The 64656-nt window shown below is 36.0% G+C and overlaps 2 protein-coding genes across 9 annotated transcripts; one reads left to right on the top strand and one right to left on the bottom strand.

The window, feature by feature from the left end:
• Nucleotides 1–18928: 18928 nt before the first annotated feature.
• Nucleotides 18929–53444, bottom strand: Beta-spec (beta Spectrin). Of its 8 annotated transcripts, none has more exons than XM_064067101.1 (13): nt 53294–53444; nt 34495–34653; nt 30094–34229; nt 29072–29471; nt 28022–28981; nt 27069–27468; nt 26804–27020; nt 25577–25754; nt 20695–20802; nt 20447–20581; nt 19743–20013; nt 19505–19687; nt 18929–19449 (listed from the first exon to the last, which is right to left on the bottom strand). In XM_064067101.1, exons 2-13 carry the CDS (start codon nt 34622–34624, stop codon nt 19446–19448), a joined length of 7122 nt encoding a protein of 2373 aa, XP_063923171.1. In that variant the 5' UTR covers nt 34625–34653; nt 53294–53444; the 3' UTR covers nt 18929–19445. The 8 variants fall into 8 exon arrangements, with proteins under 8 accessions (XP_063923171.1, XP_063923172.1, XP_063923176.1 ...); XM_064067102.1 differs by lacking the exon at nt 53294–53444 and adding an exon at nt 38726–39026; XM_064067106.1 differs by lacking the exons at nt 20447–20581; nt 20695–20802 and adding an exon at nt 25426–25473.
• A 3651-nt stretch (nt 53445–57095) lies between these two features.
• Nucleotides 57096–59292, top strand: LOC135137518 (transmembrane protein 184C). The gene is made up of 8 exons (XM_064067203.1): nt 57096–57435; nt 57545–57581; nt 57633–57835; nt 57894–57968; nt 58021–58227; nt 58282–58381; nt 58441–58612; nt 58663–59292. Exons 1-8 carry the CDS (start codon nt 57173–57175, stop codon nt 58881–58883), a joined length of 1278 nt encoding a protein of 425 aa, XP_063923273.1. The 5' UTR covers nt 57096–57172; the 3' UTR covers nt 58884–59292.
• The last annotated feature ends 5364 nt before the right edge of the window (nt 59293–64656 follow it).

Below are 64656 nucleotides of genomic sequence, written 5' to 3'. Positions count from 1 at the left end.
CCCCGCGGACAAGCTCCCGCGTGTTTGTGCCGTGCTTGGAGACCCGTAAGGTGGGATGAAGGAATCCTGGAGGTTGAGCCCCCCTTGGTGCAGTGTGTCACCAAGGCTGGGCAACACGCCTCTTTGGCCTGGATTTCCACCAAAACGGGAGGTCGAGACTAACCCATCTCAGATCAATTGGCTGTGTCGTCGGGTCAGACCGCCGACAGGGTGAGTCCTTGGGGGAAGTGTAGTCTGAGCACGAGTAGCCTCACTAGTTGAGGCTGCGTACTGCAGGATGAGCTTCCCTGGGGGCTATATCCTTCTGCTAGCCCTGACGTCGAAGTTCGACGTCCCCTTGTTGGACTCCGTGGTGGGTGGGGACGCAGGAGGACGAAATCAAAATCCAGATTATGGAAATCGACAATAAAAAAACCACTGAGGAAGTGCCTTCGGGTGCACCTCAAACAGAAAACCCAGCCAATGTGGGGTCGCAGCCTCCTAGGAGGAAGCGAATCTGCGGGGCTGAGGTAAAAAGGCGGAGGAAGGCTCGTTTGCGGGCGGAGGCGGCGAATACCGACCCGCCGAAACCGGGTCCATCCTCCTCCGGGATAAACCCCAAGGGTAAAGGGCAGGCTACGATAGCCAACCCTAAACAACCCGCGGGGAAAAAGACCTCAGGGTCAAAGAAGAGAGTGAGGTCTTCAACCTCCACACCTCCGGCAGCTGAAAAGCAAAAGAGGATGAGGAGGCAGGAGACTACCTCTAGAGAACAGAGCTACAGGGAGGCGGCTGCAAGTCATCTCCGTGTAGCTGTGATTGATGTGCAGCATCCACTTGGTAAGCTGACTGCTGACCAGGTGGAGATAGTACAAAAGGGCCTGATGAGAGCGCTGGACAGGCAACTGGACCAGTGCTTGGCATCGGGTAGACAAGCAGCCACTTTCAGGGGCATGAAGTACACAGGGGAAGTCCTAAGGATAACCTGTGAAGACGAGTTGTCCCTGAAATGGCTACAACAAACAGTGCGCTCCCTAACACCCCTGTGGGAGGGCGCACAACTTAACGTGGTCCCCTTGGCTGAGCTACCAAGGCTGGTGAGGGCGACCCTGTGGATACCGGGACCACCGGTGGATGCAGGAGTCGTACTTCGCCGCCTGGAGGGTCAGAACCAATGGGCCCACGTCAAAAAATGGCTTCTTTTCCATCGCGAGGCCAAACCCGAGGCTGCCTCTCCAGGCAACCTCTTTGTGTTTGGTCTTGGGATGGAAGAGGCCAAGATAATCAGGGAGAGAGAGGGCAGAATCAACTATATGCTGTCCTCTTTCAACCTGAAACTCAAGGAGAACGAGGCGTCGGCTCAGGAAGGGCGGACCCCTATGGAAGAGGTAGAAACCCCAGGGGGTGAAGCCTCTACCAGTGGGGGCGGGCCCACCTGAGACATATGCCTCGCGTCTCCTAGGACAATTATGGGATTTTTTGGTTGCAGAGATGGCGCTGCAGCAGATAAATTTCATTCAGATTAACCTGCAGCATTGTCGCATGGCGACGACTGTTTTGTGTCGTCGTCTAGACAAGATGCAGAACACTATAGCAATAATCCAAGAACCATGGATAGTAAAATCCAGGATCGCAGGGTTGAGCAATTTAAATGGCACTGTTGTTTCAGGTACCACAATAGAATCTCCAAGGACATGCGTCTACATTCCGAGGAAAATTAAAGCCGTCCTCCTACCTCAGGTCAGCTCCAGGGATGTGACTGCGGTAAATGTTAAGTGTAACATAGGAAGAGGCGAAGAGCAACTGGTAATAGCATCCGTGTACTTACCACAGGGAGCACAGGAACCATGTCCAACATGGGAAATAGCGAACTTGGTGGAACACTGTGATACCGGAAATATAAACCTCATCATCGGTACCGATGCGAATGCCCACTGTCTGTTGTGGGGGAGCAAAGACACTAATGATAGAGGAAGAACACTAGCTGAATATCTTTTATCAACAAATCTAGAGATTCTCAACCGAGGCTGCGAACCAACTTTCGTAACATCACGTAGTCAGTCAGTAATAGATATTACACTGGCTACATGGGATATCTCACAATATATAATGGGATGGCACGTCTCTAAAGAGGCGTCAGTGTCAGACCATAGATGGATCATGTATACATCAAAATGTATAGACATGGAGACGAAGACGTACAGGAACCCTAGGCTGACGAACTGGGCTTTATACAACGAAGAACTGGGCGACAGACTGGGGACCTCCGTGCAGTCTATACCAACAGAATACAGATCGACAGAAGACATAGAGAAAACCTTGACCATTATCAACGACTCTCTAATGTCAGCGTATGAGAAAAGTTGCCCCCTAAAGAAGGAAGGTCTGGGCAAAGGTACACCATGGTGGAACCGAAGGCTCAGCCTACTTCAATCGGGGCTAAGAAAACTTTTCAATAGAGCAAAAAACACCAAGAAAACTGAAGACTGGGAAGCCTATAAAGAGCACCGGAAAGAGTTTAAGAAAGAATTAAGAAAGAGGAAACGGGAAACGTGGAGATCCTTCTGCAGCGACATAACGTCGACTGCTTCGGCCGCAAGGCTGAAGAGAGTTCTCTCGAAGGACCACACACATCAACTAGGTTTCCTAAAGAAAGAAGATGGCACCTTTACAGCCACCTTAGAAGAGTCCGCAGAACTTTTGCTGCAGACCATGTTTCCAGGCAGCACAAGGACTACCTCCCATTCCAAAAGGGATGTAGCCGGTACTCAACCTTCCCCGAAGGACTGGGCGCTGGCTGCAAAGGTAGTCACGGAGGCAAGACTGGAGTGGGCAGTGGACAGCTTTTCCCCATACAAATCTCCAGGAGTTGACGGTATTTATCCCGCCCTCCTGCAGAGGGGAATGAGCAGACTACGCCCTATTTTGTTGCCAATGCTTCGGGCGTGTCTGGCTTTCAGCTACATACCGAATGCATGGCGAAAAGTAAAGGTTATCTTTATACCTAAGCCAGGACGACAAGATTACACCTTGGCTAAATCCTACAGACCAATTAGCTTAACATCATTCTTGCTGAAAACGCTAGAAAGACTAAGCGAAAAAGAGATTCGGGAGACTGCTTTGAGCAAGCGACCTCTACATCCGAACCAACATGCCTACATCCACAGTTGTAAACCGTATAGAGTGGGCGATGGAGAACAAACTCTTCACCTTAGGAATGTTTTTGGATATTGAAGGAGCGTTTGATAAAACGACCTTCAAAAGCATAGAGCTAGCCCTACGAGAGCACGACGTGGACCCCACCCTAAGTAGGTGGGTGGCCGGTATGCTGAGGAACAGGGAAGTAATGATTAATGTAGGTGGCACTGAGATCGAGGCTGTTGTAGACAGGGGATGTCCTCAGGGAGGAGTTCTCTCTCCTGTACTGTGGGATACTGTCGTTGACAGCCTGATACGACGCCTCAATGATCTTGGCTACCACACAATCGGATACGCGGACGATCTAGTCATTCTGCTAACAGGAAAAAACGCAGATACATTATGTGAGATAATGCAAGCTGCAGTAAAAATAGTCGAGGAATGGTGCAGCAGACATACCCTCTCCGTTAATGGAGAAAAGACGAAACTAATCCTGTTCACTAGGAAAAGGAAAATTGGCACACTACAGATGCCAAAAATATTTAACACAACGCTTCAACTTTCGGACGAAGTCAAATACCTGGGAGTTGTATTGGACTGGCGACTGAATTGGAAGAAGCATGTTGATGATAAAGTAGAAAAAGCACGCTCGGCTCTTTGGCAATGTCGTAGGGTGGTGGGAAGGTCGTGGGGTTTAAATCCCAAGATCGCCCTCTGGATCTACACGGCAATAGTCAGACCGATGCTGTGCTATGGAGCTTTAGTTTGGTGGCCCAGAGCCAGACAAAAAACAACAGCCCTGCAACTTGAACACGTTCAGAGAATGGCGTGTCTCAGTGTTACAGGAGCAATGAGGACCACTCCCACAGCGGCTCTGGAGACTCTTCTTTGCTTAGCACCTCTTAATCTTCACATAGAGGAAGCGGCAATGACGACGTCTCTAAGACTTCACTCTCTGGGAGTATGGAACAAGCAAGGCCGCACAACGAAGCACACTCGGATCTTAACGGAGGCGTTCAACAGAATACCCTTGTTAAGGCTGGGCTGTGACCGAATGGGCACAAAATTAATATATGAGAAGACATATAGAATATCAATGAATGATAATTCAGAAGGACGAGCCGACATAGATATCTATGTCGATGGTGCCAAAACAGATAGTGGTTCAGGAGCCGGCATCTACTCCGAACAACTGAACGCACAAATCAGTGTACCTCTCGGCACCCACACGTCTGTCTTACAAACAGAACTGATGGGAATAATGCTGGGAGCTAGAATCATTGCTGAACGTGAAATCGGCAACAAATCAATACGCATACTTACTGACAGCAAGTCTGCACTACTAGCCCTGGACAGCTGTATGGTTGGATCCGGGCTGGTTTGGGAGTGCAGACAAACGCTAAAGTATCTAACGCAGAGGAATAGTGTGGAACTTTGTTGGATCAAAGGACACAGTGGCAACGAAGGAAACGAGAGGGCAGATGAGATGGCGAAGCGAGCCGCGCGCATGCCCTTCTGGGGACCTGAACCGGCAATCACGCCTTCGGTCGCCCTCTCGAACGAACTCGTAAAGCAATATACCCAGAGACGCCATGAGCAGATATGGGTGAAGTTGAGCAGCTGTCGGCATAGTAGAGCTTGTATGGCGACACCAGACCGTAAGTTGACGAAATTTTATCTCTCACTTTCAAGGGATAAACTGCGTAAACTGGTAGGATTCCTTACGGGACATTACCAGTTTAACAAACATCTACATACGATAGGGGTGGTAACAGACCCAATCTGTCGTGGATGCAATGAAGAAGAGGAAACAGCTGAGCACATTCTTCGTGAGTGTCCAGCCCTAGCCTCCTACAGGGAATCCATACTAGGGGACGTCTGGCCTAGTATGGCAAATATCAGGGAGTTTCCACCCTCTGCATTACTCAAGTACATTCAAGCAGTTGGGTGGCTTGACGAGTAGAGGAGCGGGAAAACACCCTGATATAGACTTGGGGAAGATACAATGGGCCCAAAGGCGAGGCCTAAGTGCCGGCTGGCTACGGTCAGCCCCCATAAATTAAGAATCCAGAATCCAGCGCTTTTCGGTCCTTCGTGTTCAGTTTTCATTTCGATCTGATAGCGTCAACTTCGGCGTGCCGTTTTGGTGTAAAATTAACGCTTTTTCGCAAATTTCTAACTTATTGTTAATAAAATATTAGCGAAAATAGTTTGCGTTAGTGCTGTTAACACGATGGAAAATGGGTATTTTTCCAAAAATGCGCGAAAACAGAGTACGTACGAATTGTGCTATAATTTATCGAGGTCCGAGATTTGTAAACTCGACAAATATACTATGTAATGTACTTGCACCACTGTTTTTCATAATCTATTTGAACGATGTTGTTGAGATTATAGAGAATTCCCGGATTCTTATTTACGCAGATGATATAAAAATCTTTCATAAAATTACTAACAGAGAGGATTGCTTACTGCTTCAACGTGACTTAAACAAGCTTAAGGAATGGTGCTTACTTAACTATCTGCCCTTAAACCTAGATAAATGCATAGTTGTCTCTTTCACTCTGTCGTACAGCTTTCAAGTATTTGATTACAACATTGACAATAAAGTTATTAAGCGTAGTACATCCTTTAAAGATCTTGGTGTTCTCTATGATTCGAAGTATTCCTTTAAAGAACACGTTGCTAATATTGTAGATAAAGCTGGTAGGATGTTCGGGTTCATTGTAAGAAACTGCAAAAGCTTTAACAGCATTTCACCGCTTATTACTCTCTTCAATTCGCTGGTTAGATCTAGGCTTGAATATTGTTGGCTCGCTTGGTTTCCTTTGTATAACAATCAAATCAACATGCTCGAAAAGGTACAACGTAAATTCCTGAAATATTTGCATTTTAAGGATGAAGGTGTCTGACCAGTCAGAAATTACCCACATAAAATTTTACTACAGAGATACAACGTATCTACACTTCAGTGCAGAAGGGTGATCAGTGTGCTTACGTTACTGCACAAAATTTTGAGATATAAAATTGATTGTGGTGAATTGCTATCTAATTTAAATTTTCTAGTCCCAAGATTAAATAATAGGCATTTTGCAACGTTCTATTTTGGTACACCACGTAAAAATATTGGCAAAAAATCACCCATATATTTAATCAGCTTGTATGCCAATAAATTGCAAGATAGTGGACGATGTGATATTCTCAGCTGTTCAATAAAGGAACTTTAGAAGGTCATCTGCGAAGAATTTGAACTTTGCTATTGATTATGGCAATTAGCATTGTAAATTTTTTTATTTTTGTATTTTTTTTTGCTTATACTATTTGTATCTGTATTTTGTATTTATTTTGTATTTCTTTTACTTTTTTTTTTATATAATCTGTATTGTATTTTGCTCTGTAATTGGAAATTGTTTCTGTAGAGCAAATAAACTATTATTATTATTAATATTATTATTATTATTATTAAATATAAAAAATTATAAATTATCATGACACAGTAAACAATATTTAAACATAATTAACATTATTTATACTGTTTAAGTATGATAAGTATTAATATAATAACATTAATAATATTAATAATAATAATAATAAATTTATTGAGTACCATAAATAAAAAAAAAATACCAGTAAACAAAAATAAATAAATAATGCATAATACTCAAAAGGGAAAAAAAACAGATTCAGTATCACTGATTTACAATCTGTCCCTATGTTGAAATGAAATGGAAATGAGATACGAAATACAAGTTGTAAAATATGGAAGAGGAACATATTTTTTTATAGATAGTATTAAAGGTACAGAATTTAAAAAAGATTTAAATTTAATTTTAATTTTAATTTTATTTCTGCTTGCTCAGCCAATAAGAGATCCTAATATGTCATACTTAAACCCAAAATCGTTTTCCTACAAACATGAAGCTATTAAAAACAATTCACTTTATTTAAACATTGTTAAATTAACCCCAAAAATGTGCAATTTCCAGGGCAAAATATGAAAAATAATTTTTGCATGTCATCGTAACGAACGATGACGTCACTGTCACGTGAGCTACCTGAGCAAAGGTCGCGTTTTTCAGTCGTTTGTGTTCAGTTTTGATTTCGGTCTGGTGGCAGCAATATCGGTACATTCCTGCTCCGTTTTGGCGTAAAAGTAGTAAGTGTTCGCGAATTTCTAATTTGTTGTTAATAAATACTAGTGAAAATGTTTTGCGTTACTGCTGTGAACATGAAGGAAAGTCGACATTTTTCCAAAAAATCCCGAAAACGGAGTAAGTACGACTTGGGTTTTAATTTATCGGGGCCCGTGATTCGTATATTCCACAAATATAAAAAAATTATAAATTATCATGACACAGTAAACAATATTTAAACATAATTAACATTATTTATTAAACACTGTTAAGTAGCTTCGAAAATGTGCAAAAATAATTTTTGCCATCTCATCGTGACGTACGTACGTCACTGTCACGTGAGCTACCTGAGCAAAGGCCGCGTTTGTCGGTCCTTTATGTTCAGTTTTGATTTAGATCTGATGGCGACAACTTCGGCGTGTCGTTTTGGCGGAAAAGTAACACATTTTCGCGAATTCTAATTTATTGTTAAGAAATATTACTGAAAATGTTTTGCGTTACTGCTGTGAAGAACACGAAGGATATTTTTCCAAAAATGCCCGATTTTTCTTTTAATTTATATGCTAAAAATATGCATCAAATCACGGCATTCATAATTCACAAAAAAATACCGTGTCCATCATTTTTAAAGCACGGTTTCGAAATTTATAAAGTGCGGCATCCAACATCTATAAAGTACAGCGTCCATCATTTTTAAAGTACATCGTTGGAATTCATAAAATACGGCATTCATAATTTACAAAATGCGGTATCCTTCACCAGCTCCTATTTACTCGCCGTCTCATAAGGTCAATTCAACAATGAAACCTTGTGGTAGTAGAGACCGCTAGATACCGGGGAAAACTGTCACGTTGACGTTTGTCATACCTGACACATAGTTGTTCACAAATTAGATTTTTATCGATTTATTAGTCTTACATGAGTTATCAGAACTTCAAATGGACAACAACCAAAAATAAAATAAGTATTGCTTTCATTTCTATCATATCCGACATCGCTTGATCTTGAATAAACTTAAATCACTGCTGCAGCCCTTGTGTTGCGTTTGTTGTTGATTTTACTGGCAATTTTGGGAAGACTTTTCCAATAAATCAATAATAATGCTTTCAAATAACATTACAGTTAAATTCGTACGACAATGAGGCGTATTCTGTAAATTTTATGTTAAAATTAACACCCCTGTTAAAAGTTAAATTATAACATGAACGTTAAAAAAATAACCGCAATCGATATTCTTTATCACCATTTTTAACATATCTTGTTAAATTTGCAATTTATAACAGGGGTGTTAAAATATACAAGGTTGTCAGATCGAGTTTCAATATCTATCATTTTCTATCGCACTAAATGCTAGACTTCCAACTTTGTTGTTCAATTAATTATTTTATTTTATCCTATATTGTAACCATACCGATAACACGTTGACAACGAGTTACGTTAAGGCATACTTTACATTACTAGTACTGTTATGAATTTTCATAACAACACTAGTGTTGTTATGAAATCATAATCTTCACTGACATTTTCCCTTCAGAGCTGTTGACATAAAAATTTTAAAAACTTACTAATTCCGAAGCGTCTGCTAATAGTAATTAATCCATCTAGGTATCGTGTATTTTTTTCTCCAGGTCTTAAAGTTTACTACCTCTTTGAGATACCTGCCAGCTGTTTTTTGCCTTGCAGCAACGGCCTTTTATTTTGGAAGTCATTCTCGCATTTACAAAATCAGAAACAATCGTTTTTTCAGTGTAAACAACTAATACCGTGGCTACCAGCGCAGGCATAGCTGACTGATTTTTCGTGCGCTTTGAACTTTGTCGTTAAAAATATTTTTGTTATAGTTTTAAATTGTGAGTATAGGATAAAATAAAACGTGTTACGATGCACGTAACGTTATCTGGTTTTACATTACTCGGAAATTTTAAAGAACTCGGGGCTACCGCCCCTCGTTCTTCAAACATATTCCTCGTAATGTAAAAACCCTAATAACGTTACTTGTATCGTAAACTACTATTATTTTATCCTATATTGTAACCATACCGATAACTCGTTGACAACGAGTTACGTTAAGGCATACTTTACATTACTAGTACTGTTATGAATTTTCATAACAACACTAGTGTTGTTATGAAATCATAATCTTCACTGACATTTTCCCTTCAGAGCTGTTGACATAAACATTTTAAAAACTTACTAATTCCGAAGCGTCTGCTAATAGTAATTAATTTATCTATTGTGTATTTTTTTCTCAGGTCTTAAAGTTTACTACCTCTTTGAGATACCTGCCAGCTGTTTTTTTGCCTTTCAGCAACGGCCTTTTATTTTGGAAGTCATTCTCGCATTTACAAAATCAGAAACAATCGTTTTTTCAGTGTAAACAACTAATACCGTGGCTACCAGCGCAGGCATAGCTGACTGATTTTTCGTGCGCTTTGAACTTTGTCGTTAAATAACTATTTTGTTATAGTTTTAAATTGTGATTATAGGATAAAATAAAACGTGTTACGATGCACGTAACGTTATCTGGTTTTACATTACTCGGAAATTTTAAAGAACTCGGGGCTACCGCCCCTCGTTCTTCAAACATTCCTCGTAATGTAAAAACCCTAATAACGTTACTTGTATCGTAAACTACTATAAAAACTTAGAAATATTCAGACTATCGAATAAATAACAAATAATAATTTTTGCAGCTTTAATGGGGTTGTAGTGTAATGTTCTGTCTTTTAAGGTGCATCGAAACCTTCGCTTTAACCTTCCATCCAGTACTTCCACACAATTTCTGCTCCTACGTAATCTTTGGTTAAAGATTTCTCGAGGTTCAATTGGATTAATTTGTCCCGGATATTGTACCATCAGCCAAGGGCTCAATGGATATCCTTCGTCGCCTATAAGATGGTAGTCAATGTTTTCATTTAAATATTTGTTTCTTAGATGCCTGTTTACATTAGACATCATGCATATAGCGGAATCATATACACTTTCCGGATAACGAGCATTCATATTTAAAATTTCTAAATGAGCATCTACTATAATTTGAACATTTATGCTATAAAACCCCTTTCGATTTAAATACGGTGCTGCTAGATGGACAGGATGATTAACTTGAGGGGTAACAATTGCAACGTGCGTGCCATCATTTGCACCAATAGCATCTAAAATCAGGAAGAAATTGTTTTAAGTTGATGGGTATAATATTTGTTTTTGCATGAGACCCTTACGAGGATACTGGTATTTTTCAAAAAAAAAATTGCTTCTTGTAATTTATTTCTTGTACGGTAACAGGAAACTTTATCCAGGTATTTAAAAGATGTTCATTTATGATATTTGTTACTTGCAACAAACAGCGACTTACGGACGGTTGACTAATACTAAAATTTCCTCCTTAACCAATATCTAACTACCATGGCCATAGAAATGAAGAGAGCATAGAACTTTAAGATAATTTGGGATACCTGTCTATCGCAAGACATTATTCATATGGGGTGCTAGTGTGTTTGTAAGATATCTTGGTGCGTCTTTACTTAATCTGAGAAGTTTTAGAAAAGAAAAATTTAGAAGGTCGAAAGGATTCGCACCATCTCGTAAGCGACGCCTAGCAATACGAAATTGTCGTCTAAAATGATTTTCGTAGTTTAAATAAAAGTATAGTATTAGATATGGTCCCTTTGTCTTCTTTCTTCGTTTGGTATTAACAGCCCTGGTACTGCAGCCATTTTTAAAACTTGACATGACAGTTATATTATGAAGGCATGTCATAACTACCCTTTAAATTATAACTTTAACACCAAATTTTAACAGGGGTTACGTTAAAATTTAACAAGATTTGCATTTACAGAATACGATTACTATTATTAAAGGGGTGTTATCTTTTAACAGACTGTTATAAAATAACATAAAAGTTACAGAATAGACCTCAACAAACAACATTTTTAACAACTCAACCGCAAGATGCAGCGTCATTCCTTTTCCCTTGAATGATGAAGATGAAGGGGTCACAAGACGACTTTCCGACTGGTCGCAGCATAAAAAATTAGTTTTCCAAGTTTGTGGGAACTGAACACAAATGTTAATAAAGGCACACATGCAAGTTCTGAAATAATAGTAAAGTGTTTGTATTTCTTAACATAATCGGATTGACACATGACAGTTCTCGTTAATTAATAAACATCAAAATATGAATGAACCACGGCCGTATGAATGAACCGTGTCGTCTCTAGCTAGATCACAGTAAGCCAGATCCCCTAATGTGACTCGATCTTGAAATGTGTGGCAATTAGTAAGTTTTATGAAATAGAAATATATCTGTGTCCTTGTTATGCTCCGTCTTTTCGACAGCAGGTATTTTTTGCTTCCAGTATGGCGATCCTGTTACTGTCAATTGGCCGTCAATTGCCTTGGTGGTAACACGTCTTCCACGACTGTTTGCTGGTTACCGGTGACACTTTCTCGTTGAATAGGGCTGGAGTTACTTTGGGACTGGAATAGTGTTCTTTCCGGTCCGTTAACTCAATAATTCTAGTACAGTCTGTCGTAACCTCAAATCGTAAACACATCAAACTTTCGTTGACAGATAGCGAAAATTACTAGCCTCGCGCTATCTTTGTTTAACACATAGGTTAGGTTCCTCTCTGTCGAATTCCGACCACAGGCAGTTTGCCGTACTTTCTAAAAGTAATAGTAGATCTAGTGACTTTAAGATCCCCTGGTATGTAGCGCCTCTACGGTCACACCTGAACTAACGATATTAGACAGCAAGGAACCACGGAACTTATCCAGACGGTAATGCTAGCAAACCATAATCCTCTCTTTTTATGGCAAGACGCGCTCCAGACCTCCTCGTATTGTTTGGTTCTTGCTGGGCAACAACAACGAGCGAGCACAGTTATCGCTCTTTGCCGGTAAACGTGGAGTAGTGTGTATCTTGGAACTTTTATAATTGAAGCATATTGCACTGTATATTGTATGCATTGTATGCGTTACTAACTTAACTTCGCAACAGTGGGGCCTGCTAATTTAGCTCCAGTGTAAATGCTTTGTGGGTTTTCATGGTGTGCCTGCTTGGGTATTAATTTTGCAACAGTGCATCCTTTGGTTCCGAGTCTGAATTCTCCATGTCGTCAGACGCTCTTGGCCGGGGGGGGGGGGGGGGTTCTGTCTGTTGGCCCTTAGACGCTGGGTCGCATCATTCTATGAGGACGAGGTCAGTCGACCTTGGATTTATGCGGATGCCTTCTTCCCTTGGGCGTGGGAGTACTGCGATCCTATAGTTTTCATCCGAATTCCATTGATGTGCTTGCTTGGGTATTCATTTTGCAACATTCAGGTATCGCTTTTCTTAAAGTGGGTCTCAATTCTTGGTGTTAGAGATTTCTTCCGGTACTGTATGTACTTAGGAGGTACTAACTATGCAACTGTATTGTATCTGTATCTGTAGTGTATCTGCATCTGTATCTTGTAAGGATCCAATTCGAATTTTTAAATTTCAAGAAACGGTTGGTAAGAAGAGGAGGTTGGCAACGAACCACACCAAGAAAGAGGGACATGCGCGGAAAGCGGAAGTGACATGATTCCTTGTGAAAGCGCGGCACTTCCTTTTGACCGCTTCGAACAACAGGTTGCACTTTTAACTGTATGATTCTGTGCCTTTGCTGTTGTTTTTTTCCTCTTCCAGTGTTGAGTCCGTTCCATTGGAAAACCTAGCAGCCCCCTTGTGCCATAGGGTGTTCCAGTCTTCTCATCGTTCTCACGACGAGGGTTTTGTGTTCCTTTTGGCGGTAAGCCGTGACGAAATCTTCGAATCTTTGGAGAGGTATGTTTTGACCACATGTTTTTGACTGGGTACTGTTCGCGGTGTGTTTGAAGTTCCCAACGGCGTCTCTGACGTATGGGGGCCCACACGCTCTGGGAAACACGTGGAAGATTCGGGCGACCTCGTGACTCATCGACGCGTGCGCTTTTTTCCACTAATCTCGTTTTTTTATTTTTCATTTAAAATCCGTCGTAGTAGGACTTTACAGGAAGTGATTTTTAGTTCGGGCCATGCTTCATTTACCTATATTTGTGAATCTGTATTTTGGATGGCGGCAAACGAGTTGTTATTTTCACCGTTCTTTGTTCAGACAGTGGCCATTTTGCAAACGTCCATTTTGTTTCATTTTTTACCGAGCACATGTTTTAACTGTTGAGTCTATTGAACAAATTAACAACATTGTGGGTCATGGGGGACGTGCATTTTATTGCTTTCATTTAGTCCCACTGTTACACAACGCCACAGGATTCATCGCATTTTTCCATCGCATATTTTCGACGCCTATTTTTTGGAACGACGCATTCGTCCGACGCCATTTTGTACCTGCAGATTGTCTGCCATGTTTTTTGTTTTTGTGTTTGTTTGGGGAAACGTATATGGCCCACAATATAGCTGAATAATTTCACGTTTTGAATTTTAACCAGTAACTTAACTGGACACGAATGATTATTATTAAACTCATGTAAATTTGTTAACTTTGCAATGTTTCACCTCATGCAATGTCTTTATCTCACAATTTCAGCCTCAGTAATTTTCTTTGTTGTATAATTTGAATTAAACGTAAATTTCCATGCTCTGAAGTTTTAACCTCACGTAATATCTTATTTGCACAAGTTTATTTCACACCAGATCTTTGTTTTATAAATCTTTGCTAAGTTTTAATCATGTATTTACATTTTGTTGATGAATGTTTCTATCATGTAAATTATCTGATGTCCAACTTTAATCTCAATTAAGAATTATTTGTTGTTTGAATTTTCGTAAGAGTGTATGGCGAATTTAAATGTTGTTTATTGCTCTTTGTTGAAACTTTAACACTTGTTAGGTTGTAATTTGTACGTAGGGCGCGCGACTCCTCAAGCTGACGGGATTGATCGCGTCACCTGCACAAGTCCGCGGGTTTGTATAGCGTCAGGGGGCGATCGTGGGTTTGTAACGCTGTCAATTTGGACCAATAGTCGAGACCCAACTACGGATCTGCTACGACGCCCCCTCTGGGTATTTTGTTGTGCTCGAAAATGAAATTGATATATTTTGTTCGATCGCCACACTCGCATAACGATTCGGGTACTGCCATCCATTTTACATATGTGTAGGTTTTGTGTTTGTTCGGTTTTCATATGTGTATGTCTGTCAATTCGCGAGTGTTTTTCTTTTATATATCTTAAGGTGTTTGAAATGTAATATTTCGGTGAATAAAACCCTAAGGGGTTTTTGGGAATGAAGATTGATGACGCCTTGGCCCTGCGGAGTCACCAGAAGGGCACGCTGAGTCCCTTTCGCTCTTAATAATAATAATAATAATAATAATAATTTTTATTGAACCAATTTTAAATAAAAAAATTAAAAACATTGGTACAAAAGGTACAGATACAGCAAAAACTGACATTAATCTGACCTGACATTAGTATCTAACTTAACATTAGTTTTAAAAAAAGTTTAATTATTGGTTTCTTTTCCTCCTAAGGAAGGGTCCCATTGTGGCCCTCCCTAAATTTTGTCTATAATTTCTTGCGCTCTCAACTCACACGCACTGTATGCAATTGTATGAAAGAACGTCTTCCCGCCATTTTTCAAAAACAAAAAAAAAACACACAACGTAGGTTCCCATTTGTTAGACGATCACAGCCAAGGCCAAACTTGAATTTTTGAATTTTTCGCGGGCCTTTCAAACTTTTTCAAGGTCAATTTCAAGGCAGGAAGTTTGGGTTATCACAATCTATAGCGTATCTATATCTGTACTGTAGGTACCCTGTATTGTAGCTGTATCGCATCTAGATGCACCTGTATTGTATATTGTATTTCTATTGTAGTGTACTGTATAACGTTCTATCCCTCATTAACAAATCCTAGCCCTATTCTTTACTGGCAAGACGCGCTCCAGATCTTCCCGTGGTTCTTGCTGAGCATCAACGATCCAGCTCAAAAAATTCAAATATTTAGAGCCAGCAAAGTTGCATAAAATTCGTGGAAATCGCTCGTTGGTGGCCAACGTGGAGCAAGAGGGGCTTTTGTAACTGAAGCATTATACTATTTAAATGTGATAAATATGTCATAAATGTCATAATTAAACCAACAACCGTTTTCCTACAAACATGAAGTTATTAAAAACAATTCAGTTTGTTTAAACATTGTTAAATTAATTGATCACTTCGTAATTTACTTCGCAATATAAAATTTTATTCTTTTTAAATATTTTCGTCTCTAGTTTGTAAAAAATCATGTTTGTTAATTTTAAGGAGTCTCTGTCCACCTCTATCTGTTGATGTATGATGAGGCACCAAATAGATCCGTTTTTTCGTACTAGTAGGTTTGAGATAGATGAATATGTGACATCATTAATACAAGATATAACAAAATAGAAAACAAAAAGTCAGTATTGACGTCGAACACAAACAAAATTACCCATAATTTCACAGTAATGATCAAATTTCGATCCTATTATCGGACAAACCAATCAATACTGATAAGTCTGACATTTTTTTTGTTCACCACAAATTCGACCGTATGCGAATTATTGATTTATGGGTTACTTTATTTAGCTAAAAAACAACAAACAACTCGAATCCAATGTATATTTATTCATGAAACGTAATAAATACATATTTTCGCGGGAAATAATGCAGAATTGTATGACGAACGTTGTTAAGAAGGTTCCAAATCCTGATTTTCCGAGCGCATTCGCCAATTTAGAACGTCAATCGCTTCGCCAAGTACGTGTTTGTGTTTATCTTGAATCGTTTATCTAGAACGTCATGCACTAATAATTCGCAATCTGACTGAAGATGCATATGCAATACAGGTACAGGTAGTTCAGAAGTCAGTGCACACACAAATACTACTAACATCGTACACACATTACCGAATAAACATATTGTATGAGGATGATTGTAAAATAAATTGACTTGGTCAGCAAAATTTTGAGATGACGTCAGGGGCGGCTTGTCCTATGAGGCAGGTGAGGCAGTGCCTCACCAATGAATTTTACGCCTTATTAGGATTTTTACTATTTTTTAACGACACATTTCGGCCAATAATTTGTGTCTTTTTTCTAAAATTTTAAAAATAAATATGGAAAATTATATTCTTATTTTTATCTCAGTAGGTACTCGTTGCTCCCTTAATTAAACAGCGCGCTGAAACACTCGACACAACATGTATTTTGTGACGCGAATGAGGCAAACTCGGAGCTTGCCTCTGCAGCGGATATAGAAATCATATCGTTAATAGGCAAGCAACCTGCAATACACTCATAAGCGGTATGAGTTGAAAAAAGACAAAATTGAGGCTAGCCTCATTTCCGTGCTTGGACAACAATATTTGCGCGCGGAGAACGTGCGATTACAATGCAGTCTGCATTTGCAGAAGTATTCAAAATTAGGCCGTTGATTGTTTTGTCACAAATCTGTGTGTGTATAAATTGATTCAAAATTTCGGTAACAGAATTTTGTCTTAAGAGTGCCTACGTTTGTGTGTGTCGCGTTAGTGCTTTGTGCTTGTCATAATTTGATTTCGGTAATCGTTATTTAAGATTACGAGTAAATCGGAATTTTTCTCTACTAACGTTAAATGACAATAGCAGTTCTGTTTTTTCTACTTTCACGTATGATGATAAATTGTATGTAGTTAAGGAATTAAAACGGCCAGTTCCTGATTTGAGTAAATCGTTAATTATTGATCTATAAAAAAGTTTAAAATAAATCCAGAGTATTTATGTTTTATATGTTTTTCGTTTTGTTTTTTGTTATAAACCAAATAGGTTTATTTTATGTTGTATTTGATTTTTTTCGATATGTTTTCTTTAAAGTTTATTTTAATTTTGTTTTTTTTTTTAAGTTATATTAGTTTTTTCTGACCACGTTTCCCTTTCCTTTTGTCCTGTCATTCCCATCCTTTCCTTACAAGAGTTCCTTACACCTTCACGTTGGTTCTTGGTGGACAGTTAAATGAGTTTACAAATTTGTTTATTTGACTAAGTAGAAAATATTTAAGTAATCTTGATTTATTTATATTTTGGAGCGTATTGTGCCTCATCAACTTTTCAAGTCATGAGCCGCCCCTGCATGGGTGACATTTGGTTGTTTTCGTTACACGTACAGTGTACAGTAGAACCTCGATAATCCGAATTAATTGGCAAAAAGGTGTGTTCGAATTAACGATTTGTTCGGATCAGCGATTTTCCCGAAAATCTGAAAGGGAATTGAACAACAACTTCATACACAGTTGAAAACAAACTTCAATAAATAAACCTTAATTTTATTAAACAAAATTAAAGAATTCTTAAGCAACAATGGATAATTGATACATTCGAAAAAAATATTACTCCGTGACCATAAACACGCTATCCGATTGGAGTCAACACGCCGAGATCTATACCCAGAATTTTGTCAGAATTTTTAGATGAATTTTTCAAAAATGAAATTTTCCATGGTATATTACCTCCATTATGCAATTTTCGACCCATTTTCGACGATTTTCGAAATTTAACTAAACACTTTTTCTTGTAGATTCGGGCCTCATTTCATCGATAACTTCAACTTTTTTTCCAGAATTAGTTATTTTCAGTGCACTGAAATATCGCAATTTTTAAAAATTTCAAAATATTCCATACAAAATATGCAGAAAGACCTTGCGTCATTTTTGCAAGTAGGTGCGTGTTTCCAAGTTCAGTTCGGATTGCAGAGTTTTTGTTCGGATTAAAGAAGCATTGACTTCAAATAGCCTCTGTTCGGATTACTGGATGTTCGAATAATAGTGAATTCGGATTATAGAGGTTGTACTGTATTTACAAAATGAAATGCAATTTCAAAATTTTGAAGTTGGTAAAAATAAAGTACCTGGGTCGTGTGTCAGGGGGGGGCAATTGCACCCATTGCCCCCCCCCTGGATCCGCCCCTGTATAAGTACAATGGTGCAAGGTGCAAAAATCTTGTGAATGAAAGTGCAGAAGTGTTATTGCTGTCAAGTTGGGTTTCTTATTGTCATTGGTCCCAATCAGGTACCCAATCACGACCCATTTGCGCGCGCAAAATCATTGTGTCTCATTTTCATTCGGAGAATTATCTCATTCATATCTTTTTATTTACATATAGTAGGTCTATTATTGTGGTGCAACAGATTTGAGTTGGGAGCTGCGATTTCACAAACACTACGAAGAGCACCTTGGCTACTCGAGATTTGGCGAGCATTTACTCGTCACTCGCCGAATGTCCAACTGTTTGGCGCCGCCCTTAGATAGGTGGATGCATGCATATCAAAGGGACCTTGACATCCGAGAGCTTATTAAAAAATATCCAACAGTTCAATTAACGATAACATGTAGGTACATATACATGTACATGAATTTTGATTTCTCAAAAGCAGTTCATCCCTGCTGCCCTGAAATTCTGAAAACATAATCACGTTACGAGTAGTGTTGGACTGACCACACAAATCTAATGTTATCTATGCAAAATTCCCATTCACTGTTGTTCAGAAGCAAAAGAAAAATTAACGTACGTTAACTTATGGTTTTTTATAGGATAGGTGATACCGTGAACCAAAAAGCTAACGAACCTACCCTCACGTGGCCGCTTTTTATCTATTGAAATCCGCCAATGAAAATAAACATTCGCAGCGTTGGCTGTCTTAAAATAAAAAATAACTATACTAAAAACAATATTTATTTATTGTAACTCCATTTTTAAAAGCACACATTTTTATATGTAAAATAGACATAACTCTACAAATCATTACAAAATGAATATATGTAATAAAAATGACTCGTCACCTCACCTTGCTAAGCAAAGCTTTAAAAAAGACAATATTGCAACAGAATAACAGGGATACAAACGTAAAGCAGCGAAAACGTCAGTACGGACAATTGTTAGAATATGTATAGATTAGGTAAAGGATTTTGAAATTAACTTTTCTGTATAGGAAAAGTTAGGTATCTTAATTTTATTTAATAAATAATAGAATAAACATTGGGCTTTACTGAAGGCAATATTCTTGTGCTCCAGTCAACAGTTTTTTAATCACATAATATATTACTATACATTAAAATATTACTAGAATGTGCAAACTACATGAATGAAATATATATATTTATAAAAAAGAAAAGGTCAAAGGGCGAAGACTGAACGATCCAGTCAGAATCAGGTAAAGCGTACAGATAGCATAATTTAGCTGCAACAAAACACATATAAATATTATTCGACAACCACTTAACATCGCTCCTCACTTCTTCTTAAGAGTAAAAAAGCTGCGACGTTTTGAATCCTCCTTTTGTGCAGACGCAGGCAATGTCTGCGAACGCGAAGGACCAGAAGAATCTGCATCTGCTTGAGAGTTGATGCGAGAAATCCAGGTGTTCATCTCGGCATCGTTATGCGCTTGGAACAAAAATTCAGCACCACTTTCCAATCTAGAAAAGAATGTGATCAAAACAGGCAATTTTTATCTCATATTAAACATTATACTTTAGCCTGAAAACGTGCTTTTTCTTCTTATAATCTTGGGCTACAGAAGCAACGGCTTTGTGCACGGATAGAGGAGTTTCATTCTTGAAGGTCTGATCGGGCGTGGCCCGTGCGACTTTGCTGTCTTTGTAGAATGCAAGCTGAGAGCCGTGCAAGACGGTATATAGTTTATCCCATGATCTGACCGAAGCTTTGGTGGTTGTATTTTCCCATTCGTGTTTGCGAGTTAAAATACCTTCAAAGACTTCTTCATCACCTGGACTGCCGCGTTCTACACACATCAAAAATTTGTAAAACATAAAGAGACATGACAGACATTTTTTAAGTTAATTATTAGGTAAACAGTACATCTTATAGTGTTAATTATCCTGTTTTAGAGTACGTACTTACAACCAACTCTTATTCTCCACATTAATTAAGTGACAAAATTAACGAATAAATAAGTAGTGAAGAATCTACACTTCACTCATTCACTGTACAATGAGTGAATATTTAACGTACGTACGTTCTTTATATTAAAGTTAACGGAATTTACTATTTTAATTCCTTTACTACCTTACATAAATAAAGCACACTACACAAACTGCACATACTTTTTTGATGAGTTTTCTATTGCTTTGACAAATGAACCACCACCTTTCCCAAGGCACATGAATCTTGCTTCGACATAAAACTGCACAAAATACCAACTTTATCTACAGTACCTGATGTTCCTGCAGCTTCGTCATCACTAACTGCTCCAGAAGTCTTAGAAGATCCCTTCTTCCATCGGAAACTACGGAAGGGGGACTTGCTTCGAGAGCGGTCCTTACGTTTCGCCTTTTCTTCGGCTCTCGATACTTAGAAAAATGACAAATAAAGCAAAACAACCCCACAAATGATAAACATGCTCCAAATAAAAATAACTGCTGTTTTCGAATAACCTCTCGACGATAAAACGAAACATACTTACGGGTTTGTGATCGTGGCGAGGATTGAATGGGTGTGGATTGTGGCCGCTGAACAACTGCGGCACTGTCGCCGGATTGACTGTGTCGTGGTTGTACTTGTTGTCCATGCACTACATAATAACATGCTCATGCATTAAACAATTAATACCATGCAAGTTGACGGTGTTACAAAGAATAAGCTGTTTAAAAAAATGGTTATTTTTTTATTTACATACATTTTTCTATCAGGGTTGTAATGCATTGACCTAAACCCTGACTTAAATCCGATTTAGGTAGTCATGTTTTAATCCGCGTTTACACCAGCAATAATGCAAAACAAATTTTGTAGAGCATCATTTCACCGTACTTTACTAAAGTACAGTTCGCCAAATACTGAAGATTGACTTTCTGTTTCCACAAGTCCAAGTGCTTAGTGGAAGCCCCAAACAGTTGACCATTATAACCTATAAATGTGTTCATGCACATCTGATTCACAGAATATTTGTTCCCTCCACACAAACAATCAGAGAGATCAGGGATGTTAATGAACAGCTATTTGGTGACTTTCAACAAACAGAGAGTTGATGTTCACTATTTGGCGGTCTCTACTTTAAGAACGTCAAATACGAGGAGGGTGGAATAAGAACGAAGGAATAATACGGTGAAATTTGTGGCATCTGAATCTAAACACCGTTTGCGGGACTATGCACTCGAGTTAACCACGCCCTTAGGTTGGAAAGTACCGCTAAGCAGTGGCGGAATATGGCGATGAAACCAACTGAAAGTTATAAAAACTAAGGGTCTTTCCAAGATTGTTTACTTCCATCCCATGAAAGTTTACAGCTCTACAAAGTTTGCAGCTTATCATGTTTATTTTAAAAAGCCACAACACACAGTACGTGATGGAACAAAATAACTGGCATGTACACCTATGCAGTATCGGTAAAACGTTACGGTTTTCTAACCTGCTCGCACGGGAGCACAACCGACAAACCCATCGTAAACGGTGTTTGATTTTGTCCCAAAACGGTTCCATTGGAACTCCCTCCGTTCTTATTCCAACCTTTTCGATCAAACATCTCAACGCACATTATAAAATAGTGATTTACGTTTACTTAACAGTGAGTAACAAATTTATAATATATATTAAAAAACAATTTAATTTCGGCACAATTTAAGAAATATTTTTCTCAATTCGAATTTATTAGTAGTAATGCTCTCGCACAAACTTGTTTGTTTGTAATAAAAATCAATACTTTTGCATTGATGAATTCTGAGCATTATTATACATAAAACGTGAAACTCATTATTATTCACATTGGCTTTCAATATTTCGGGAAATTTTATAAAAATGTTAAAGATAGACAAAATTGCTCACCAAGGTCATAAAAAATAGCTGAATTTTGCAAGTTTTTTTTAAATTGAGCATAGAGTAGAAAACAACTTGTGTTCTACACGTCACTTTATTCAAACTATTTTTAAAAGAAGTAACAAATATATTTTCATTACAAACCAAAAGAACTCTCATTTGACAAATCTATTATGAATCCATCTTACGAATTTGTTACGAGAAATGATCGATTTCTTGCACAATACAATTTAAATACATAAAATTAACATTTCGTTTAATACATCCGCATCATAAAATAATTTCATAATTAACAGTAGGTAAATTATTATTTAATTAATATTGATGAAGGAATAACAACGCATTTGAAAAAATATATTGAATAAACAACTTATATGCAAAATGTTACACCAAATGTTAAAAATCAAGTGCTAAAAGCCTACAGGCTCCGTCAGAAGAGCAAAAAGCAAACAAGCATCTATTGAGAATAATGAACGTCAACTATGTAATTGTAAATTGTAAAAAAAAGAGGAAAACATTTGAGCAGGAATAGTTTGAAAAATAGATTCGTAATATTTCTTTCACCCTAAAAGAACCAAATTACGGAAGAGGTAGGTCCTTAAAAATATCACTACAAAAAATACAGAAAACGATATTCATTAATATTTTTTTAGAAACTGAAACTGTTTTCTTCAATAATATTACGTTAATATAATGTATAGCACTATTATTTATTGACAAATTAATAATAAATTCACGTGGAGTGCTTAATTTTACACATAATGAGAACAAAATCTCCTGATATAGTAAGTACATGTGAAATATGCGAATACGAATTTAAGAGTACGTATGAATAAATAAGTCAACGAAATTATTGTTGTATCTTACGCATCACAACGTTTTGTTTTTTTTTTTGACAGCACATCTTGATTCCAAAAATCTCCCTACACACCACCGTGCCCTACACAATATTGTCGGTTGAGTTTTCGTACTATGTTGCTGGTTCAGCGGTTTTTTAATTTTTGGATAATATGATAATGCAAAAAAATTAGTCTGTAAACAATGAAACCGTTCATGTTTATTGACCTAGAAATAAGAGATTTGAAGACAGATATTTACACCATAATAATAGGCAAGGTAAATTTTCAGTAAACGTACGGGGTTGGATAAGTATCCGTAACGCTGGAATGTGTTGGAGGATAGATGAATGTTCAAAGCAGGGAATTATGTAAACATTTTGGAAAATGTAACATCATCAGTGCAACAAATATTTCCACAAAACGAGTTTATTTTCCGGCATGATTATTAATACACATTATCGAAAATCTTGTTCTGTCTGTGCCGCGAAGATTGAGGGCTATAATTGGGTCAAACGGTGGCGCAATTAAATAATAAATAATTTATGTTCAAATGTGTGTTGCATCAAACGTTCTTTGTTAGTTGTAAGTTATAACGGTAATAAACAATTTTTGAAAATGTGACAACGTTAAATTTAGGTTATACGAGATTTATGTGAGGAGAACTGTACTTTTTGAATTAGTAAATGGTTTTCAGACTTTTTGATAATATTAATCACATATTAATAAATATAAATAAAATAGATGTTTTTGATGAATTTTTAGCGAATAATCAAAAGTAAAGTTCCTTTATAATAATTTAGATAAAAGTTGGGGCATGCGGACTCAATGTCGAGCATCACTTGATTTTTTATTCAAACACCACCAACTTTTTATTTTGACAATAATAATGAAAGATAAAAATGTCACAGAAGGCAAGCAGTAGATTTTAAATTGCAATTTATATGAGAATAGTACATAAAATGTTCCTTACGTGTTTAATTCGAAGAACAAAAACTAAAATGGTAATAAAACAAAAATTTAGAAGACGGAGCAATGTGAAGAGTTAAAATTCAAGAAAACTAGTGATCTATCACATCTACTATTTACAGCAATTACAGAGAATTTAGAGCCAAATACCAACAGTGGAGTTTGGTTTGGCTCAAATGCATGTTCAAAGGATTATTTTATATGATATTAAAAAAACATCATGTATAATAATATGCAGTGGTACATTCAGCTCCCTCACACTGGAAACGTCTATACTAATAATGATATACTTTACTCAGTATTTTTTTATGAAAGTGGAAATATTGGTCAATCATTGACAGGAATAACAATATTTATTAATTGGTCAGAAACTCAAATAATAATAACATATTATGAATACTGCAACACTTTTACTGCAATAATTTTTATATTTTATATGCTTTCGAATATCGCATTGGACTTCTGCACTGTAAATTTTAAGTTTGTTTAATAGTATTTCGTAATTCAGTTTCTTCATGTTTTACCTGTGAATTTTCAGCAACAATCATCTTTAAGCATCTGCCAGCGTTTTGAAACTTATTTTTAATAAATGAATCATCATTTTTAGAAATTTTAGTTTCGTTGTATTTTTCAATGTTAAGTTTACTAAGAGCCAAAACGGGAGATTTCAGTGTTAATCACTTTAACCATTGGAATGTATTTTCCGTAGATTTCAGTTGTCAACTAATCGTACATATTTATCATCTACCATGTTCAATTCCAGTAAATTTCAGTGCACGCACAACTTAAAGCATGCTGGGTGACACGAAATGCATTTTGAACTTTCATTTTCTCGAAATGATTTTTGTTTTCAAGAAGTTCAGACTTTAATTTCGGAGCCAATTTTATATTTGTGGATAATTTGAAATGTTCTTACACAGATTGGGCTTGCCTGCTATAAAGTATAGTTGTTTAGAAAAGTTATCGGGGTTTGCAATATAATTTTTATTTTGTAAATTAAATAATTAATTATTAATTTAGATCATTTATCTAAATTATTATAAAGGAATAGAAACACACCACTCATACGCCGAAAATTCCCTTTCTGCACTAAATATTATTACGTGTTTCATGAGGTATTGGGTAAAGGGCAAACAGGGCAGGGTAAAACATTTTATATAAAATATATAGGCTATAAAACCTACAAAATATAACTATTCCAAGAAACCAAGCATTATTCTCAAAAAGAGAGAACGAAAAAAATGAAAGCATTAAATAATTACTAGCGCAAGCTACAACTGTTAATATATAACTCCTACCTCATTAGTAGAAACCTTCAAAATGAAACAGAGAAGAGAACGTAAAGACCTGAAATGTATTATATTTTTACATGCCAATAATTAAAGACATTCACGCATCGTTATTAAACGTCATTCAAACATCCATCCATATTAAATCGTTTTTGTGCAGTTTTAACAGTACTGAAATATTAATGTACCCTTGTGCATAGAAACAAAGCAATAGAAACCAGTGCTTATTAATAACATTTATGTGTAGATAGGCACCAATAGCATCACTGTAATAATTACAAAGATTTTTACCTTCACCTGGTGAGCTAGCTTTTAAAGAAGCTCTCTGACCGCTTCCTGCTGCGTGAAGTGATAAAGACAATTTAGTTCTATTCGATATTGATGGCAATTAAGATGCGTCCCTTTATTGCAAATGCCGTGGAAAATAATTAAAAATGTGTACCTGGTCGTTCTTCCGCTGCTGGCGTTCCAGAATCAGGTCGATCAACAGGAACAGCTTCAGGTTGTTTAGGCTGAGCTGCTGCTAAAGCTGCTTGTCGTTCAGCTTCCTCTTGTTCACGTCTTGCACGTTCTTGGGCTTCAGCTGCTTCTTGTCGTCGTTTAATTTCTCTTAATTCAAACTGAAGGCGAAAATAGTACTTATACACATGAAATACATAAGTTGCATAGAGCTATTTCAAGCTGAACAATACATACTAAAAAGAGTACTTGAACTGAATATTCGAATTAAATAAATACAAGTGCAAAAAAGCAGAAGCACCAATGACGGAATTAATGGACGAGTAAGGTAGCATTTGCCCTACATGATCCTTTAGTTCGAAGTACCTGCCTCATATGTTGTTAAAGCAAATATACACAAAATCATGGAGAGTAAAAACGTTAATAAGCAATAAATTACGGGTCCCTGGCATAAATTGCCAATAAGGTCCCCGAAATTATATCCGCCACTGATTAGCACTATTCATGCAAGAAATGTGGTAAATGAAAACTTACCGCTTCATTATTAGTGGATGAAATGAACGGAAAAGATTTTCTATAAATATTTTTGAAACTTGCTCCCTTATTCGCATTATGCAGTGGATGTTGTGATACACGTTTTTTTAAAAAATATGTTTTACCCGTTTCCATATAACTAGCATATTTCTCGGCATCTATGAAATCTTGTACTATGTATTTATCATCACATGCATCGTAAGTATTATTTTGATTATCCCGAAAGTAAATGTCAATAGTTCCAGATTCAAACATTGAAACTGATCGCTTATAAAATACTTTGCGTTTATTCAAACCTGGTGAAGGGTTGTCTGTATTTCCATGGAGGAAAGTGACATTTTTACGTAGCTTACTTATTTTAGCATATTTAGTAACACCGTCTAATGTAAAACGTCTTCGATAAAAAATTTTTGGATTATAAAAGCGGTCAACATCACAAACAATTGCTCTGATTGATTCAGACACGTATCGCTGCGATAAGTTACGAAAAGGTGCAGGTTTCGCATTTTGAAAATCAGGTATGGATAAAGAAAAATCACATATAGTAGGACATTCATGCAAGGTCGACGACCGACATAGGCCACCACCACCCTTCTCTAACTACAAATACGAGCAAAAAATTAATTTTAAAAACAACTGTGAAGCTATAACACATTAAATAAAATAATAACAATACCGTAGTCAAACGTTCCAAAGCACTAAATCGTTCTTCTTGTGCTGCCGCAGATTTTTCAAAGGCTTCATGTTTTTTGATAAGATTTTCAACGTCATCAATGGTATGTCCTAATTCTGTACTCATTAGATATGGTTCTTGGGCAATCAACCACGCTTCAGCTACTGCGGCATCTCTCGCAAATTGATAAACTTCAAGTATTAATTGCAGATTTTCCCATCTGAAAGTGTCGAATTAAACTTTATATATGAAATTGATAAAACAATACCTTTCCTCCCATCGTTGCAAAACTGAATTCCTGTGGTTACTTAAAGTAACTAGTTTATCTTTGATTTCTGCACTAGCATAATGATTGCGACTAAGCAATTCCTTTCCAAGTGAAATGCAAGCGGTAAAATTATCTTCTCTAGCATCTATTTCGGCTTTTAGGCTTTGGTGATTATTCATTAACAATTCCACGCCACTAACATCTCTAGGTTTCTCACTGGTATTCATTTGTCTGATCACGTCATCCATCCACTGCATAAGGGTTCTCACTAAATTGAAGAATTTGAAGAGGTCTCCAGTGTCAGCTAATTTCGTTCGCCTTTGATCACACACAGCTTGTAATGACGCCCAAGCTGCGATTACTTCGTGCTCCCTATTGGTGATTTCCTTAGCTTTGTCTCCTGAATTAAAACAGAAAATAGAATTTGAGTGAAAAAATTGATAAAGTTAATGGTATAAGACACTCAGTACTTTTGTTCTGTTCCAAAAAGCGCATAGAACGCCGTTTTTTTCTGCTAAGTTGGTTCGAATTTGAGGCACATCAAAAATAAATTACATTATTATGTAATGTCAAAATTCTCCACGCCACTGGAAAGGTGGGAATGATCAAATCGGGATGAGTTACTGTGCTGTTTGGGGTCCAAGACGACTCTGCACTGATTACGAAACAATCTACTAATGAAATAACTATCAATGTATAATTTAATTAGGATATTGCGTTTCAAAATCGAACTACAGTGTAAAAAAACGGCGTTTCTGAAATTCTGCAGAACGCTGTAAAACTACACTTTACAATATCAAAATATATATTTTTTACTTTAGAAGTAGGAAAAAATCCATGTTAAACTTGCAACGTTTTTTTGTCATGTATCTCTAAAAATTATACTTTTTCTTAAATAACTTCAAAGCTCAAATTTCGGATTTCTATTCACTATAGAATCAAAACGAAACTACCTGCATAACTGGCCTGTAATTTTGCAGATTCTTCCTGTATTTGTTGTACTTGAGTTTGTAGAGTCTGCAGATCTTGTAAGAAATTTTGATGTTTCCTTTGGAGTGCTGAAACAGAACCTGCATCGCGCCCCAATTCATCAGACATGGACACCTGCTTTTCAAGAATCCTCCCCAAGACGTCCTTGCAATCGTGGAAGAACTTGTGCAATTCCCGTGATGCTGCAAGCATTTGAGTGCGAGTTTCGATCAATTCCAGTAGATCCTGCCATGCTTCGTTCAATCCGTCCTTCCATTCTGCAATAGTTGCCGAATCAGAGTGTCCAGCTTCTATTAAACGGTCGGCAATATCGGTAACAGCCGCAACTCGTTCTCTACCGATTGATTCGGTATCGCGAGCAAACTCCTTAAATCTTTCCCACAACAAGGTCACATGATCGTAATCTTGTCCTAGTTCATGTGATGAAGCTACCACTTCTCTATCAGCTATCCACTGTTCCAAGTCCTCGACATCGCGGTGTAAGAGGAAAAGTTTAAGGGCTTCGTCAAGTTTACCTCGTCTTTCACCTGCCAGATCTTTGAGACCCGCATACAGTTTGTCGAGCTGTGACTGTTTAACGGCTACTTGTTCCGCTAGAGGATGTCCTTCGGCCGCTAGAGCTCGTACGGTTTCACCCAGAGCGCGGATCGTGTCAGCGTAATCTTCGACCGCGGCTTCGAGACTTTCGTGTTTTTTCATGAAGTTTCGAGCAGATGTCTCATCTTTGCCGCGATCTTCTACCATCATATAGAGTTCCTGTTCACTCATCCAGCTCTCGGCTTCATTCGCGTCAAATAGATATTGCTGTGCGCGTTCATTACGCAACAAATTTTCTCTGCGTTTTTCAACGGCGTCTTTTAGTTCTTGCCAAGCTTGATGGAGTTCTCCAATTAGTCGACTAAATTCGGTTGAATCTTCGTGACCTAAGAGCAAACAAATGCACCATAAAAACAACACCAATTTAAATAAATCAATTGTCAAGTGCTAAACTTATAAGACAATTAAATATATACCTTCGTCAATCAATTTTTGTCCGTTATTGCACACTGTATTAATTCTTGGTTCGTGATTTTCAATTTCGGTTCTCAACGACTGATTTTTCTTCTCCAACATATGAACTTGGAAGAGACTATTGCCGTATTCGGTAGAAGATGCTTGGGGCATTTTCTCGGCAATCCACAACAACTCATCTTCCACATCTCTTCTAAACTGCAACGCTTCCTTTTTCTTTTCCAACACACGCTGTCTTTCCAGTAAGGGTTGTTTGAGTTGCTCGAAGCGTTGTTCTACTTGTATTTTTTTAACCTTGATTTCTTCCAATTTCGGTGCGGGAGCAGTGGTTTCCAGAACTTTGGTTTGTTTTTCTAATTCGTCTACTTGGCGAGCTTTCACTGCCATTTGCGTTTCAATCATCTACAAAATAAAAGTTAATTACATTTTGAAATTTACCTATAGGTTGGCATTATTAGTTTACATGTTTTAATGTGTTTACATAGGTTTACATATGGGTTTGAATAACCGAAAATATTTTCTCCCTTCATACAACAAATTTGTAAAGAAAGTTTCAAATAATTAAAAGACACTTTCAAAAGGACTTTTAGTCCCGATCTATATTTAATTATTGCGTAAGTATGAAATAATAAAACTCTAAAACTCAAGAATAATGGTTGCAAAATTATGCAAAATAACATTAATTTATCGTCAGTTTAATTATGTGACAATTCTTTTACCTTTATTATTAAAAATAGTCATGTTATGAAGATTACATTAGAAACGAGAAAATTTCTCTAAAAAGATGGTAGAACGGTGGAATTTCCCAGCCTAGTAATGTTTCTTTCGTTCTCTTCCCCACGGCAAATATCAACTAAATAAATTTTATAGCCTAAGACACTAATTTAAAATTAATACGAAATAATTTTCCCAAAATTGAATTGACAATGAATAAACGCCATTTTGCACAGCTACTTGACAACTACTAATAATGAACAAGACCCACTTGTATAACCTAAAAATGTGTATTAACAAAATTTGTTACCTGTTGTTTCTGCATAAGAATGTTGACTGAAGCCAAATCCGACCCCGTGTCGTCGCTTTCGATTTGTTTTTCGAGATCGTTCATCCACGAGTCGATATCGTCGCAGGTCTGATGAATGAGTACTTCGCGGTTAGCGTCAAACAGGCGTTCGCCTTTTTCTTTAGTAGTCTGCTCTAAAACGTCGAACTGATCAGCCAATTCCTCGAGTTTTGGTTTAATAACATCCGCAAATTCAGGTTTTTCTTTTGCCAGTTCTTCGCCGGTTTTTTGAAGATTATGAAGTCGTTCTTTGTTGGCGGCAATTTCTGCTTCGAACGCCTGATGTCTGGTCCATTTCGAATGGACTGTCTTGGCCGACCGGTATGTTTCGTCTTGGGCAGTGATGTGTTTCTCTTGCATCCATTCTCCCAATTCCTCGCAATCGCGTAAGAATTGATGCAGTTCTAACTGATCCCTCAACCTGTCCATTAAAGCTAAGGCCTTTTCTTTAATAGCTGTTCTACGTTGTTCTATATTGTCAGCACGTTTCGCGATTTTGTCAGCAGCAAAGTGATTTTCGTCGATTAAACGATTAGAAATTTGAATGACGGTGTTAAATTTGTCGTCATTCGCTTCCATAGATGTAAGGAAGGACTCATGTTTCTTAAGCTGATTGTCGGCCTGTTCCAGTGTGGTAGGTGTTTCGATTTTCGACAATGTATGTTCCTGCTGATTCAAGATAACCTCAGCTTGACGAGCGTCCTTGTCAAGGTATTGCAAATCTAGAGACTGTGACAATAATTTCTGGCGATTCTCCCACATCTGGTGAATTTCGTCCCATCCATCCTTGAGTGCTTTCAGTCTTTCTCTTAGGAACATATATTGAGTATCATCTTGAGTACTTGGATCGGCAGTGATTTTTTCACCATATTCCATCATCTTGGTATAATCATCCGTGTAGTTATGAATCTCTTCGTAAATGCTTTGGTGCTGCGATAACAGATTTTCTGCTTCAGCTAGTGAATTTGGAGTGTCTTCTGAAGCAATATCCGTCTGAGTCTTGGTAAGCCAAGCTTGGAAGTGGTCCAAATCGCGCAAGAACCGATGGAGATCTCCAGCTTCTTCCAGTTTTGAATCACGTTCTTTCAACATTTGCGTTAAGCGCTCCCAAATAATTTGTATTTGTACTATTCTTTCTCGAATGACGGCTGCTTCTTCCGGATGTTCTGTTTCAATATTCGAAGCTTCCTTCTCTAGGGAGGTCAGTTTAGCTTGGATAGCAGCAAGATCACGTTCCATGCCAGAAAGGCGTCGCTGTAACGTCATAATACCAGTCAAATCCATCTCCAAGCTATCTGTACTTTGCAAAATACGAATTTTGTCTTCAATCCAAGTGGTGGTTTCACGGCATTCAATGTGGAATGTTTGTACACCATGAGCAGAATTGAGTTCGTCTCGTTTCGCTTCGGCTTTTTCGCGCAATTCGGCCCATTTCTGATTGAGCTGATTTTGTCTGGCTGTAATTTCTTCAGAATTCGGATGCTCAACGTGCAACAACTGACGGGCCAACTGGTTAACAACGGCTACTCTAGAAGCATTCGCGTTCATTTCTTTCTCGAAACCATCATAACGATGTTTCATAATTTCGACATCTTCGATGTCGCGTGCTGGTATCATAGTTTGCAACATTCGATCTTTCTCGCTAATCCATTGTTCAACACCATCACTTTCCGAGAACAACTTGTACAGTGACAACGCATCCAGCAGACGTTGTTTTCTTAGTTTCGCCAACTCGAGTAGTTCTTTATACCTGTTGTCAATAGAAGCTAACCTCTGAGACACTTCCGGAGAATCAGCTACTTCTGGTCCTAACTGTTTAGCTTGTTGATGTAAAGCTTCAATTGTGTTGGCGTAATTTTTAAGTTCTTCTGTAACATCTTTGTGTTTTTTAAGTAATGACTGAGCATTGCCTTCATCTCTACCGACATCTTCGCTTGATACTAATCTTAAGGTGTCCAACATCCAGATGTCGACGTCGTCGGCATCAGCAAATAGCTGATGGTAATCAACAGCATCTTCCAACCGCTTTCTGCGGTAAGCTGCCAAGTCTAAAAGATGTTTCCAAGCAGCCCGTATTTCTGATAATCTCTCTTGCACTTTTTCGGCACCAAAGTGGCCGGAATTTATTAGTTCGTCTCCAACTCCAATGACAGCGTCCAATTGTGGTTCATGGGCGGTAATTTCATTTTCTAATGCTTTGTGTTTGCTTAGCAGTAAATTGACAGTGGTAAGATCATGTCCAATATCTGCTGCTGAGACGATCTGTTCTTTTTCTTTGATCCAGTTTTCTTCATCGGCCATGTCCCAGTAGAACTGCCACAATTTGCGACTTTCTTCAAGACGCGATCTACGCTCCACGGCCAGGCGTACCAATTCAGCGTAGGCATCTTCGAGTTGTTGGACTCTTTCCAGTACTAAAGCAGGATCGCAAGGTCTATATCCTTCTTCATTTTCTACATCCAGGAAGCGTTGCGATTGATTAGCAACGGCTTTTACTCTGTCTCCTAGTATGTTGATATCAGCTTCAAGAAGATTATGTTTTTGAAGAAGATCTTCAACACCCATAAGATGTTTGCCATAATCATCAGTCAATAAACGTCCCTTCAATTCCTCCATCGCATCGAGAATGTGGAGCATTTCTTGGAAGTTTTGTTGTAGTTGCAGTGACAATTCCAATCTGTGTCTACGTGCTCTAAGCAATTCCAAAAGATAATTCCAAAGACGTAGGACATTTTCTTTTCTCGCGTTGATCCTTTCCATATCGTGGTAATTTTCGGCTTCTAATTCACCAGCAACAGAAACCACGGCCTGCACTCTTTCTTCATAAGCGAGAATGTCTGTTTCAATAGCTTCATGCTTTTTAGCAGCAGCTTCAACGGCTGTCAAATCGTGACCGAAATTGTCCTGAGAAACCAACCGTTGATTTTCACTAAGCCAAGTTTCCCTCATGCTGGCTTTCCTGTTGAAACGAGCTGCCAACTGTTCGAGTTTCTCTTGACGAATCAATTCCTCACGCAGGGCGAGCTCTCGTTCGTGCTCTGCCTTTTCCAGGCGTTCCCATGCTTTATTTATATCCGAAATCATTTTACCTTCTTTCGGTGTGTACGGACGTTGATTATTTGCTCTCATTTTCGACTGAAGAGTGAAAAGAAGAATCTCCAGGTTTCCTTTCTCCACGAATTTCGGAGGTTTTTCAACTGTGCGATAATTATTAAACTGACCTAATTGTTGTTGGACACCAACAAGACTATTCGCGAACTGTCTTTCTCCGAGTGCAGAAATGGTTCCTTCGATCCATGCTAGTAAATCACTTGTCAAAGATTCGTACTCTTTGATCATTCTATCGTTTTCCATAGCGATTCCTACCACTTTACCAATACGCTTGCCTTGTACTGTTTCTTGTTTTTTATTACTGAAATAATGATAGTATGTAACGACGTAAGTGATAATTGATTTTTCGTCGGGTTGTTCTACAAAAACGTCTTCAGCGTCCAAGAGTTTCGTTAAACCTAACTTGTCTTCTGCTACATTAAATGCATTGTTTAGATTATGGATGGGGTTGGATTTTGATAACTTTTCAAACTGTATTAAATCTGGACGATGTTTATGGATAAGTGCGTTAAATGCTAAACCGTCTCGCCATGAAGTGGTGAAGTTTCGTACATTTACGTTATTATAGCCAGCAGTTTTCATCTGACACCACAACAATAAAGCATCCTTCGCCGATTTCGTTTCTTGATTATCTGTTTCTTCAATCGTGATATCTTGAATTTGGAAGCGTAGAATTATGGTCCAAATTAACCCCAGAGATAAACGAGGATTTCCGTCTACGATATCGTGGGATCCCATATTTTCTAAGTGAACACGTTGCTCTCTAAGAAATTGCAACGCTTTATCGACATTCTCCAAGCAATGAATACGCATTTTGCCCTTTGTTGGACGGGGTAAACGTTCACCAGATAAAACTTCCAGCAGTTTAATCAAATTTTTACCATCTCGCATGTCGGTGTAGAGATCGGTAATTCGCGAATTAACCCGCACTAGATGAGAGTTAACCCATTTTTGGAAAGTCTTTTTCTGGACACTTTCTCGTTCATCTGTAAATTAAAAAAATAAATGAACTTAACCACTAGGACATACAAATAATTTCACCTCGTAACTCAAGAACCACTTGTTCGTAATACTTTTGCTCCCATTCTAGAGACGCGTCCATTTTAATAAATACTACTTGTTCAGTGACTAAACCACACTGAATTTGATACAGGAAACGTTTGGTTTGATAATATGTACATATAAAGATAACGCTATACAACGGAATGGGAGTAAAAGAAAACAATAGTCAAAATATAATTATAAATTTACCCGCCAAAGCTTTGATGCGAGATCTTTCGAAAAGTCGGGATGATGAATTGCCTCCATCGTATTCATAATCTTCTACGATTTCTTGTTGTAAGGTAGGATCCCACCTTACTATACTGATGTCTGTGGTCATTTTGTGAAGTTACCAGCTAAGCTGGTTTCCTGAAATAATAACTTCAATTCAATTTCGGGTTGTTCCGTGCCGAAAAGTTTTAGGCACCTTAACATTTGTGATTCACTTGTTAGTTTTAAAATATTTAATGCACTATACAAACAATTCTCATGCTGCAATATGGAGTACAACTGATTTTACTAAAAAAACACACTTTATTTTGGTTTTGGGTAGCTTAATTTTTTCTTGAAACATTTTCAAGAGTTTTTAATTTGAACATGATTAATTTGTCGCAGTAAACAATTGCTTATAAATGTTTAAATAAGTTAGAGTAGGCTAAATGTAAATAATGAATAACTACAAGTCGTTTTTTGTCTATAGAAAATCTTCAGTTTAAATTTAGAACAAACACAAAGCCTCTCTAGAAATAATAAATAAAATTTGACCGCAGCAATCTGAATTCATTTTCCTTCAAATCACACGTAAGCGGAAGCTTGTTATCGAAACAATTCATTTTTAATACATTAAAAATTGGTCGAAGGTTATTTCGACAGGCCTTCCCTCGCCCCTGACGTAAAATTCAACAATTTCCGCTTCTTTGAAGAAATATAAAATTTCATTTTTGAATATTTTAATTTTTGTGATAACCCCTATAAATTAAAATAAAGGTATGTGTGAACTGTTAAAGTACATACAGGTAAAGAACCGTGTTATCTCAAGTGAGTTTTTAACAAAATTTTGTAATGACGTCTCAACGTTTTAGTACACACATACAGCGGCGCACAAATCATTTCGGACATCATTTTTCTGTCATTCCAAAAATTGGAATGTAGTTTAGGCTTTTATTACCACTTTGACATCTGAAGTTTAAAAGAGTTGTCACGTCGCACGCAGTTAGCATGCCAGGATGTTGAAAATTTTGTAAAGGAAAAACTCATTTGAGACACTTTCATTAATTTTGTTTGAGTCACCTATTAAGTCACATAAGCAATTCTAAAATATGAATGTAGACTCATCATATTTTGCACATTTTAGATAGGATTTATTCGGCAACATTTTAAGATGACGTCATCAATTTGGGGGTGTCGGAAGTCAAACAAATATATTTTGATTAAAAATTTACAACGCTTACGTTGTAGATGTATTATAAGATTTCAGAGCATTCGGTTTTGCGGATTTAAAATTAAATTGGAAAATGTTATATAACTTTGGTTTTTTTCCAAAACTCTGGATGTCTTGGAAAAAACTCAACACGGATTTGTAAACTACACGTGTAAGAGTATGTTATTTTATAGGATTTAAAACCCATTTACTATGTACAGTTTTGAGCTGGATGAACTCGATTATAATATTTCTTTAGCTTATGATCGGGAAGTAAAAAGTGTCTCCCGTTTCCGTCCGTCTGTTCTCTGTATCGATTTTTTTTAGACAGATAATCTCCGAAACTACTAGACCGATTGTTGTCAAATTTTGTATGTGTATTAGGAATATCATATAGATGGTAAACCGCTTACCAAAATTTGGTTAAACATCCCCACCACCAATGGGATAACGTCATTTCCAAAATATTCAATAGTAAATATTTTTTGTTTAATAAAGTAAAATACTCTTGCACTTGTGATGCATGAGTCTGTGTTGAGTTTTCACGCTAGACATGCAGATTTTTAGAAAAGAAAATTGATCTAAAGTTATTTTAACAGAACTTTCCTCGCCCCGAAAGTACAACAAAACGTATCCAACTTTTTCGAAAAATTATAAAAATTGATTTTGGGATTTTATTAAGAGAACTCCTAAGAAAAGTTAAAAATAAAGATATTTATGTTATGTTAAAATAAATTTAAAGAAGTTATTCTACGCGTACGTTTCAAATGAATTTTTCCTTTACAAAATTTTGCAATATCAATACTAATAACAGTGTTGAATTTCCAAATTTTTGAGAAAATGGAGTGAGCCGTTCCTCGTTTAATCAATAAAATATATTGACTCATTAATTTTTTTTGAGTCACCCTGCATAAGCAATTCTAAAAAGCTTGAAAGGAATGATAAATTCACCATATCAAAATATGCAAAATAGGATGTGTTTATATTTGTGATTTATCAATGCATTACAAGTTTTTACATTTTTTGTACAGAGTGACTCATAAAAATTAATGAATGAGTGAATTTATTTTATTGATTAAATCGAACGGCTCACTCCGTTTTACCGAAAATTTGGAAACCCAATACTGTTATCATTTGCATTACACTGCACCTATTGCAAAAATGTTGATGACGGCATCACAAAATTTTGTTAAGGGAAAACTTATTTCGAATGTACACCCAGCACGTTTACATTCACTTTAACGTTACATACATATCTTTAATTTAACTTATAAGGGTTTTCATAAAAAAATAAAATTCGCATAATCAAATTTTATAATTTTTCGAAAAGCTGGATTTGTTTTGTTGTATTTCAGGGGCTAGGGAAGTTCTGTCGAAAGAACCTTCGACCAATTTTTTTAAATGGTGTGAAATATCAAAGATGGTTTTGAAATGTATTTCTGGTTACGTATTTAATTTTTTAGATGTGGAGCTTCTCGTGAATAAACCTGTATAAAGTAAAAAATACATTACACATTGTACACTTTAGATGGGATGAGCCGGAGAAAAATTGGCGACGGCGTCATTTGAGGAGAGAGAGAAAGATACAATTTCATCACGATTTACCATGGTACGATAACCTTAACACTTTTGCGAGATTCCGAACCACTCGGTTTTCTGCATTCAACGCTAAATTGTAAAATGTTGTTATACAATTTTGATAATTATTTAAATCCGGATATCCGGAGTAAAAACTGAACACGGATTCATAAACGAGTGCAGGTGTATGTTATTTTATTAAATTTAAATAACATTTATTCGACCAAATTTTAAGATGACGTCGTTAGCTGGGGGAGAAGGACAAATTTTCATTAACGATTTACCGTGCTTGCAATTTTAAAGTTAAATTGTAAAATATTGTTATACAAATTTTGATTTTTTTTTTCAAAATTCTGAATGCCTACGGTAAAAACTTAACACACATTCATAATCCGCATGTGCCGGAATATGTTATTTTAGCAAATTTAATTATTCGTAAAAATTTTGTGCTGACCTCATTGTTTTTTTTTTGGGAGGGAATAAACGGATAAATTTTGATTAAAAATTTACTGCGTTTTCACCTCTCGAGCCTAAGCTAAGGAAGTATTGTAATAAACTGTTATTTTAAGGATTATCATAAGAAAAATTAAAGTTTATAATTTTTCGAATGTTTTATACCGCTTACGTCATTTGAAATGCATTGCTGACGTGGGTATCATGGCCACCTAGAGTAGGAATTTCAAAAATGATCCGATAACATTGTAAAATTCGTTGAAAAATATATGTCACAATGACTTTTACAGAACCGTTCTGAAGAAATTACGCCATAGAGTTTCTTATCTGGAACAGCCTGTGTACAATAAATGTTTACACTTGTCAAATTAAATAAGTTCGGCAATACGCAAAATAGTTCAATTAAGAACAAAAACGAATTGATTTAAAAGTTCCATATTTAGAAATTTAGAATGTAATTACATGAAACACATGTGTTTTTATTTAAACTAAATAAACAAGAACGGATCACTTATCACTTACTCACAAGATATAACCTTCAACCTGATTATATTACAACATAAATGATGTCATCCAGCTGTAAAACTTATGCAGTTATTCACTCACTCCATAATTCCACACTTACGAAAGTGGTTATATGCGGTCATGCAAACTGTTTTTCATGTTCAAACAAATTCAAATAGTGTCAGTAAATACAATATTCAACTTTAGACAAAAGTGTTTTGTGTTTTTGTTAAATCTAAGGTTGTGTTGTGTAACGAGAATCTTCTGACAGAATAAACGGCAGAATTATTGATTTAGGCCATTACAGCACCCACCGGCATAAATGACATCAAGTCTTTTCTGACTAGTTGAATATTACGCAATTTGGTCTGCCAAAGAATGTCAAAAAAAAAGAAAGTAAAAGGCGATGTAATATTGCAAACTAAATATTTCTTAAATCTAATAGTATAACCCCTGCCCCCCATACTAAACTATTTATGCTCTCACCTAACATGCTTACAGAAACAAAAAGAAAAATTTTATGATTGCCGCAATAACCGAAACATTCCTCCGACCGACCAAATATCGTCACAGTGGACCGGAACACCAAATTCACATCTTACGCCACGAAACACTCAAATTTAATGAATATAAAACGAGTAATTTTTGAAAAACTTGAAAAAGCTACAATGACCAACTTGTAATCTGGATAAATCAATGATTCGACGACCAGGATGTCGACACAAGATGATGGCGAATCGTGTTTGGCGTCTCGACGCCTGACCTAGCCGAACCGTTCGCCAGCTAGACTGCAGCGTCTGGTTCGATCTGTAGTGCGGCAAAACTGCCGTTGGCGGCGCAAAATTCGCAGCTGACGACCTCGAATGAAGCTGGACGAATTAGGTCAAGTTGGAGGAGAGACGGATCAGGGACCAAGGAAGCGACTGCTGATCAGGACAATTTAATTGGTGGAAATCTGCACGACAAACATAAGTAAAACAAAGATTCATTATGAAAACAATCGACTCGTTGTTCCCCCTCCTGTCATGAAGATATACGAATACAAGAAAACCAAATAGAACGAAACAGATTACGATTTCAAACTCTACAGACAGCGTCTTGGGAATTTTATTTTACTTCTACAAAATTTGAGTTTTTTAATATGTAATATAACATAATAAAATGTCTATATGCTAGTAAGTCGTATTATCCTACTGAGTATAATAAAAAAATATCGAAGTTTCTTTTTCATTGTTAATCGGTTTTTATCAGACTGATAATCTCCGAAACTACTGGATCGATTGTTGTCAAATTTTATGACTAACCAAAATTTGGCATCCCCACCACCAATGGGATGACATCATCTCCAAAATTTACAATAGTAAACTTGTTTTTAATTTTATAGAATACGATACTCCTACATTTGTGGCATATGAAACCTTGTTGAGTTTTCACCCTAGACATCGAGATTTTTGGAAAAAAAAAAGATCGAAAGTTATTTCGACCGAACTTTTCTGGCCCCTGAAGTACAATAAAACATATCCAGCTTTTTCGAAAAATTTTTAAATTTGATTTTGTGATTTTTATTTTTTATGAGAACCCCTATAAGTTAAAATAAAGTAATGCTAAATGTAAAGAAGCGTTCAAGTGGGTTTTCCTTTCCATTTTTTTTTTGTTTTGATGACGTCAACACTTTTGCAAGGATATGTATATAAATTTAAATAAGTGTAGTCTAATACTAATAATAACAGTACCTATTGTACATATTCCAAAACTTTTTGGCAAATGGAGTGAGCCATTCTTGGTTTAATCAATAAAATAAACTGACTCATTCATTTTTTTTAATTACCCAGTATAAACAATTCTAAAAAAATGGTCGAAAGTTATTTCAACAGAACTTCCCTCGTCCTTAAGTATGATCCGACAAATTCCGCTTCTTTAAAATTTGATTTTGCAATTTTCGTAAGGATTTATTCGGCAAAATTTTGGGATGAAGTAATCAGTTTTTTGGGGTTGATAAACTGATACATTTTGAACAAAAAGTTACCATCGTAACAATAACTTCAAAACGTCTGCAAAGGTATTCAGTATTGCAATTCTTGATTTAATCAATAAAATAAATTGATTGTCATTAATTTTTTGAGACACTCCGTATAAACAAATCTAAAAAATATTAATGCAGTATTGACTCATCATACTTTGCACATTTAAGATAGGATTTATTCAGCAAAATTTTGAGGTGACGTCATCAATTTTTTAGGGGGGATGAGCAAATACATTTGGATAAAAAATTTACCATGCTTATGATAACTTTAAAACATCTCCAAGATTTCAAAACATTCGATTTTGTAGTTCCTGATTAAATCAATAAGATAAATGCACCCATTCATTAATTTTTTGAGTCATCCTGTATATGCAAATCCAAAAAATATGAATGGAATGATAAATTGCAAGTATAGACTCATCATGAGCTGACGTCATCTTTTTTTTGGAGGAAATAAGTAAATATAATCTACATGATATTCCTAATATAAATACAAAATTTGACAACAAGCGGCCCAGTACTTTTGGAGATTATCTGCCTAATAAAAATCCGGGACGGCAAACAGACGGAAACGGGAGACCTATTTCTTCGTACTGTAGGTGTCATGAAAGTCGAGAGTCGGCCGATGGACTCGCTTACGCTCGGGAAGTAAAAATATAAATGGAATAATAAATCACAAGGGTAGACTCATTATGTCTTGTACATTTTAAATAGGGTTTATTTGGGAAATTTTTGAGATGACGCCATCATTTTTTCGGGGGCATAACCAGATGTATAGTGATTAAAAATTTACCATGTTTGCGATGACTTTGAAACAGTAGCGGCTCGTGGTCTTTTCGTTAGGGAAGGCAACATTTTCGTTTCAAAATCACCAGGTATTAATTAACATGTTCGCAATTACTTTTGTTAAAAAACAGATTGTTTATCCGTTTTTATGAAAACAATACAAATAACTCTCAGTCAGTAACATATCTCTATACAGATACCCTTCTCGAATAAAAAATATTTAATTGCTTCACACAAACCAACGAGAAAGTGTAAAGACTACAGAATTTACTTTATTAGCATTAAATATTAATTCATATGATCTAGGACTGATTTAAATATATTAATCAATTAATTAATTAATAAAGTTCTACTCAAATCTGGATGAGAGGTTCTTAAATTTTCGTCGTAAGAAAATCGTGATTAAATATTTAAACTTTATAAGAAATTCTACAATGTCGTTAGAGAATTAGAGATTCTTATGTTCCTATCCGCATTGCAAAACTGGCATTTTCATTGTCCTAATGTTTTCAAGTTAACTTAAAAGTTTTAATACATAACCTTGGCAATGCACATGCAGTGAACACCTTTTCTCGCGTCTAATTAATGCACAACTAAATGCACACTAAATGCATTCAGCATCCCTGTTCAGCATTGTGCAGTTTCACCGTGAGATTAAAAAATTCGATCTGAATGGCTTACGATGGTAGGCGTTGGTGCCTCCGCTGGCGTTTTGAAAAAGCACTGCTGACTATTGTCTTTCTCAAAAATATATTAGCACCACTGACTAATCATGCTGAAGATATCCGTCTATCTGAGGATGCCTCCGTCTGAAGCTGGCCTACACGGTGATGATCAGCGCTTATTCCTGTCGAAAGCGCATACTTCAAAATATGTTACCAAGACGCGTTTTAATAAATCACAGTATTCTATAAAAGTTATTTGCTATATCTTTATATATATTTTTATTTATATTTATTTTTATTTATATATATTTGAATCTGACAGATATTCAAACAAAAACTAATAGTCATTTTCCAGGGTAGGCACTGCCTCCCCTACCTCCCTTGACGAGCGGCTACTGCTTTGAAACGCCTGCAAGATTTGAAACCATTCGACTTTGAAGTTCCTGATTTAATTCATAAAGTAAATGGACTCATTCATTAATTTTCTTGAGTCACGTATATGCAATTTTAAAAAAATGACAACCATGATCACTCGCAAGTATAAACGCATCATATTTTGCACATTTTTGATAGGATTTATTCGATAAAATTTTGAGATAACGTCATCAATTTTTTGGGGGAATAACAGATATTTTTGATTAAAAATTTACCGTGCTTACAATAATAAAACGTCTGCAAAATTTCTGAACATTCGGTTTCGCAGTTCTTGATTTAATCAATAATTAATTTTTTTGAGTCACCTGTATAAGGAATTCAAAAAATATGAAGCCAATGACGTTTACCATGTTCTACTGTAGAAGTGTCTTATACGCTTCATTCCGTCAGAATTAAATATTTTATAGCGATTTTTCCAATCGTCAACAAAACAGTTTAAATGGTTTCTTGCGAATTCTGTTTTTTGTGGTTTTTTGGCAGAACGTCTAGTAAATAATTTGGTTTCTATAAGCGTTCTCTGCATTGTTCACGTACCGACTTCTACTTCAGGAGTTTCAGCAATAATCCTCGGAGCGGATTTCCAAGGGCCATTTTGAGAGATTTATTTGATGGATCTATCCATCCATATTGAACTTTTCCTTGGTCTTCCTGGTTTTGGCTTTTTTTTTCTAAATGTCCTCTTTCGTCATACTGAGAAATAATTCTTGCAACACTGTATTTAGGCAAAAAAAAAGTGGTGAAATGTTTGCTAGTCTTCTTCCTTCCAAACAGGCGTTAACAACCTTTTCCTTCAATTCTAGACAAATCGGTTTACCTTTCGACATGATAATTTTGACTGTGTTGCACAAACTAAACTTATTGTAGAACTTTTAGTCGATATTAACGGCTATAACTATTTTTTCAGTCAATAATTGAAAATGTTTTACGCCAAAAATAAAATTGAACGCGGGGGTTTCTATTGTTTTGAATCTTTTTATCACTGATAACAGCAGCCTACTCTAACGTTTTAAAATTGATAACAATTACAGAAGTTATTAATCATTGTACCAAAAAATTTCAAAATAATATTTTGCATAAAAGTTGCTTCACTTTTGTCCAATAGTGTATACTTTACTCAACATTACATACATATCTTACTTTAACAAAATTCGAAAATCAAATCTTATAATTTTTCAAAAATCGGGATTTATCGCAGTGTACTTCTGAGGCAAGGGAAGTTCTATTCAAATAACTTTCGACCAATTTAAAAAAAATCGTGAATTCGTGTAACTCGAGATGTGCTATCGTAAGGATGATTTTTAATAGCATTTTGCCTTATTTTGTTGTCTTTTAATTTGTGTCGTCTTTGGTAAGAAATGTTCAAATTCACAGCATTATGAGGTCTGAATATTAGGAGTACAACAATCAAAATGAGTTCAACTTCATAAAATAGTAAGTAAAAATTTCTCGACCCACACTAGCCCAACTTGATTTTGCTATTTTTTCTTTTACTTTATATGTTGTTTATAAATAGGAACTACTGTTGTGCATTACTTGCAACTCAATTAAAACCAAAATATAAAATAATTTAATTAAAATATTAACGTAATTATTATTTTAACCACTAATTTTATCTTCCCATTTTTTATCATCTGGCTGTTCTTCTTTCATCATTTGTTGTAATTTTAAATTACCTCTAAATATTTAGCACAAACCATGAAAGTATTAACACTCCGTGAATGGACATTAAAAACAGTTAACCATTGTTTCTGTGGCGCATTATTTTTCCTGTTTAGATTTGTGGATACGGTAACATGTACTATACAAATCAACATTACCCATCAGTGATGACGCCAATTACATTCAATTGAATCAAAACGATGTGTAGTTATTACTACACATTCAACGGTGGTATGAGTAGAAGGGTGTTTGACCGTACTCACGTTGAGTAATTTAACGATATTATTTCTCGTTGTAATTAAAGCGTGGGTAAACTAAATGAAGACATACTTAAACCAGACCACCAGACGTCTCCTAGTAAACAGCATGCTTCATTTATGCTGTTCTGAGACAATATCAACGCCATCACTTGCATTCCCAAGCATTTAATAAGTCGACAGGTCCATGTCGACAGGTGTTTTAGAATGGAAGCATCGACTTAACATGTGCTCTCTGTCCGTTCAATGTTCAACGAACTGTGCCATAATACCAAAACATAGCATTTATTTCTAGGGTGAAATGGGCAAACTACGAACTGACTCATCCAACCATACCTTTGTTCAGCACGAAACACAAGTGAATAACGGAACTACGCAATTTTAAACACGGTTTGAACAAATAAGAAATGTTTAAAATTTAAAACCCAAAAATGTGTAAAATGCCACTGGCCGTGTAAAACATTCTACGATTGCAAATTCGACGTCAGAAGCAGTCAACACATTGGACAAACTGAACAGTTATATTTAAGAAATTTTAGTTTAGATTGTGGGTTGTTTTTTTTTTTCACATAAAAACCAAATTAATTTCATTTTGATATTCCTTGAACAGTCTTTGTAACTCGAATCAAACCGATCTATGTCTTTTCTATCCTAACTGATCATAGAAATATGTTTGTAACATCTACAAAAATATCAGAACATAAACAAATATATTGTAAAACGTATTATACAAATTTAACATTAATGCTCCCAAAACCCCCGCGAACCCACATAATTTTCAGTTTTCAAGCGCAAGCTATGGTTCTATACTTCTAGTTGCTGCATCCACTATTGTTTTTTTTTTTTTTTAATTTCAAGTAACTTCATTTTTGGGAATATATTCAAATATACAACATTTTAGAATAGAAAATACAAAATTGGCTACTCCCATATCTTGCAAACACATACATGATAAACTGCTACTCAAAATTCTTCTGCTTATCCCATATAAAAACTTGATGACGTAATCTCAATAATTTGATTTGATAAATCACACTTTTTTAAAATTACTTCGACAGGATTTCTAAAAAAAATAATGAATGAAGCAATATTATTGATTTAAAACAAAAATTCCTTGTCAGTAATTGTCTTGAAATTCTGGAATGTTATTAACACTATATGCCTGTACCTAAACAGACTGATGGATCAATTTCAAGTTGGGTTTGCGATATCGCAAATCCAAATCCCCGTTGCTATAGGGAAAATGCGATGATTGGGATCGCAAATCCAACTTGGAATTGGCCCCTTATATATTTTCCCCTACTACAAAGTTGATAACGTCATCACAAAATTTTATTGAAAAAACACACAGATAGAATCCTTCTTTGTCTATAGTTAAATAATCCATTCACCCATTCCCTAAAGTACATTACACTAATTTTTAAGATGAAAATGTTAGTAAGATATACATATAAGAAAATAAAATTTATGTGCTTGTTCTTTAGAAAGTTCCGTCCGTCTTAAAATATTGGTATAGTATTATACACAAAACTGAAACTATTCAACAAAATTTCTAGGCCCATGTTATTTTTACAAATATTACCCTGATTCAAGAAATATGTGTTACTATTTACTCGTGGATCGACATATCCTTAACTCCCTTTGTCTGGCACCGTCTCTTTAGTAAGTATCCATCCATATTCACAATTTATACAGGTACTCTGAAAATCGCAAGTGATCTCATCAAACACTTATTGATTCATTCCAAAGAGACCTTTGTTTTAAGTTAATAATAGCAACGCAAACTAGTCACGGCGTATATTGATTTCTAGATAAAACTTAGTAAGATCAATTAATAATTTATCAGTAACTGTAATCAATTTTTACAGTATATTTCTTCATATTCTACATTTTACACCGTACTTTAGTTTTAATTTTTTTGCCAACATAAATTTTAAACAATGTCATTTAACACACCATACGCGCCGATGAAGTATATTTGTGTTTATGTAATATTAATGTTTCTAGTTAACATTGGTTAATACTACTTAAATTGCTACGCGCTTAGATCATCTTTATCATATAAATAAAAATTGAAAATTATAACTGATAAAAACTGAATAAGTGTAATACACCTACTTCGTTAAATGAGTTTGATAGTTTGTAAAAATTAAAAGTAATAAATAAAAGAATAATAGAAGTTGAACATTTAATTTCTGTAAAAACTGATTATATTTTTTTTAATCTACTACACACAAGTATTGAAAACCTACGAATTTCTAGGTAAAGTAAACTCGTTGGAGTTGTACCCTAAGAAAATTTTATTGCATCAATCCATAAAAAAATTTCGACTGCCGAACCGCAGCCACAAATTGTGTCAAGCATTCGGTAGATCACTTTCGGCACAGAGTAGAAAGGCAGTGGTAAGACCAAAGAATATTAACAAGCATGAACAAGAAGCGCCACTTGTGTCGGTGCCGACATACTTCCCGAGCGCACGCTAAGAAGTATTGTAATCGAGGTCCACCGGGGATTCGATATTTTTATGTTTTCTGAAGTTTCCGGGCCGCTAGAATATGAAAATATAAGTCTCTCGTTTCCGTCTGACTGTCTGCCGTCTGTCCGCGTCTGTGTCGATTTTTATTAGACAAATATATTCTAAACTACCGGGCTGACCAAAATTTGTCTCATCATCCCCACCACCCATGTTATCCTCAAAATTTACAATAGTAATGTTATTGAAATTTTATACAGTAAACTCACGTGACATACACCTTGTAAAACTTTTATGACTTAAGCGGCTTCAGCCAAAGCACCCTTATAAGTCAAACTGGCTGTTGTATAACTTAACACAGTTCACAGCTCCATTATGGCAACAATGGACGGTAATAATCCTTGCGACTCGGGTCCATAAAGCTTACAATAGCCAGTTTGACTTATAAGGGTGTTTTGGCTGAAAGCCGCTTAAGTCATAAAAGTTTTACAAGATGTATGTCATGTGAGTTTACTGTAAAATCACATACACCACTTGTGGTTTATGAATCTGTATTGAGTTTTTACTCTGGGCATCCAGATTTTTGTAAAAAAAATTAAAACCGTGTAACTACTACTTAAGTTTGAAAATGCAAAACCGAATGCTCTGCAACCTTGCAAACGTTTTAACGTTATTAGAAACATGGTAAATCGTTGATCAAAATTTATTCGTTTACGACTCCCCCCTGATGATGCCATCTCAAAATTTTGCCGAAAATGTGCAAAATATGAGTCTATACTTGTGATTTATCAGTACATCTCCAAAATCAACGTGTTTGTTACTAACGTTACAGGACTAAATGTGTATGAAATATGTGACAACAAAAACGTCTATATTACAACTGCGATGTACGCTTACACTAAAACAGACAGTACGTCGTTGCTTTACTACACATTTTGAAGAACGCAGTAGAAATCACTTCCTCCTCGTCCATGAGAGTGTCGCTTTTTATTCATTCTTGTTAATATTTTTTGGTAGGATTTATTTCGATAACCTGTTTACCTGGACTGTATAATAATATCAGCCATTTAGTGCTGAGATAATACAGCCGACCCTGCACGAAATCGGTTACAACTTCTGTTGGTACAGCAGACACGAGCCTTTTTCGCCTATAAATCTTTCTTCAATTGTTAACGTACCGATACTCGTCTCCGTCATTATCCGCTATGAAATTTTACTAGGGTACAACTCAAACGAGTTTACCTTACATTACTATTCACATTCTTATCTTGAATATAAACAGTACGTCAGACCATGACAAAATAAATTTTCAGTTGGCCTAAAATTTACTTTAAGTAAGTGATATTTACTAAGCGATAAAGGCGAAAATTGGCAATAATTATGTAAATGAGTGTGCAGTTCAGATTCTGCAACACTTCTTTTAGCAATAAAAAATAACAATTAAAAATTACGACAAACTAATGCAATATTGAAGATTGTAATCTACAAAGTAGACTGAACTCGATCGAAGCCGCCTTGGCAACAGACAGACGAAGCAGCTTCCACATTAACTTGTGCTTCAAATAGGAAAATCCCACGCAAAAAATCGTACATATTTTAAAACGATAAGGTAATGCACCAAACACAATAGATCTTTAGGCGTAAGAATATGACAAAAAACAAAAGCAGCCAAGGGCAAATTAAATGCTTTACGCGGTGTCCAACATGTAGGAGTTCAGCGAACACCGAGCATTTTAGTAACGTTTCTTTTGTATACAATAAAATATTATGATGGTTTGAACCAGTTAACTTCATAGCGGTTCATACCCACCATAAATTGCAATTTTAAAACCGTGCAGGTAGAAGACCAGTAATCCGAGCGGTTCTTAGCTACCCTTCTTCTGGCTGAATAAAGGCGACGCGTGCCAAGCAGGTGGGAGACTCAGTGGGTGAACAGCTTAGCCAACCCCTCGTAATGATATTGTAAAATTTGATTGTATACAAATGGAACGTTTTTACAGTATTTAGGAAATCCTAGGTATAACTATACATGTATAGTTGGGTTGCTCGCTATTTGCCGAATCCCGAATGTTCGGGGTTCGCCCTAGCCGTAGCGTGTTGTGTAGGAATATTCGGGCGACGCTGGTCTATTCGGCATTCGCCGAGTAAATGGCCGGTATTCACCGAACTCCTCCTACATGTCTGGACGCGGCTTTATACGAGTTCCAGATACGCGTTGTTACAGCGCCATAGTGTGATCTTGGAAAATACGAGTGGTACCACCGTTTCCTGTTTTGCACTTTAGACATTGAATTAGAAAGGGTAGAATGAGAAATCGCAAACATACTTGACCCCAAGGAAAGCTATATCTTTATCATTCTAAGATTTCCGTTTACAAGGCGTGCCCAACCAAACAGGAAACGTTATAACTTTGTCCCTCTCATTCTATGGCTGTCGCCTAATAACTGTCAGTGTAAAACAACACTGTAGAGTAAGAAAAAAATTTGTCGAACTTTCCTCGCCCCTACAGTACATTGGAATCCAATTTTTCGAAAAATGATAATATTTGAATTTGTGAATTTTATTTTGATGATAACCCTTGTAAGTTGAAGTAAGTATATGTATTTAATGTTAAAGTAGACAAACGTGTTACGCATTTTGAGTGAGTTTTTCCACTACAAAATTTTGTGATGACGTCGTCAACATTTTTGCAGGTACACGTATTTCAATTTAGATACATGTAGTGTAATACAGGGTTTCTATATATGATGACAGGGTCGAAGTAGATCATAGAAACGTGTCGCGTATCACTTTATGCGAATTTTACTAAATGCCCAAGGAAATATCACACGCATCCGTATAACTGGTTGCCTAAATTTTCCATATCTTATTAAAAAATAAAACGAATTCATTATAATAAAAATAAAGATATTTATCATGGTTAAACATCAAAGAAAATGTTGAAAATGTTCACAATTTTGTTCAAGGTACATATTCACTCTCTTTTTAATTTCAAAGATTTTCTGTAACATCCTTTCCTCAACGCTTTGGACCCATTGTTCAAATTGTTGACACTGTCAGTTCGAACAAATATGTCTCTAATGTGAGCCTCTAACGATGTTTCTTGAATTTGCAAATCAGGGTATTTGGCCACATATTCTTGCTTACAAGCGGTTACAGAATACACAACTCTCCGTTTACGAATGTCCCATAACGATAATAACGCATAACAATGAAAGTATCTTGTTCAACAAAATAAACCATTTTCGCGGTCTTCGCTTCCTGGCACAAAAACAGAATTTTCGTACGCAAGCATCAAGCGTTTTGAAAACGACTGGTTTGTTATTTTGAGCTTGGATCAACGAGAATTACTGTAATTCACACTTGACAAACGATATAACAATAAAAGCGAGGACTTTAAATGATAGGTTATAAATGACACTAATGATATGTGAGAACTGTCGCAAAGAGGCATAACTTCAAAGAAGCGGGATTTCGAAATCCATGGCCAAAAACCCCGTACTACTAATAACACTACTGTACTTCCAAATTTTCGGAAATATAGAGTCTTTATTGGTTTTATCAATAAAATAAATTGCCTCATTCATTATTTTTTTTAATCAACCTGTATAAGTAATTCTAAAAACAATGAGTGTAGAGATAAACCACACGTACTGAGTCATAATTTTTTACATATTTTATAGAAGATTTATACGGCAAAAATTTTGAGATGACGTTAATTTTTTAGGATAAATGAATCAATTTTGATTTAACGATTTACCATGATTACGATAACCTTAAAACGTTTGCAAGATTTGAGATCATTCGGTTTTGCGGTTTAGAACTTAAATTGCAAAATCTTGTTATAAAATTTTGATTTCTTTTTACAAAAATCTGGATGTAGGATGAAAACGGATTATTATATAAGTGCAGGAGTATATTTTTTTATAAAATTAAAAAAAAACATTGTAAATTTTGGAGATGCCGCCACCCCATTGGTGGTGGGGATGTTGAGTCAACTTTTGGTTAGCGGTTTACCATCTACACGACATTCCTAATATACGTATAAAATCTAATTACAATTGGTCCGGTAGTTCCGAAGATTTTTTTTTTTATGTGAACCCCTATAAGTTGAAGTGAAGATACTCGTATGTATGGGTAAAAACAACACAAATTCATAAACTACACTACATTTTGCTCCTTTGTGACTTAATTAATAATTTTAGTCCTGTTTTGAGGAGACAACGCATTCAAATTAAAGAAATTGTTATAGACATTTCTTCGATGTATAAAAACATAAACAATCGAAGTTAGCACTGTGCACTGTATACTGACAACAACTAAAGAAAAGGGGCGCATAGTGAGACATCTATTAGCCCTTATTCGAAATACTGTAATTGAGAGAACATTCTAGATTCCATATAAGAACGTGGATCCTTTGTGATATATAACACATGGGTATTTGAAAATGGTTGAGTAATTAGCTCACTGCAACGCAAGTAGTGTCAAAAGTATCAGGAAGTTTAAAGACAAAGGAGAACAGTATGTTTCAGTAGTAAATGATTTATTTTTCTCCTTCTATTTAAGGTATAACGTATTACATGCAGGTACTAAAGATACAAAAGTCTTGATTATCATGAACTTAATTAACACATTTGTCTTCAATGATGTGACAATTAGTTGGTGATGAACTGACAATAAGCATTGTTGATTATTACCACAGTACCTCTGCAGATTAATTTCTGCGTAATTCATTGGTACAAGTGGACATTACAGAGAGGTTTCAACGACCTAACATAGTGCCACAGCCATAATTGTGAAAAAATGAACCTCTTTATTCGGTTATATGTATAGTAATTCCTAAACTATTCTCCAAGTTTCCATCTAATGCGCAAGTTTCAGATGCAAACGCCGATTGGGCGGTCAGAACTTCCCAATACTTTCTGTTAAACATTGTATCTATGTTCATGCCATTCGTATTGTTTTGGTTACAACACGGAGCAACTCCTCTACCATCTTCCAAATGGGTATTGTACTGTCAACCATCAAATTTCACCGTTCAGTATAATTATAATCAATGCTAAAATGTTACTGAATGTTCTTCAATGGATGGTACTACGTAAAAAGGGTAATATTCAGGATTTGTTCCGATTCCATCATTTTATGTGTTCAAACAATCGAAGTATATATGTATATGTTATTCCTGGATTGTTTTTTGATACTAGCCACATATTAGCGTTTTGGTAACTCCATAATCATAAATACAACAAACAATAACAAACCGACAGTTTGACAGTTCTCAAACCGATTAATTTGTATGATAAACGTGGTAGACACATGACGTCATATACTACCCGTGACTTGTACGCATTGATTAATTATTTAAAATATATCAAAATGTGAAATTAAATTGATCAATTTAGCGCAGTTTATTAGCTGTGACGAAATAAACACGTCATCACACTTCAAATGCAAGTTACCAACTGAAAGCATCAAGCCATTCTTATGACATACTTAATAATGCAGTTTCGTCATTTTCAAATAAACTCCCTGTAAATACAACTCAATAACTTAAAAAAAAAAATGTATTCAAACAGTACTCATACAAACAGCACTAAACACAAAACAATGATTTTCAAACCAATCTGCTGTTAAAGAAAAATCACTATGGTAATCTATTTTAACCGTTAAATCAAGTTCAATCATTACGTAATTTCATAGGTCACGCATTGATTTAACAACGAACTATTATCACTCTCTACAGAACAAACTGAAAAATTCGTTGAACTTTCGATTATTTTTAGGTCGTAATTCGCACACCTTCACTCCGTAACTGTAAAAATACATTCCAAAGCAATTTAAAATTATAAAATGGGAATGCGAAACAACCACCGTCACACCCTTACAATTAATTACAATAAAACGATAAGAAAATTGTGTAACCATCCAAACATTCACCTGCTTGTATTTATATCAGAAATCAAACACACGATTTGTAAGATAGCGCTTCGAACACAAACATTTAATCAAATCTTATTTATAAGTTGATAAATCGTTAAGAATACCACCCAAGTACTTTAGATAATATAGTATTTAAATCCCATTCGTTTGTGCTTGTGCTTTTGTTATGTAATTCGCGAGATTATGCAAAACTTCACATAATTTTTTCAATGTTATTTACAATTAAAATGACTCATGCACGCATCACAGATATTAATAGATGGAAGAGTTGTAGGCCATCATTAGCCTTTATCAAGTAAAGTGACATTTAGTCATTGAACACTTTATTTTAGGACTGTGACCCATGTCCAGAGTCGAGATTAAAATTTCGGTGAAAATTTCTTAAATCACAGGCTGAAAATAAAAGATTTTTGACTCAAATAATTCAAACGATTCACGCGAAACGATACTAAACAGTATAACTAAAGTGATCTATGCAAAGTTAATCAAATTTAATTTGAAAGAAATTTCTGAACGTGAAGCCCCAAAAGGGCAGTAACCCGGCGTTCGATTTGTGTCAGTGTTTGTAAACCTCTTTGAAGTTCACTGACATAGAAACAAACTTGCAGACTTAACAATCGAAAGGAATCCTCACAGTCATCACAGCAAACAAAAAGATTATCATTGGAAGTAAAGTAATTATCGTCAGTAAGTCGTTACTGAATTATTTGACATGAATCGGGTACTGGTTACACCTATTCGGCCATTTTAATACTTGGTTAGGATTTATTAACTGTGTGAGTTGCTGGGGCGACAAACGGTGAAATGATGACTTACCTGTTGACGCTTATTCTTTAATTGTTGTAGTTTTCACCGTTAAACGTATGTTCATCAGTTAAAATCACTGTTATTTTTATAAAATCACCACTTTACAGATACAAACGCCCTTCATGACGGCTATCAACGAGTACTCATTTGATGTGCGCTTACGCATGCGCATAATTTACCTAACACGCCCAGTGCACTTGATATTCAAATAGATGGCGTCGAAACACAAGTTCCAAAATTAATTGGGTCAGAGGACGCGCCAGGTTCATTCTCGACTTCTTGTGTAAATATTGTTTCAAAAGAAACTGGGTAGGCCCGAAGAGGATGTTAAAGTTAAATTTGGTTCAATCTTGAAAGCTTCCCATTACTTGCGCAAATGGCATTAGGTAAAACATAAGGGAGCGACGTTTAAATAACTTACAAGAAATTTAGACAGAACGTTCCTCGTCCGCGAAGTACAGCCCAACAAATCTCGCTTCTTTGAAAAATGATGAAATATGATTTTGCCATTTGTTGTTATAACCTCTATAATGTAAAAAAATTGATCGAAAGTTATTTCGACAGAATTTCTGTCTTTGAAAAATTATAAAATTTGTTTTACGATTTTCGTTTCGTGATAACACTGATAACACTGATAACCTCTACAACGTAAATACCAGTGACGTGAAATAACATCCCCGCAGCCCCTGCAGCATGGGGGCGTAAATTTCTCAGTACATGCTTAACTTCCACTATTTATGTTTATACATACATATTAACAAGTTCAGATTACGAGTATCAGCGGTTAAACAAATGAAATTTGATTGATTTTATCTTTTCACCCCAGAGGAGATAAATTAATTAAGCACACTCAGTTCATTTCCCCCAAAAAATGGATAGGTATCTAGCGTAAAGACTCATAAATTTGAAGGACATTTCATTCCGCAAAATTTTAAGATGACGTCATGACTTTTTGCGGGGTAGGGGGACCTAAACGCATAAATTTTCATAAACTATTTACCACGCTTCTACCAACCTTACAAGTTAATAGTAAAATGTTGTTATACAATTTTGATTCTTTCTGGATGTCTGGCGTAAAAACTCAACCCTGTTTCATAAAACACACATGCAGGAGTATGTAATTCTATAAAATTTAAAGAATATTCGGCAAAACCATAAAATGACATCATCATTTTGGAGAGCATTATCGAAAAATTTTGATTAACGATTTACCATGCTTAAGGTAATAATCTAATTTTTATTTTTTGAAGTGAACGTCTAGGGGAAAAACTGGCACGGATTCATAGATCACAAGTGCAGCAATATGTTACTTTAAAAATTTAAATAACATTTAATAGGCAAAAATGTAAGATGAGGATCACAGAATCATTTTTTGGAGGACCATAAACAGATAGATTTTAATTAGTGATTCACCATATTTTCGATCACCACACGCTTGCAAGATTTCAGACCATTCTGTTTTGAAATTTCAAAGTTAAATTGTAAAACATTGTTATACACTTTTGTTTTTTCTTTAATTGAATATCTAGGGTAAAAACTCAACACGAATTCATAAACAACAAGTACAGGAGTATGTTTTTTTTATAAAATTTAAAAAACAATTAATTGTAAAATTTGGATGTGCCGTCATCCGATTGTTGGTAGGGATGATTAGACACATTTTTGTTAGTGTTTTACCATCTACATGATCATCTCAATATACATACATACAAAATTTAACAAGAATCGGTACAGCAGTTTCGGAAATTTCCTGTCTCATAAACATCCGAACAGACGGCAGACAGACAGATAGACAGACGGACGGAAACGGGAGACGTATTTTTCATGGTCTAGGGGTCATGAAACGTCGAAAAAACGTGTCCGGTTATTAATAAAACAAATCGTATTTATCGACTCGAATCAAATGTGTGTGCCTCGACCCAGGGACGCACGGATGAAGTTTGAACTCTGCGTTGTCAGTTTATATTATACATTAAACACGTATACGTGGCGAAGTCATTAATTTTCTCTTAAAAAACAATAAAAACCAAAAATATGTTGCATTTGTATTTTTTGACAAAATGATGGTTAATGATGACGATTGGGTTAATTAAAGTAAATATCCATGTATTTTCAATTGTTGTTTATTATAAAATATATTTTTTTTATTTATCATATAGAAATATCATAATTAATTTATTATAAAATTCGACATTTTATTCCGTCGGCGTCGTATACGTATTCTATAATACGAAAAGAAAAGAGTTAAAACACCAATAATATTGTGTAAAAACACTGCTGATATGGGATGGGAATTCATTGCACTTACGGGCTGCACTTTGTTTATTTGAGAATAGAATAACGTTGCTTCGTTGCACTTTGCTGTTAATTTCCGTTCTCATTTACTTAACCGTTTTACTAATTACGTTTTCGTTAATTGTATTTATAGAAAAAGTGACGATTAAATTCAGTGATTATCACCCGCTACTGAGTCCCGGCGAACCAGCGCGTCATGATTACATTTGTGGCGGCACAATAATAGATGGGTAAGCGAAGTAAAAATCAAACGCTTTGTGGCCTAGTGGTGAAGGCACCTGCCCGGCAAACGGGATATGTGTGGTTCGATTCCGCAGCAAAGATTTTTTCTTCACTTATCTACACATTCACACCAGTTACAGTTGTTACAATGTGACAACAAAAAGTACCAACAAATGAAAATGGCAACAACAACAATAAAAAATGTATTATTCAGAAAGGTCTAGGGTAAGAACCAATAAAAAGAAAGTCAATTAACACACTAGATATCCAACAAGACTTTTTGAACACTCGACAAGTTATACGGGCCATTTTTCAGGAGGTCCTCCGCCACTATCCTGGCAGAAAATGGGGAGGACCCTCTTATCTTCAAGAAATTTGGAAGGTGGAAGCCATACACCGTTTATGAACACTATGTGGAGAAGATCGCTAATAAGAAAATAAAAATTTCCAAACAGCTTTTCAAGTCTTCTAGTGGAGTAATCAAGGCCAGATCACCAGAACAAGTCCGAAGACATGACACAAGAAAAGCACGAAAAGTTTTTTATATCTGCCAATTCTAACTGTGTGTTCACTTTTTGCAGGAATTGTTATAATTGTAAAAAAATTGGATATGCGTCATCCCAGTGGTCGTGGGAATGATTGTGATTGGTCAAATTTTGGTTAGCGTTTAATCATCTGCAAGATATTCCGACTATACCTACTTACAAAATTTGACAACAATCAGTTCAGTAGTTTTGGTGATTACCTACGTGTCCAATAGAAATGCATACAGGCGCCAGACAAACAGATAGACGAAAACGAAAGGCTAATTTTTTCGTACCTTCGGGGTCATGAAACGTCGAGAAAATATAAAATTGGCCATTCGTGCGATAGACTCCGTTACTATACTTCCTTAGCTTACGCTCAGGATATAAAAAGTAACTAATAAGATGTCAGTTTTATCAGTTGTGGTTACGATTAAAAAAAAATGCAAAAAATAAGTTCGTGATAACAAGGGCAAATTGCCTTAGGCAGCCTTTCATTTAAAAGGGACATTGCCTTTATAATAAACATTTGTAAAATAAGCACGGGCTGACACACGGTGTTTCTGATAAGACAACTGAAATGTCAACAAAGAATTTCATAATTTCAACTTGATATTATACACTGCGAACTTTATTTCGAATTTTCAGTGATCGACAATTATTTTGAAATACATAACAGTCGCCTACGATACTGTACTTCGAAGAGGAGTTAATAGATGGCGCATCCTTCGTCGTTTTCTCCAGTGACAGATGTGAATATTGTCAGTTTTCTTTTTTTATCTTATCTGTCAAAGTCAAATTTAAGAGATGTTTGTGTAAACTTCAAATATGTACAATGTTTTGAACAATGCCTTCTGAAATTTGTTTAAATTGTTTAGCAAGATGGAGACAGTGGATAAGACCATTGGTTATATTTTTGTATGCTTTGGCGGCGCTAGTTTTTGTGCCTTTGTTTTTGGTGAAATCCCTAGAAGATGGTTTTAATAAACGCGATCAAGAAATTTTAATTGCTGGAATTTTTGTTTGGGTCGCTATTCCGTTATCGTTGTGGGAAATTATTCAACATGTTATACACTACACACAGCCAAAATTGCAGAAACATATCATTAGGTTAGTATAACAATGAAATGGGTAGTGAGTCATGTTTTCAGATACGTTAATTAACAAAACAACATTACTTTGTTAAATTTTGTAACTTGAGTCAGTTTTTATTTAACAGGATTTTGTGGATGGTTCCGATATATGCTATCAATGCTGTGAGTATATTTTTTGTTTGTTTAAATGTCAGGTAACTATTTCTTTTTTAGTGGTTGGGATTGATTTATCCAAAGGAATCTGTGTATGTAGACAGTCTTAGAGAATGTTATGAAGCTTATGTCATTTATAATTTTATGAAATTCCTTCTTAATTATTTAAATATGGAAATGGATCTTGAAGCAAGTTTAGAATTAAAGCCTCAGGTGAAACATATTTTTCCATTATGTTGTTTACCTGACTGGGAAATGGGGAGGTATATATTTAGTACCTTTTGTTTTAATTTGAAAAAACTGTTTTGCAAACTGTTTTAGAGAATTTGTTCACATCTGCAAACATGGAATTCTTCAATATACAGTTGTGAGGCCTTTGACTACCATCATATCTTTGTTAGCATATAATAGATACTTTTGTTTTCAATGTACTAATTTATTTTTGTAGTATCTGCAAAGTGTCTGGAGTCTATGGTGATGGAGAATTTAAAGGAAATGTTGCATTTCCCTATTTAATAGCTGTAAATAACATATCTCAATTTATGGCTATGTATTGTTTAGTAATGTTTTACAAAGCTAATATAGCAGAACTAAGACCAATGAAACCTTTACCAAAATTTTTATGCATCAAGGCTGTCGTATTTTTCTCATTCTTGTAAGTAATTATAATTTAATATTAGTATCGCTAATCTGATTTTATTGATTCCAGTCAAGGGGTTCTAATAGATATATTGGTTTACACCAATATAATTAAACCAAGTTCAAATGATCCTGCAACAGATGGGTTAAGTCTGTCGACGAGGTTACAGGTGAGGATTGAGCTTGACTTACAAAAAAGTGGCTATCATGAGATTAAATATTACTTCAGGATTTCCTAATTTGCATTGAAATGTGCATGGCTTCTATAGCACATCATTATAGTTTCTCCTATGAACCGTATGCAAGGGCTGGTTTACATCAGTCATGTTGTCAAGCGTTCTTAGCGATGTGGGACATTTCAGATGTGCACAGTGACATCCAAGAACATTTGGGTATAGTCAGTAAGTGTTTTCATTTTTTCAATTGCAGAATGCTATTTGATAAATTTTAGGTAGTTCAATAAGTCGCCGAATCAGAGGCCGAAGCATGTACACAATACCAAGAGGAGACAATGAATATGCTAATTTAGTATCTCCGCAACATGGAGCTGCTAGTGCCCCGTCTTCAGGTTTTTACCAAAATAATTACGATGATGTAGTTGTAAACTATGGTGCAGTAAGTTCTAGTCAAACAACCAAAAATGATGTTGATGCAAGTAAAGGAAGATTATAAAGCGTATAACTTCTATTTTTTACGCCTATGAATTTATTGTAAAATGTATGTACATATGCCTATGTAGTTTTTAGGTGTATGTTTTAGAACGTGTATTTATGTAAGTTAAGTTACAATTTTGATACATTGCATATTTTTATCTCTTTTTATAAATTAAAGTTTCAAAATTCTGTGATTAAATTGTCAAGCGCCTGGTACATTTTGGGTAATGTTATGAAAATTAGAAGTGTTCATTCTGCTTGAACTTTGTAGGAGGTGCTACATGTTGGTGAAAATTGATGTTTTAAAGTAAGTGTCCACAGAGTTAAGTACAAGAAATCTTAAACCAAAAGAATAAAATTATACACATTTATTAAGTATGAATATGTACAGTACTAATAATAATAAATTTATTTACCTTATTTACAAATATTGTTTCTGATTAATTGATTACACAAGATAGGTACTACACTGCCGCACAAAAAGGTGAAACTTTAAAATTAATTAATATTGAGCAACTCAGCATTGATTTCTGAACATTTTTCTTTAACGTCCCTTTCATTGTTTTCTCCTGGAACTTACATCATTTTTACGAATTTTTATTTACTTCCTGAAATGTGTATTGTGGTAACCTAAACATTCCGCCAAAAATCGACGTGTAAACAAAATTTGAAAAGCCCATGAAAATTTGAAAAGTGGCCCTGAACGGTGATTGTCAACAAGCGTGGGACCCTACTTTGTTTGAAATGGCGGAATGCGTTCTGATACAAATTGGCAATGCGGAGCGGGAAGAGTGTGCGAACTGAAAGTCAGCATTGAAGGGGAACATCTCTTTATTTAATGTGGACAAAGTATTTAGAATGTTAAATAAAGTTAATAGATATCACAACAACAAGCAAATGGCCGAAAAAGGTGGTTCCTCCTTTGAGAGAAGGAAAACTCTATCAACTAGTCCTGGCGGTCCTAGTTTCCTAGTTGGAAAACCCCCTCTATCTTTTAATCAAATCAAATTCAGTTTACAATTACATATTTAAATACCGCGAATGACATACAAAATTTAAGTGAGCAAAATCCTAGATAAGGTAAATGGATGGCGATGCCCCGATTATTATAGTGTCGTGTTGGTAGATTTTGTTATTAGCAGCTTTGACTGTTTCTTCGCACTAACCACAGCTACGTACAATCATGCCGTGGTGCCCCCACAAGCGCCACGCTATCTCTATGCTGTGTTCGTTGGGACCTGAGGCGTCTGCTTCATGACTTGTTCTGTAACCGTAACTATACTCCATCCCCCGCGTGACAAACAGAGTTGGCCACCAGTAGAGTTTCCTTTATCAGCAGGCCACCTTCCAGAATTCCCCACGTTGGTGGAATCCGGTATTGCGAATAAACAGTCCTATGAGCACAAAGAAAATTATGAAGAAAAATGTTCAATCCGGACTAGGTCAAGCTCCGCCTCCGCCTCCGCCGACCAATTTCGTACGTATTTCTAACTAAAAGTTCAACTTAATACACTTGAAACTTGAAATTATTGAACCAATGCGAGGGTTGTAAAGAAAGCAATAATATTTAATTAATTTCATTTAATTAAGCCACATTTATGTTGCGGATTTTATTAAAGAATTTATCTGATATTAAACTGGGCGCCGATGGAAGTTATAAATGCATTAAAATGATTTAGGCAAACCAAATTACCCCTCGGCCTCCCCACAAGATACACATAAATAAAAACGCATAAGTAATAAATGAAACAGCACATACAATACACAAAATAAAGAACAATAAATATAAATAAATAAAGAACGGAGTACACACCAAAAAAACATGGTTTCAGTTTCATCGACAATGTTTTCGGTGAATCCCCGATGATTAATACAAAATTTACAAAAGACGCCCTTGAAATTTCCCGATCAACAACCCCATACTTTGCGCACCACCCGCTTTCTCTTCTCCCTTTTTTAATGGTTGAATTTGAAAACTACGTGGAATTTTCCAGAATGAGAATTTACAACAAACGAATAATAAATCCAGGAAAAGCCATCCGAATACTTTAGATTTTATAATGTTAGTAAAATTAATGTGTCTAATTAAGCGATGGTCCAAAAAAGCCCCGCGAGATGAGATTTATGATTAAAATGGACATCCGAGGAATTTTTTTTACACATACCTGTGGAATCCGACTTCACGCTTACCAACACCTATCGCAGAGTCCTTCTATGCTTCACACGTGTTCACACCTGGAGCACAGTATAGATATCAATCAGTAGGGACAACTCGCTATTTTTACTGAACCGTTTTCATGGGTGGTCGTTTGTCTTGTGACCGTATGAGGGCGCCCAACGCAAGGTACTTCTAGTGTCCCTGTAGAGATCTAAATCTAGGGACACTAGGTACTGTGATAACCCAAACTTCCCGCCTCAAAATTTGACCTTGAAACAGTTTGAAAGGCCCGCGAAAAATTCAAAAATTCAAAGTTTGGCCTTGGCTATGATCGTCTAACAAATAGGAACCTACGTTGTGTTTTTTTTTTTATTTTTGAAAAATGGCGGGAAGACGTTCTTTCATACAAGTGCATACACTGTCGAGAGCGCAAGAAATAATAGACAAAAATTGGTTTGGAGGGGGAGAAACGGCACCACCCTCACAGGGGGAAAGACGCTGCGAAGAATTACCCCTCAGCGCAAAAACCCCCTTTGGTTTTATTCCCGGACGACATATTATTACATTTCAAACACCTTAAGATATGTGAAAGAAAAACACTCGCGAATTTGACAAACATACACACACGAAAAACGAACAAACGGAAATTCTGTACATCTGTTTGGAATCAATGCAAATATTTGAATATCACAAATTTAATAAAACAAAGCAAAAGCTGAATCAAGTAATCTGGATGCAAGTACACAAGTTATTACAGGCATGTGGCGGCCGATCTCCCTTTCCCTTTTTTTTTGTTACGGCAGTTAACAGGAGCACAAGAAAGGTACCCCTGGAGCGTTGTAGCATAAGCGGAGTCTGAGCTACCGGTCTGGAACTGTTCTCCCCCCGCGACGGTGATTCTATCTATCGCAAAGCCTACCCCACACGCATATCCCATGACGAACTTTGCCCTGCGGAACTAGGCCATTACGGTCGTCCAACCCGCAAAGATCTCGACTATTGGGCCAAATCGAGAAATTCACAACGTCGGCGGCCGCCCCCTGAATCTATCCAAACCTGTGGACTTGTACAGGTGGCGCGATAAATCTCGCCAGCTCGACTAGGAACCAAACCTCGCTTCTGCCACGTTTTCTGTGTCATTTAACCTCAATTCCATTTTAAAACATTCAATCTCTTATAACTCTGATGTTAACAACAACTGAACAAGTGTTAAAGTTTCAAAGAGCAATAAACAACATTTAAATTCGCCATACGATCTTGTGAAATCTTAAACAACAAATAATTCTTATGTGGGATTAAAGTTGGACATCAAATAATTTATATGATAGGAAACATTCATCAACAAAGTATTTACAAAACAAAACTTAGCAAGGATTTATGAGACGAAAGATCTGGTGTGAAATAAACTTGTACAAATAGAAATGTTATGTGAGGTTAGAACTGTAGAACATGAAATTTACGTTCAATTAAATTTATACAACAAATAAAATTGCTGAGGTTAAAATTGTGAGATTAAGAAATATTGTATGAGGTAGAAAATTTGCAGAGTTAACATAATTTACATGAGATTAATTTTTGCCACACTTTATCAACGGTTCAAACAAAGAGTTTACATTATGCCAAATTATATCATGATCTAAATGATTGGTTACTTCAAAAATAATTTACTTTGAGAAGTTAAAATACTACGAACTGGTTACCCCAACAAAACACATAATAAACAAATACAAAAATATCCAATCATCGCTCCGAGGGAAAAAGCGTCTCGGTGATGTAAATATCCAAAATCGTTGCGAGGAAAAAGCGTCTCGGTAATGTAAATTTTCTGTAGCGTTGGGGGCATGCCTTAATTAATTAATCAATCTGGCGTTGCGAAACATGCCCCGATGAATTAATCGTGATAACGATGATAACCACCTAAGGGGAGAAAATATCATAACCCCCCGCCAGTCCGCAGTATAATGAACTTGTTTAACTGCCGTAAATGAACTATTAGCAATCTTGTGTGAAGAATTTAGAAGTGTTATAATGTAACACTTACGTATATGCATCCAGAGACCTATTCGTAATTAAACATAAGGTGTTTTTCCTGACTAAGTGAATTTCATGAAATTTTCTAGCAAATGGTTAATTTAAATAATCCTGATTGTTAAATTGTGTTTGCACTAGCTGACTATTAAGAAAAACTAGCTTGATTGGTGAATTTACAAACAAAGAAACAGATTCACAACACGTGTTCGCGTCCGACCGGAAGTCTGCAATTTTCGATTAAAGGGGCGCAAGAATTTACCGCGCGGGTTGGGGACAACTGTATCATTATGAAAAATACGTTTGATCGTCGTTAAACAAAGGCTTCCTCCCGTTTTATTAACTACCAAACCAACTAATTTAAACCTAGCTCTTACCACGTGGTCACACACACACAGCCACATTCGTAATGCCAGACCATGCCGTTTTTCTACCAACCCTCTAACTGAAATTACCCTAGCGCTACGTGCTGCCATCTAACCCAAAGATCATGCAACTAACTCCTAAGCGCTACGTGCATTAGACCATCCATGCATATTTGGTTGCCTATGTTTAAGGATTTCTTTTTTGTGATTGAACTCTTTTTTTTTTAAATTAAAATTATTCAAATGTGATTTCGCGCCGTTGTCAATTAATTTCAGCGCGAAAAGTTTGATTTAAATTCGGTCACCACAGTACTTCTCTTTCTTACACACTGGGACGTTGAACTGCTACTTTGGTTATCTAGTGACTTTAATGTGAAATATTTGAAATTTGGCAGTTTAGATGCATTGGTTTTGATGATTTAAGGCTGATCTTCCGGTGTAATTATTGCAGTTAAATGTCATTTTCACAGAGACATTTTAAAAAGTGTTGTTCACGTTTTCGTAGGACCGTTGTTCACTATTTAATTTTTTTGTAAAAAAATTAAATGTACCTATATTAGCGTTTTCTAATAACGTTGAATTTTACAAGCATTTACAACCATCATGAAAAAGAAATTAATGAAACATAAAATCGTAATCAGAGAAGCCACATCTAAATTTCAACATTGCATCTCTGTTATAGGGCGCTTAATTAATTATTTATTATAATAGACTGTGTGGTTTCTAATATCAACTAGTTACAAAATGTTATTGTTATTACACTATTTTTAAGTCTCTTCCAAAAATTCATTTGCACAAAGTGTAGTAAATTGTGTACACGAATCAATTTTAAAATGAAGCGTTTGTGATCCTTTTTAAATTGGATGGCGACATCTAGAAATATTTTGGGCAACGACCACCGATGACGGCTTAAAATTCGGGTCAGAAAGATCAAAGGCGCCGACACGAGTTGTCGCTACTGATTGAGACAATGCCTTTCGCTGAAAAAAAAAGAGAAAGCAGACACAGCAGTACACAGACCTTCTGGAGATAAAGAAAAGTTATCACCTTTGTCGACGTCGCTGCAACCAGTGTCCGTGCATCCGTTCTTCGTCATTCCACCCCCTCCAACTCCCTTGTTGGAGCGCCCTCTTCTTCTCTTCTCGCGTACTACAACATTATTTCTAACATGGTACAATTTCTAATTTCTAAATCTTGGTACTTTTATCTTCACCTTAATAAAAATACAAATGGTAATTCAT

Source organism: Zophobas morio, unplaced genomic scaffold, assembly GCF_036711695.1.
Source record: "Zophobas morio isolate AGI-343-1 ecotype UQ-CSIRO unplaced genomic scaffold, CSIRO_AGI_Zmor_V1 ptg000029l, whole genome shotgun sequence".
Classification (NCBI taxonomy): Eukaryota; Metazoa; Arthropoda; class Insecta; order Coleoptera; family Tenebrionidae; genus Zophobas; species Zophobas morio.
This window is presented reverse-complemented; position numbering and strand designations above follow the sequence as displayed.

Excerpts from the sequence above, each read along its gene's own strand:
- LOC135137518 (XM_064067203.1), top strand. The coding sequence starts at position 57,173 with ATGCCTTCTGAAATTTGTTTAAATTGTTTAGCAAGATGGAGACAGTGG. Across the intron at positions 57,436-57,544 it reads TTGCAGAAACATATCATTAG|GATTTTGTGGATGGTTCCGA; the intron begins GTTAGTATAACA and ends TTTATTTAACAG. Across the intron at positions 58,382-58,440 it reads GTCTGTCGACGAGGTTACAG|GATTTCCTAATTTGCATTGA; the intron begins GTGAGGATTGAG and ends ATATTACTTCAG.
- Beta-spec (XM_064067101.1), bottom strand. The coding sequence starts at position 34,624 with ATGACCACAGACATCAGTATAGTAAGGTGGGATCCTACCTTACAACAA. Across the intron at positions 28,982-29,071 it reads ACAAAAATTGATTGACGAAG|GTCACGAAGATTCAACCGAA; the intron begins GTATATATTTAA and ends GTTTGCTCTTAG. Across the intron at positions 25,755-26,803 it reads CTTTGGAACGTTTGACTACG|TTTGAATTAAGAGAAATTAA; the intron begins GTATTGTTATTA and ends TTTCGCCTTCAG.